Source organism: Lolium rigidum, chromosome 1, assembly GCF_022539505.1.
Source record: "Lolium rigidum isolate FL_2022 chromosome 1, APGP_CSIRO_Lrig_0.1, whole genome shotgun sequence".
Lineage (NCBI taxonomy): Eukaryota > Viridiplantae > Streptophyta > Magnoliopsida > Poales > Poaceae > Lolium > Lolium rigidum.
Window position 1 is genome coordinate 294,006,003 of NC_061508.1, and position 72,089 is coordinate 294,078,091.

The window sequence follows — 72,089 nt, forward strand, 5'->3', positions numbered from 1 at the left end:
AGCACTTCACTACGCCATTCATAACGAGTGAATAAGTATTCTGTGAAATATAGCCTAAGAGACCTACACGGTGCACACACTGTCACCTTTACACACGTGGGACAAGGAGTCTCCGGAGATCACATAAGTAAAATTCACTTGACTAGCATAACGACATCTAGATTACAAGCATTATCATATGAATCTCAATCATGTAAGGCAGCTCATGAGATTATTGTATTGAAGCACATAGGAGAGAGATGAACCACATAGCTACCGGTACAGCCCCGAGCCTCGATGGAGAACTACTCCCTCCTCATGGGAGACAGCGAGCGTTGATGAAGATGGCGGTGGTGTCGATGGAGGAGCCTTCCGGGGCACTTCCCCGCTCCGGCGGCGTGCCGGAACGGAGACTCCTGTCCCCGGATCTTGGCTTCGCGATGGCGGCGGCTCTGGAAGGTTTCTCGTACCGTGGCTTTTTTCGTATCGTGGTTTTAGGTCGAGGACCCTTAAATAGGCGAAGAGGCGGCGTCAGAGGGTCGAAGGGGCGACGACACCATAGGGCCGCACGGCCAGGGGGTGGGCCGCGCCACCCTATCATATGGGGGCCCTGTGGCCCCCCTCTGGCGGCTCTCGGGTGTTCTGGATGCTTCCGGGCAAAATAGGAACCTGGGCGTTGATTTCGTCCAATTCCGAGAATATTTCCTTACTAGGATTTCTGAAACCAAAAACAACAGAAAACGAAACCGGCCCTTCGGCATCTCGTCAATAGGTTAGTTCCGGAAAACGCATAAATATGACATAAAGTATGTATAAAACATGTAGATATCATCAATAATGTGGCATGGAACACAAGAAATTATCGATACGTCGGAGACGTATCGCAGCCCCCGAGGGTTTCTCATCCTTCTCCTCTTTTTGTTGATTTCTTCGGCCTTGTGGATCTCTCTGTTATCTCCTCCCAGAACACGCCCGGAGGAATCGCGAGACACTGCGACCCGATGTTTGCGAGAACATCGGCTTCATCATTGCTCAACCTGCTGATGTGATTTACTTCGCACCCATCAAATAACTTCTCGAGCTCGTTGTACACTTCCTTGTATGCTACCATGCTGTCATTGACTGCATCACATTGGTTCATGACTTGCTGAGCCACCAATTGTGAGTCGCCAAAGATTTTTAATCGGGTTGCACCACAAGCTTTCGCCATCTTCATCCCGTGTATAAGAGCTTCGTATTCTGCCTCATTGTTAGACGCATTTCGGAACGTCATCCGTAAGACGTATTTTAATTTGTCGCCTTCAGGTGATATGAGTATCACGCCTGCTCCATCTCCCTCTAACCTCTTGGACCCGTCAAAGTTATAGTCCAAGTTCTCGATAAATCCGGGGGTCCTGTATTTTGCAGCTCCATCCACTCTGCGATGAAGTCTGGTAGAATTTGCGACTTTATTGCTTTTCTTTTTTTCATACGTGATGTCCCGAGGAGAAAGTTCTATTCCCCAAAGGGAGACACGACCTGTAGCTTCTGGATTGTTTAGTATATTGGATAAAGGCGCTTCATTGACCACTATTATCGGATGCACCGAAAAATAGTGGCGCAATTTTCTTGCGGTTGTGAACACTCCTATGCTAGCTTCTGGTACTGTGGGTACTGATACGTCTCCGACGTATCGATAATTTCTTATGTTCCATGCCACATTATTGATGATATCTACATGTTTTATGCATACTTTATGTCGTATTTATGCATTTTCCGGCACTAACCTATTAACGAGATGCCGAAGAGCCAGCTTGTCGTTTTCTGCTGTTTTTGGTTTCAGAAATCCTAGTAAGGAAATATTCTCGGAATTGGACAAAATCAACGCCCAGGGGCCTATTTTTACACGAAGCTTCCAGAAGACCGAAGGTAAGATGAAGTGGGGCCACGAGGTTAGTGCGATAACCATGTTCCTGGGGACGCCATCAACTACTCTTTGTTGAATATCATGTGAGTTGCTATGCATATCCGTCTTGTCTGAAGTAAGGGAGATTTACCACTCATTTAATGGTTAGAGCATGCATAATGTTAGAGAAGAACATTGGGCCGCTAACTAAAGCCATGATCCATGGTGGAAGTTTCAGTTTTGGACATATATCCTCAATCTCATATGAGAACATTAATTGTTGCTACATGCTTATGCATTAAAGAGGAGTCCATTATCTGTTGTCTATGTTGTCCCGGTATGGATGTCTAAGTTGAGAATAATCAAAAGCGAGAAATCCAATGCGAACTTTCTCCTTAGACCTTTGTACGAGCGGCATAGAGGTACCCCTTTGTGACACTTGGTTAAAACATGTGTATTGCGATGATAATCCCGGTAATCCGAGCTAATTAGGACAAGGTGCGGGCACTATTAGTATACTATGCATGAGGCTTGCAACTTGTAAGATATAATTTACATTATACATATTCTTTATTACTACCGTTGACAAAATTGTTTCTTGTTTTCAAAACCAAAGCTCTAGCACAAATATAGCAATCAATGCTTCCCTCTGCGAAGGGCCCTTTCTTTTACTTTTATGTTGAGTCAGTTCACCTATCTCTCTCCACCTCAAGAAGCAAACACTTGTGTGAAATGTGCATTGATTCCTACATACTTGCATATTGCACTTGTTATATTACTTTACATTGACAATATCCATGAGATATACATGTTATAAGTTGAAATCAACCGCTGAAACTTAATCTTCCTTTGTGTTGCTTCAATACCTTTACTTTGATTTATTGCTTTATGAGTTAACTCTTATGCAAGACTTATTGATGCTTGTCTTGAAAGTACTATTCATGAAAAGTCTTTGCTTTATGATTCATTTGTTTACTCATGTCATTATCATTGTTTTGATCGCTGCATTCATTACATATGCTTACAATAGTATGATCAAGGTTATGATGGCATGTCACTCCGAAATTATCTTTGTTATCGTTTACCTGCTCGGGACGAGCGAGAACTAAGATTGGGGATGCTGATACGTCTCCGACGTATCGATAATTTCTTATGTTCCATGCCACATTATTGATGATATCTACATGTTTTATGCATACTTTATGTCGTATTTATGCATTTTCCGGCACTAACCTATTAACGAGATGCCGAAGAGCCGCTTGTCGTTTTCTGCTGTTTTTGGTTTCAGAAATCCTAGTAAGGAAATATTCTCGGAATTGGACGAAATCAACGCCCAGGGGCCTATTTTTACACGAAGCTTCCAGAAGACCGAAGGGAAGACGAAGTGGGGCCACGAGGTGGCGCCACACTAGGGCGGCGCGGCCCAAGCCTTGGCCGCGCCGGCCTGTTGTGTGGGCCCTCGTGTGGGCCCCTGACCTGCCCTTCCGCCTACATATAGTCTTCGTCGCGAAACCCCAGTACCGAGAGCCACGAGACGGAAAACCTTACTGAGACGCCGCCGCCAATCCCAACTCGGGGGATTCTGGAGATCACCTCCGGCACCCTCGCCGGAGAGGGGAATCATCTCCCGGAGGACTCTTCACCGCCATGGTCGCCTCCGGAGTGATGAGTGAGTAGTTCACCCCTGGACTATGGGTCCATAGCAGTAGCTAGATGGTCGTCTTCTCCTTATGTGCTTCATTGTCGGATCTTGTGAGCTGCCTAACATGATCAAGATCATCTATCCGTAATGCTATATGTTGTGTTTGTCGGGATCCGATGGATAGAGAATACTATGTTATGTTGATTATCAATCTATTACCTATGTGTTGTTTATGATCTTGCATGCTCTCCGTTATTAGTAGAGGCTCGGCCAAGTTTTTACTCTTAACTCCAAGAGGGAGTATTTATGCTCGATAGTGGGTTCATGCCTCCATTAAATGCTGGGACGAGTGACGGAAAGTTCTAAGGTTGTGGATGTCTTGTTGCCACTAGGGATAAAACATTGATGCTATGTCCGAGGATGTAGTTATTGATTACATTACGCACCATACTTAATGCAATTGTCTGTTGTTTGCAACTTAATACGGGAAGGGGTTCGGATGATAACCTGAAGGTGGACTTTTTAGGCATAGATGCATGCTGTATAGCGGTCTATGTACTTTGTCGTAATGCCCAATTAAATCTCACTATACTTATCATATCATGTATGTGCATTGTCATGCCCTCTCTATTTGTCAATTGCCCAACTGTAATTTGTTCACCCAACATGCTATTTATCTTATGGGAGAGACACCTCTAGTGAACTCGTGGACCCCGGTCCATTCTTTTACATTGAATACAATCTACTGCAATACTTGTTCTACTGTTTTCTACAAACAATCATCATCCACACTATACATCTAATCCTTTGTTACAGCAAGCCGGTGAGATTGACAACCTCACTGTTTCGTTGGGGCAAAGTACTTTGGTTGTGTTGTGCAGGTTCCACGTTGGCGCCGGAATCCCTGGTGTTGCGCCGCACTACATCCCGCCGCCATCAACCTTCGACGTGCTTCTTGACTCCTACTGGTTCGATAAACCTTGGTTTCTTACTGAGGGAAACTTGCTGCTGTACGCATCACACCTTCCACTTGGGGTTCCCAACGGGCGTGTGCTTTACGCGTCATCAGGTACCTCTGTTTTAAAGGCGATAATACTTCACTAATGAAATATACTGGCCTCTGCACTCCATGGAGTTTTCCTTCTTCTTCTCTTTCGACAACTAGCGTCGTGCTGACCACTTGGGGTGTAACCGCAATGTATAACAGGAGGGGTTCCTTCTCTTTTGGCGCCACCAAGATTGGTGGTGTCAAAATTGCGCGTTTAAGATCTTCGAAAGCTCTATCTGCCTCTTCGTTCCACTGGAACTTATCTCCTTGTTTGATTAGGGCGTAGAACGGTAAGGCCTTTTCTCCCAGTCTGGCGACGAATGTGCTTAAAGCTTCGATTCGCCCAGTTAGCTGCTGTATTTCTTTCAACTTTGTTGGCTTCCTCATTGTTATGATAGCTTGGATTTTTTCGGGATTAGCTTCGATCCCTCTTGTTGAGACTAGGAACCCGAGAAGTTCTCCTGCAGGGACGCCGAAAGAACACTTCGTCGGATTCAACTTGAGACAAAACTTGTCGAGGTTGTCGAAGGTTTCCTTCAAGTCCTCGATTAGCGTGTCCCCCTTTTTTGATGTTATGACGACGTCGTCGATGTACACTTGTACGTTTTTCCCGATCTGTGTTGCTAAGCACTTCTGCATCATCCGCTGATATGTTGCTCCCGCGTTTTTCAAACCAAAGGGCATTGTTCTATAACAAAACACGCCATAAGGTGTGATGAACGTTGTTTTGACCTCATCCTCTTCTTTCAATCTGATCTGGTTATAACCAGAGTAAGCATCCAGGAAGGAAAGACGTTCACATCCTTCCATGGAGTCGATAATTTGATCGATCCTCGGGAGGGGAAAGTGATCCTTTGGACAATGTTTGTTGAGACACGTAAAGTCGACACACATGCGAAGGACTTTAGTGTTTTTCTTCGGGACCAAGACTGGGTTTGCTACCCATGTGGCCTCTGTGTGCAGCTCCTTAATGAAACCATCTTCTCTTAGTCGATCAATTTCTGACAACATAGATTTGCGGTTTGGCTCCGAAAAACGCCGCAAAGGTTGCTTGATTGGTCTCGCTATTGGATCCAAGTTTAGGTGGTGCTCGGCAAGTTCCCTGGGTACTCCTGGCATGTCAACTGGACACCATGCGAAGATTTTCCAGTGCTCACGGAGGAACTCGACGAGCGCGCTTTCCTATGCGAGGTCCATGTTTGTCGCAATGGACGTCGTTTTCTTCGGATCTGTCGGGTGAATCTGCACCTCCTTGGAATCTTTTGCGGTGTTGATGGTTGATTCCTTGTTAGGCCTCCCTACATCTGGCAGCACATCATAATCAGTTGTAAGCCTTGACGCCATGTATTCTGCTTGCATCCCGAAAGTTTCTGACAGAAAATCCTTGTCACATTTATCGGCTAGCGCGAAACTTCCTTTGACTGTGATTGGTCCCTTAGGTCCAGGTAACCTCCAAAGCAAATACGTGTAATGTGGTACCGCCATAAACCTGGCGTATGCTGGTCGTCCCAACAAAGCGTGATACTACGACGGGAAATCCACAACTTCGAATTCCAACCTTTCTATCCTATAGTTTTCTCGGGTCCCAAACTGAACGTCGAGATTGATCCTCCCCCGTGGGTAACTTGGCTTCTCTGGTGTGATGCCATGGAAACGTGTGTCGGTTGGTTTCAAATTTGCTAGGGAAATGTTCATCTTCCTTAGCGTATCTGCGTACATAAGGTTTAAGCTGCTGCCGCCATCTATAAACACTCGAGATACGTCGAATCCTGCAATTACTGCTGGTAAGATGAATGCTGATTGCCCTGGTCGAGGAACTTGCTGCGGGTGATCCGCTATTGTGAAGCCAATGTCTTGCCCTGACCAATTTAAGTACTCAACCGTTGGTGGAGGCATCTTCTCTGCCATGAACACTTGCCGTGAGATTACCTTCTGGGCCCTATTAGACGGCCTAGCTTTCTGAATCATCGAGACCGCACCATTAGAGTTAGGATCAACATATGGAGGTGGCTGTGGTGCTGCCGCTATTCTGAGTTGATGTCGATTTTCGTCCGTAATCGCGGGAGGAGGCGGCAAGTGGATCTCACTCCTGGGCCCCTGGGGGTTTCTATTTGCTGTTTGAGCATTGGCTATCCCTGCAACCCGCAGCATTGCTTGAAAATTGCGGTAGTCCTTCTGCAGATGTCCTGACTGCCTTTTCCCATTGCTATCGAGATAAAAATGCATCTGGCACGGCCCGTTCATCATATCTTCGAGAGTTACAAAAGGTCTTTGAAACCTTGACCCGCTATTTTGCCTGTTATTCCGAGGGTCATCTCTATTGTCGCCTTGCTGTGCATTACTCCTCTGATAATCATCTCTATTGTTTCCTCCATTGTTTCCCCGAAACCCAACCGATATTTGGCCAGGGGCATCGTAACTCGAAAATTGTCGAGGAAATTGACGTCTATTTTGAAAATTTCGACTGCGGTCCTCCTCTGGTGACCTGTGTCGTTTATTATGTACAGCATCTTCGCCATCTGCCCATCTGTTTGCTATTTCCATTAATGCTGATATTGTCCTTGGGTTGGTTCTTCCCAAGTCCTCCACGAAATCTCCTCGTCGAACTCCTGCTACAAACGCATCTATCGCTCTCTCGTCAGATATATTTTCTGCCGAGTTTTTGATGATGTTCCACCTTTGAATGTACTTCCTCATTGATTCATCATGCTTTTGTCGGCATGATCTCAACTCCTCTAGTGTCGCAGGCTTTTTGCAGGTTGATCGGAAGTTTTTGACAAACACATCCTCAAAACTATCCCAGCTGTCGATGGAGCCTGGGGGAAGCTTCTTTATCCACGATCTTGCGGCTCCGCTCAGGTGTATTTGAATGCTCTGCATGGCTGTTGCTCTGGTTCCACCTATCAATTTTACCGTCTCGAGGTAATCGACTAGCCAATCCTCGGGATCTTGCAGGCCATCAAATTTCTTGAAACTATCGGGTAGCTTGAATCCTGATGGGACTCGAGTTTTTCGGACCCGTCGCGTAAAACACGGGAGTCCACACATATCTTCTTCCGCAAGTTCTGGTGAATGCCGATGTTCTCTTCTATCTTGTCGCGCTCTATCTACCCTGGCCTGAGTCGCCGTATCTCTGACTCCACTTGCTCTTGGTGGATCTTGCACCGCTCGCTGCGGGTCTCGGGCTATTTTGTCTTGCGGTTCCTTCGGGAGGTGTAGGCTGCGAATGCTGCTCCCATGGCTCCACATCCTGCCATGGCCATGTTGTACGGCGCTTCTCTTGGATCCCCGGGAGGTGGCCCGGACGCTAGGATGAAAGCTTGCGTTGCCATGTATCCTCGCTTCGGTGTTTTTGGAATGATATTCCCCTCGTGTCGATTGACATAAAAGACATATCGAGGTTTTGAATTAAAGTCTCTCTTTCAGCTTCAGGTATATTTTGCAGCCGAGATCTTGCTCTCCTTCGAGCTTCTCTGTGGCTATCTCCTGAAATTCCTGATTGTCGACTTAACTCCGCTCTTCGCCTGCTTGATGCGGAAGCTGCCTCCTTTCTTCTATTCAGAGCAGCTGTTTGTTTTTCCAATTCTCTTCCAGCTCGAGCGAGCCTATATTGGTGGGCCTGTAACTCTTCAGCCGTAGCAGTTGTCGCCATTGGTTCTGAACCATCCATAGCTCTTGCGGCTCTATCCCATGCTGCTTGTGGCAGTTGAACCCTAACACGTGGTGTAGGCCCGACATATTTATTGCCCAAACCTCGCCTTAGGTCAGAGGGATCGACATATGGATTTCCCAATTCGTCGAAAGCCTCTGATGTTTCCTCCTGATCGCGACTTGCTTCTCCAATGGCGTAAATCTGATGATATTTTAGATTCTGAACCTTGCTATGTTTGGTGACACCATCATAGAGATTGGTGAAGACCTTTCCAATAGTGATGGATTTGTCGATGAAGTTGAAGCTGTCGGTGTCACTCGAGTCATCGCTTATATAAGAGTCCGCGGATGACTCGAAGGACATGTCGCTGAAGATCTTGGCGAGTTTTTCGTTTGCCTTGGTGCTGATGAAGCGTGGTGACGAAATCTCCTCGTCGCCTGATTCGATGGATGATGCTGAGCTCGAAAAATCAGGATCAACCGCCGATAATCCCGACGAGATCGGAACTTCGAGACGATACGCTCCTTCTTTCTCGACACGGAAGTGCAACTTTCCGAACGTCATCTCCATGGGCTCCTCCAGATACGCATATGCATCCAAACGGGAGGGCAGGTGAGGAACAAAATCAACGAGACCAGTTTCGATCTGTTTACCTCTGTCCATGATGTTGCTCGCTACCGACGAAGTCGACGATTTTGAACGTGCCATCGAGATCAGCTCCTTGTCGCCTCTAAATCCCACAGACAGCGCCAATTGACAAGCTATTAACTTGTCAATGCCTACTAGTTGTAGACTAGGGTTTCATTGGATGTAGAGGGCAAGTAGATCTCGAGGGTTTCAGCCGAAAAGTACTCGACGATGTAAAAACTAGGGTTTGTGAGACAATGATTCGATCCTCTCTTTGTCCCTCGACTCCCCCTTATATAGGAGGCGGAGCCGAGGGATTCGTGATATACAAGTTTACAGAGTCCGGGAGGGTTTCTAACCCATCCCGTAAGATTACAAACAATGACTCCTATTACAACTCTAGCTTTCCTTAATAGTATCTTGGGCTTCCGAATCTTCTTATCCTTCGGGTCGTGGGCCTTCAATAAACCCCGGGTACCATCTTCGGCAGGCCCATTGGGGATGCCTATGTCAACAAGGACTATCTAGATACCTGTTTGGAGGGATCTTTCACAAGCAAGGAGGTTGAAGCTAGATGGGATCTTCTTGAAAGAATTCAAAGCAATACTGAAGATTGGGAAAACGACAAAGGTAAAGAATCAGGTATAAACTACGAGTATGATTGCATTAAGTCTTTCGCTCAAACCGCTGATTTTCAAGAGTTTAGTGCTAAATATGGTCTTGATCCTCAAATTATGGTCGATTGCTATAGAGCCTTTGCTTCTCATATTAATGTTCCTAAAGAAAATTGGTACATGTATCATGAACCTTTTAAAGACACGTGCATGGAAAATGAAATTATTGTTAATGATTGCAATAAACATGCTCAAATTTCTGAAAATGTTGTTTCCTATAAGCATGTTAATTTTTGTGGAGTTCATAGACCTTGTGAAAAGAATAAAATTGAAGAAGAATATTGTATCCATCATAGGAATGAAAAAACTAGAAAGTGGTCTAGGGCTCTAGATGATCTTGGTGAAAAAGTTTGTGCCCTCTATCCTTTTATTTGTGAACTTTGCCATAGAGTGGGTCATTTTAATTTTCAATGCTCCTCCAATGATAATTCGAACCTTATGAGTGCTGCAAATTTGTATTGTCATGATGAAATCACTCCTAATCAGCATGATGAACTTACTTTATTTTTGGGGTGTGAAGAGTATTATTGAGAAAAACTTCTTTGGTGGATATGAGTGCTCTTGATATTAATAGTGTCCTGCATGGGTGTCTTTCTTATTGCATAGATAATTGCTACACAAATACTTACATACAAAATATTTTACACTTTGCCAAAATATGATAGGACCGTTGTGTGTTTTGAACTTATTAATGAAAAGGAGGGATCCTCCCAAGTTTCTTCCATTGTTTCTGGAAATAAATCAGGTTATGTGGAGAAGCCTCCCCTCAAGCCTCTTCCTCCTAAAGAAGGGAACGAGGAGAAGGAAAAGAAGAAGAAGAAGAAGAAGAAGGGAACGAAGAAGAAGAAGAGGGGGAATAAAAAGAAAGAGGTAACGGCATATCCCCGCGTGTATGAGATAACGATAGGTAACCATAAGTATGTTGCTCCTAATGATTATTATGATAATGAATCTGAGTACAATGATCTTTCTATGCCCTTTACCTATATTAGTGATTATGATTTAGAAGAGCACACTACATTTGATATTGAAAATCTCACGGGAAACTAATTCCGAAAATGAGGATGTTAATAAGCTGCCATAGTATTAATACTATCCATGTTTCTTCCCATGACGATATAGAAAGCTCTAAGCTTGGGGAAGCTTGTTTTGATGAGCATGATATTTTTAGTCCCCCAAGCATGGAGGAGAAAATTTACTTTGATGATATTTTACCTCCTATATATGATGATTACAATGATGACTATCATATTTTTAGTCCACCTAATATTGAGGAGAAAATTAATTATGATTACAATATGCCTCCTATATATGATGATTATGGTGATGAGAATAATAATGATAGCTATTTTATTGAATTTTCTCCCACTACAATTAATAGTAATGACTATGCTTATGTGGAGAGTAATAATTTTATGCATGTAGCTCATGATAAGAATGTTTCATGTGATAGTTATATTGTTGAGTTTGTTCATGATGCTACTGAAAGTTATTATGAGAGAGGGAAACATGGTTATATGCATCTTAATAATATTAAGTTTCCCCTCTTTATGTTGAGAATCTTGAAGTTGCGCTTGTGTTGCCTTTCTATGCTTATTGCATTATGCTTACATGACTTGTTTATGTACAATATTCCTTTTCATAGGAAGTGGGTTAGACTTAAAAGTGTTTCTTATTTGCTTTTGATGCTCTCTTTTTCTTCAACTCTTATTTCTTGCGCGAGCATCATTAAAATTACTGAGCCCATCTTAATGGCTATAAAGAAAGCACTTCTTGGGAGATAACCCATGTTTTTATTTTGCTACTGTTTTGTTGTGTCTTGGAAGTTGTTACTACTGTAGCAACCTCTCCTTATCATGTTTATTTCGTTTTTGTGCCAAGTAAAGTCTTTGATAGAAGGTTGATACTAGATTTGGATTACTGCGCAGAAACAGATTTCTTGCTGTCACGAATTTGAGTAGAACTCTCTGTAGGTAACTCAGAAAAATCTGCCAATTTTCGTGTGTGATCCTCAGATATGTACGCAACTTTCATTCAGTTTGAGCTTTTTCATCTGAGCAAGTTAAGTGCCCCTGAAAAATTCGTCTTTACTGGACTGTTCGTTTTGACAGATTCTGCCTTTTATTTCGCATTGCCTCTTTTGCTATGTTGAATGGATTTCTTTGTTCCATTAACTTTCAGTAGCTTTGTGCAATGTCCGAAGTGTTAAGAATGATTATGTCACCTCTGAATATGTGAATTTTTGATTATGCACTAACCCTCTAATGAGTTTGTTTTGAGTTTGGTGTGGAGGAAGTTTTCAAGGGTCAAGAGAGGAGGATGATACAATATATCAAGAAGAGTGAAAAGTCTAAGCTTGGGGATGCCCCCGTGGTTCATCCCTGCATATTTCAAGAAGACTCAAGCATCTAAGCTTGGGGATGCACGGGATGCCCAAGGCATCCCCTTCTTCATCGACAACTTATCAGGTCACCTCTAGTGAAACTATATTTTTATTCTGTCACATCTTATGTGCTTTACTTGGAGCGTCAGTATGTTTTTATTTTAGTTTTTGTTTGAATAAAATCGGATCCTAGCATTCTTTATTTGGGAGAGAGACACGCTCCGCTCGTTCATATGAACACTGGTGTTCTTAGCTTTACTTTTAATGTTCATGGCGAAGGTTGAAACTGCTTCATTCATTGTTATTTGGTTGGAAACAGAAAATTCTTCATGTGGTAATTGGTATATTGTCTTGAATAATTTGATACTTGGCAATTGTTGTGCTCAGATAGATCATGTTTAAGCTCTTGCATCATGTACTTTGCACCTATTAATGAAGAACTATCATAGAGCTTGTTGAAATTTGGTTTGAATGATTGGTCTCTCTAAAGTCTAGATATTTTGTGGTGAAGTGTTTGAACAACAAGGAGACAGTGTAGAGTCTTATAATGCTTGCAATATGTTCTTATGTAAATTTTGCTGTACCGGTTCATACTTGTGTTTGCTTCAAACAACCTTGCTAGCCAAAGCCTTGTACCGAGAGGGAATGCTTCTCGTGCATCCAAAACCTTGAGCCAAAACCTATGCCATTTGTGTCCACCATACCTACCTACTATGTGGTATTTCTCTGCCATTCCAAAGTAAATTGCTTGAGTGCTACCTTTAAAATTTCATTCCTTGTCTCTGCAATATATAGCTCATGGGAAAATAGCCTTAAAAAACTATTATGGTAAAGAATATGTAGCTTATGTATCTTATTTCTTATAAGTTGCTTGTTGAGCGGTAACCATGTTTCTGGGGACGCCATCAACTATTACACCTTTGTTGAATATCATGTGAGTTGCTATGCATGTTCGTCTTGTCTGAAGTAAGGGTGATTTATCATGATCAAATGGTTTGAGTATGCATATTGTTAGAGAAGAACATTGGGCCGCTAACTAAAGCCATGAATCATGGTGGAAGTTTCAGTTTGGACATTAATCCTCAATCTCTTATGAGAATATTATCTGTTGTTGAATACTTATGCATTAAAGAGGAGTCCATTATCTGTTTTCTATGTTGCCCCGGTATGGATGTCCTAAGTTGAGATTTATCAAAAACGAGAAATCAAATGCGATCTATCTCCTTGGACCTTTGTACAGGCGACATAGAGGTACCCCTTTGTGACACTTGGTTGAAACATATGTTATGCAATGATAATCCATGTAAATCCAAGCTAATTAGGACAAGGTGCAAGCACTATTGGTATTCTATGCATGAGGCTTGCAACTTATAGGATGTCTTATGCATAACACATATGAATTATTACTACCGTTGACAAAATTGTTTCTATGTTTTCAAAATGAAAAGCTCTAGCACAAAAATAGTAATCCATGCTTCCCTCTGCGAAGTGCCTTTCTTTTACTTTATGCTGAGTCAGTTTACCTACTTCCTTCTATCTTAGAAGCAAACACTTGTGTCAACTGTGTGCATTGATTCCTACATACTTGCTTATTTGCATTCATCATATTACTTTGTGTTGACAATTATCCATGAGATATATCCATGAGATAAACATGTTGAAGTTGAAAGCAACTGCTGAAACTTATATCTTCCTTTGTGTTGCTTCAAAACTTTCTACTAAGAATTTATCGCTTTATGAGTTAAGTCCTATGCAAGTCTTATTGATGCTTGTCTTGAAAGTACTATTCATGAAAAGTCTTTGCTATATGATTCAGTTGTTTAGTCATTGTCTTTACCATTGCTTCGAATCACTTCATTCATCTCATATGCTTTACAATAGTATTGATCAAGATTATGATAGCATGTCACTTCAGAAATTATCCTTGTTATCGTTTACCTACTCGAGGGCGAGTAGGAACTAAGCTTAGGGATGCTTGATACGTCTCAAACGTATCTATAATTTCTTATGTTCCATGCTAGTTTTATGACAATACCTACATGTTTTGCTCACACTTTATAATGTTTTTATGCATTTTCCGGAACTAACCTATTAACAAGATGCCGAAGTGCCAGATCCTGTTTTCTGTTGTTTTCGGTTCTAGAAAGGCTGTTCGGGCAATATTCTCGGAATTCGACGAAACAAAGCCAAACATCCTATTTCATCGAGAAGGACCAGAACACCAAAGGAGAGTCGGAGAGGAGGCCCAGGCCCTCCAGACCATAGGCTGGCGCGGCCTGGAGGGGGGCGCGCCGCCCTATGGGGTGGGCCCCCCAGGCACCCCCTCGCGCCGCCTCTTCGCCTATATTATCCCTCGTGACGTGAAAACCCTACACCAATTGACGAAACTCCAGAAAGACTCCAGGGACGCCGCCGCCATGGCGAAACTCCGTTTCGGGGGACAGAAGTCTCTATTCCGGCACGCCGCCGGGACGGGGAATTGCCCCGGAGTCATCTCCATCGACACCACCGCCATCTTCATCGCCGTTGCTGACTCCCATGATGAGGAGGGAGTAGTTCTCCCCCGAGGCTGAGCGCTCTACCGGTAGCTATGTGGTTCATCTCTCTCTCCCATGGTGTGATCTTTATGTGATCTATGTGCTACTCTAGTGATGTTATTAATCTATGTGCTACTCTAGTGATGTTATTAAAGTAGTCTATTCCTCCTCCATGATGTAATGTTGACAATGTGTGCATCATGTAGTACTTGGCGTAGGTTATGATTGTAATCTCATGTAGATTATGAAGTTAACTATTACTATGATAGTATTGATGCGATCTATTCCCCCTTTCATAGCTATTGTTGACAGTGTGTATGCTATGTTAGTACTCGGTCTAAATTGCAACGGTCTATTATGCACTCTAGAGGTTACTTTAATATGAACTCCGGATGTTGTGGAGCTTGTTTACTCCGGCTTGAGGTGTGCTTTTGTAGCCCTACACAATGAATGGTGTTTGTTATCCAACAAGAGAGTGTAGAAAGTAGCATTTATTTATTCAGTTATGTGATCAATGTTGAGAGAGTCCACTAGTGAAAGTATGATCCCTAGGCCTTGTTTCTAAGCATTGAAACACCGTTTCCAACAAGTTCTGCTACATGTTTACTTGCTGCCATATTTATTTCAGATTGCTATTACCACTCATATTCATCCATATCACTTGCATCTTACTATCTCTTCGCCGAACTAGTGCACCTATACATCTGACAAGTGTATTAGGTGTGTTGGGGACACAAGAGACTTCTTGTATCGTAATTGCAGGGTTTCTTGAGAGGGATATCTTTGACCTCTACCTCCCTGAGTTCGATAAACCTTGGGTGATTCACTTAAGGGAAACTTGCTGTTGTTCAACAAACCTCTGCTCTTGGAGGCCCAACACTGTCTACAGGAATAGAAGCGTGCGTAGACATCACTTGTCTACACAGGATCTCCAGATAATAAGTCAATGATAAAAATATCAATGAAAACTGTCATTTTCTGGAATTTTGACGTGATAGAAATCATTTTTGCACTTAATTATGCACCTGGGCGAAAGGACAATGCGAGGACAACCTCCTGTAAATTTAACGGGCATCGGTACGGGCAGGACCCACCCGTACCACCCACCAGAAGCACCGCCTCATCAAGTACTTCCACCTCACGCAGACGGATCTGAGATCCAAGCACGTACGCGACCGGAAACACCATAACACCGTCCCAGAAGAGGTCTGAAGGAAGATCAAGAAGGGGCCTCATCCAAGCTTCTACCCGGATCATTGGAAGAAAAGGCATCATCACTTTCATCATCATCCACAATGAATCATCATCTTCATTCCCTCCATCTCATTAGATTGTAATCTCCATTACCATTGTGGGTTTGTACTTGGTTTCACACCGTTATTCCCCAATACGCATGTTTATGATGATGTTCTTGATTGTCTCCATGTGTGAGTAGTTCATCCTGTTCTTGGGGGAGATGGAGAAACCCTAGTAGTATTATTATATGAATTAAGATAATTTATAGCTTTGCACTATGATTGTATGTTATTTTTCTCTTGTGATGTTGCATGATGTCGACCATGTAATGTTTGCCTAAGGGTCACACGAGGGAACTACCTTTAGAAATTCGGTAGTGTATACGGCGGGAAGTGACATTCAGTGTGCGGTGCACTATTGTACGGAAGGAAGGGACAAGAAGGGACTTGCAATGCTTAATAAATAACCACGGGGTAATCCCTTAATTGTGATGGATCGATAGGTGGCTTGCCGAAGGTCATTGCGGTGGTTATTCATGGATATGTTATGAGATACATATTCCAACTTCGAGCCTTTCCCACATACAACAAGGGCTAAGATATGAGTTATCTAGTTTTTGTCTTTAGTTAATACTAGTGGTGGAACCAACAACCCCCAAGAACATTTTAGTATTATTGCAGTACAAACATAATCTTTAGTTACATTTCCATTCTTCAATTTCAGTTATTTACTCTACAAAAGCACCCTACAACACTCCTTTTATATAAATCCTTCGCTTGAGATTTGAGACAACTTTAAGTAATTTTAGATAAATAGTAACAAGGGGCATTAAGATCACTACTAGTAACTCCTCGTGGTTAGATACTCTTATTTCGAAACTAGCTACATTTGATATGTGTTCTTGCAGTTATCACTAATAAACTAAAAAGCATAAAAGACTGGATAGAACCCCCCCAAGCTTGAGTGTTGATGTAGATCTTTAAGCAATGGCTTTCATTAACTCATCATCAGTAGTGTTCCCGATCTTCACCAACGCTGTGTGCAACTTCCTATTGACTTCAACTTGCTCCTCCCACTTGGCCTTGTAACTCTTAAGCTTCTCCTCCTAGATGACAGTTTGGTATTCTTCTAAGCAAATGTTGATCAAGCTGGAGATATAAAAGTTGTGATAGGTATTTTTGAAGTGGGCTCTCGACAACTAGCGAATCCATCTACATGCTTTGCTTGCACCCAAAAAACCCAGGATGCCACTAAAGCAATTCTTGAAGTAGATCATATCTCCTTCGAAGAAAAACATTTGGGACTGTCCACACTAGAAGGAAGGATGAAAGCCTCAAGATTCCAACAGGTAAAAAAGGTTCACGAAAAGACTTACATACGGGTCCAAAAAAAATGTCAATGCCGCTAAGGAAGCCTTAATAAAATATGTATCCCAAGATACCTATCTGTTTTTCCATGCATGGGAGTGTTCAAAATGCTTGTTGGCTTCCATGAAGATCACGTGCAGGTGACAAGAAAATTTTGGTGGAGAGAAAAAGAGAAGAAAACAAGTAGAGTGGGACTAATACTCACCAACCCAAAAGTTATGGGAGGTGTGGGCTTTAGAGACTCTAAGTTTATCAATTGGGCACTTCTTGCACGCCAAACCTGGACACTCGTCGACAAACAAAATTCCTTAGGTGCTCGTTTGTTGAAATCTACATATTAGCCAAATGAAAATTTACTAGATATTATCTTTGATAGTGATGCATTAGTCAATTGGAGAAGGGTGGAACATGGCTCGGATATACTAAAGAAAGGAGCAATTTGGCATACTTGGAATGGGAAGAAAGTTAATATATGGAGATATAATCGGCTAAGTCGGGATGGGGCTCTAAAGGTCGCTGGAGGTATTACAGACTTAAGACCGAGAAAGAGTGAAGGATTTATTTGGAAATGGACCAAATGAATGGAATGTGTGACTAATACAATATATGTTTTACCACATGATGCTGAAGAGATCATGAAGATAAAATCCCCAACATATGAAATATATGATATCGTTGCTTGGCACTATGAAAAACATGGCAAATTCATGGTAATAAGTGCATATAGACTTGCTGAATCTTTGAACATCAAACAACCAACTGCAAGCGTAATGCTCCAAATGGTGAGCGCAAGTTGTGGAAGAATATCTAGACAACACCAATACATAATAAAATCTACATCTTCAATTGGTGTATTGTCTGTGATAATCCTCCAACTCAATAGAATAAATGGATAAGAACGGTGGAACTACAGAGCTAGCACTTGCAACATTTGTTGTGTTGAAGCTGCAGACAATCACCATGTTGCAGTCCAATGCACCAAGGCAATGAATCTAAGTTCTAGAATAAGGGAGTTCTAGAAACTGCCAAAGAAGGAACTCTTCTCAAAACACAGAGATGATTGGCTGCAGATCCTTATAGAGAACACGAAAAAGGAGATGCACCAGGGGATTCTTATGCCTTTGTGGAGATCCTGGCATGCATCTAAGAAATAGCGTTGTGCACGAGCAAAGGGAAAAGTCACAACTGACCAATCGGTGAACCTCCTTATCTCTTATACAATGCCCTAAATTCTAATCCTAACTTTGATGCTACATCAGAGGGAGACACAAATACAACTGACCGAGCAGAGTCCAAAGGGAAGAAAAATACTACTAAATTTGGAACCATCTACAAACGAACAAAATGGCGAGCACACTAGCAATACTGACCAAAACAGATGTAAACTGATGTCTACGCAGGCTTCTATTCCTGTAGACAGTGTTGGGCCTCCAAGAGCAGAGGTTTGTAGAACAACAGCAATTTCCCTTAAGTGAATCACCCAAGGTTTATCGAACTTAGGGAGGTAGAGGTCAAAGATATCCCTCTCAAGCAACCCTGCAATTAAGATACAAGAAGTCTCTTGTGTCCCCAACACACCTAATACACTTGTCAGATGTATAGGTGCACTAGTTCGGCGAAGAGATAGTGAAATACAAGTAATATGGATGATTATAAGTAGTAATTGCAATCTGAAATAAAAATGGCAGCAAGCGAACATGTAGCCGAACTTGTTGGAAACGGTGTTTCAATGCTTAGAAACAAGGCCTAGGGATCATACTTTCACTAGTGGACACTCTCAACAATGATCACATAATTGAATAAATAAATGATACTCTCAAACACTCTCTTGTTGGATAACAAACAACACTCATTGTGTAGGGCTGCAAAAGCACATCAAGCCGGAGTAAACAAGCTCCACAACGTCATAAAGGAATCACACACGATGCGCACACTGTCACCATCACACCGTGGAGAGTGACTCCGGAGTTCATATTAAAGTAACCTCTAGAGTGCATAATAGACAAGAGTAACATCTACATATTCAACTAGATTACAAAGCTCATGATCACATAAAGATCACACCATGGGAGAGAGAGATGAACCACATAGCTACAGGTAGAGCACTCAGCCTCGGGGGAGAACTACTCCCTCCTTATCATGGGAGTCAGCAGCGGCGATGAAGATGACGGTGGTGTCGATGGAGATGACTCCGGGGGCAATTCCCCGTCCCGGCGGCGTGCCGGAACAGAGATTCTGTCCCCCGAAACTTGTCGTCGATGGCGGCGGCGCTGTGGAACTCTTCGTGGAATATGACTTGATTTTCTAGGGTTTTCACATCTGGGGCAATATATAGGCGAAGGGGCGATGTCGGTGGAGTCCCGAGGTGGGCTCCCCACCTGGCGGCGCGGCAGAGGGGTGGGCCGCCCCCCCCTATGGTGTGGCCAGCTCGTGGCCCCCCTTCGTCTCTCCTTCGGACTCCGTGAAGCTCCTGGAGAAATAGGGACGTGGCCTTTTGTTTCGCGCAATTCCGAGAATATTTCCTGTGCAGAATTTCTGAAACCAAAAACAGCAGAAAACAGGAACTGGCGCTTCGGCATCTTGTTAATAGGTTAGTCCCGGAAAATGCATAAAAATAATATAAAGTGTATATAAAGCATGTAGCAATTGGTATAATATAAGCATGGAACATCAGAAATTATAGATACATTGGAGACGTATCAAGCATCCCCAAGCTTAGTTCCTACTCGCCCTCGAGTAGGTAAACGATAAAAAGAATAATTTCTGAAGTGACATGCTACCAACATAATCTTGATCAATACCATTGTAAAGCATATGAGATGAATGAAGTGACTCAAAGCAATGGTCTATAGTTTGCTAACAAAAAGACAATGACTAAACAACTGAATCATATAGCAAAAACTTTTCATGAATAGTACTTTCAAGACAAGCATCAAAAAGTCTTGCATAAGAGTTAACTCATAAAGCAATAGATTCTTAATAAAAGGTTTTGAAGCAACACAAAGTAAGATTTAAGTTTCAGCAATTTCCTTCAACTTTCAACATGTATATCTCATGGAGAATTGTCAACACAAAGTAATATGATGAGTGCAATAAGTAAGCATGTAAGAATCAATACACACAGTTGACACAAGTGTTTGCTTCTAAGATAGAAAAAAGTAGGTAAACTGACTCAACATAAAGTAAAAGAAAGGCCCTTCGCCGAGGGAAGCAGGGATTAAATCATGTGCTAGAGCTTTTCAAGTTTTGAAATCATAAAGAGAGCATAAAAATAAAGTTTTGAGAGGTGTTTGTTGTTGTCAACGAATGGTAGTGGGCACTCTACCCCCTTGTCAAACAGACTTTCAAAGAGCGGCTCCCATGAAGGACGTTATCTCTACCAGCAAGGTAGATCATCCCTCTTCTCTTTTGTTTACACATGTACTTTAGTTTTATTTATGGATGACACTCCTCCCAACCTTTTGCTTTCACAAGCCATGGCTAACAGAATCCTCGGGTGCCTTCCAACATTTCACATACCATGGAGGAGTGTCTATTGCAAAATTAAGTTGCTTACTGATAAATCAGGGCAAAACATGTGAAGAGAATTATTAATGAAATTTAATTAATTGGGGCTCGGAACCCCGTTGCCAGCTCTTTTTGTAAAATTATTGGATAAGCGGATGTGCCACTAGTCCATTGGTGAAAGTCTGCCCAACAAGATTGAAAGATAAAACACCACATACTTCCTCATGAGCTATAAAACATTGACACAAATAAGGAGTAATAATGTTTTGAATTGTTTAAAGGTAGCACATGAAGTATTTACTTGGAATGACAGAAAAATACCACATAGTAGATAGTTATGGTGGACACAAATGGCATAGGTTTTGGCTCAAGGTTTTGGATGCACGAGAAGTATTCCCTCTCAGTACAAGGCTTGGGCTAGCAAGGTTGTTTGAAGCAAACACAAGTATAAACCGGTACAGCAAAACTTACATAAGAACATATTGCAAGCATTATAAGACTCTACACTGTATTCCTTGTTGCTCAAACACTTTTACCAGAAAATATCTAGACCTTAGAGAGACCAATCATGCAAACCAAATTTCAACAAGCTCTACGGTAGTTCTCCACTAATAGGTTTAAACTACATGATGCAAGAGCTTAAACATGATCTACTTTGAGAGCTCAAAACAATTGCCAAGCATCAAATTATTCAAGACAATATACCAACTACCACATGAAGCATTTTCTGTTTCCAACCAAATAACAAGAAACTCTCAAAACAAATATAAGTGAAGTAAGAGAGTACTTTCTATAAAATAACTAATAGCTCTGAACAAGAGATACATGAAAACCAAGAGCTAGAAGCTACACAGTGCGAAAACTGAATACTCAACAAATATAAGTGAAGAATAGGAGTATTCAAATGAAAAAGCGGATCATGTCTCTCTCCCAAACAAGATAGATATGATCCAATTTATTCAGAGAACTAAGATAACAAAACGAAAATAAAAGCACACAGACGCTCCAAGTAAAGCACATAAGATGTGACGGAATTAAAATATAGTTTCACTAGAGGTGACCTGATAAGTTATTGATGAAGAAGGGGATGCCTTGGGCATCCCCAAGCTTAGACGCTTGAGTCTTCTCGAAATATGCAGGGATGAACCATGGGGCATCCCCAAGCTTAGACTTTTCACTCTTCTTGATCATATTATATCATCCTCCTCTCTTGATCCTTGAAAACTTCCTTCACACCAAATTCAAAGCAATCTCATTAGAGGGTTAGTGCATAATCAAAAATTCACATGTTCAGCAAGGACACAATCATTCCCAACACTTCTGGACATTACCCAAGGTTACTGAAATTTAATGGAGCAAAAAAACCCACTCAAACACAGTAAAAGAGGCAATGCGAAATAAAAGGCAGAATCTGTCAAAACAGAACAGTCCGTAAAGACGAATTTTTCGAGGCACTTAACATGCTCAGATGGAAAAGCTCCAGTTGAATGAAAGTTGCGTACATATCTGAGGATTACTCATGAATTTTTTCAAGATTTTTAGATTTTTCTACAGAGAGAATAGATCAAAACCGCGACAGCTAAAAATCTGTTCCTGCGCAGAAATCCAAATCTAGTATCAACTTTCTATCAAAGACTTTACTTGGCACAACATAAACATGATAAGGAGAGGTTGCTACAGTAGTAACAACTTCCAAGGCACAACAAAACAGTAGCAAAATAAAAACATGGGTTATCTCCCAAGAAGTGCTTTCTTTATAGCCATTAAGATGGGCTCAGTAATTTTAATGATGCTCTCGCAAGAAATAAGAGTTGAAGCAAAAGAGAGCATCAAATGCAAATAAGAAACACTTTTAAGTCTAACCCACTTCCTATGAAAAGGAATCTTGTAAATAAACAAGTCATGTAAACATAATGCAATAAGCATAGGAAGACAAGATAAGCGCAACTTCAAGATTTTCAGCAAAAAGAGAGGTGTTTTAGTAACATGAAAATCCCCACAACCATATTGTCCTCTCTCATAAGGATTTTCAGTAGCATCATGAACAAACTCAACAATATAACTATCACATGAAACATTCTTATCATGAGCTACATGCATAAAATTATTACTCTCCACATAAGCATAGTCATTACTAATAATTGTAGTGGGAGCAAATTCAATAAAATAGCTATCATTATTATTCTCATCACCATAATCGTCATATATAGGAGGAATATTGTAATCATAATTAATTTTTTCCTCGATAGTAGGTGGACTGAAAATATGATAGTCATCATTGTAATCATCATATATAGGAGGTAAAGTATCATCAAAGTAAATTTTCTCCTCCATGCTTGGGGGACTAAAAATATCATGCTCATCAAAATCAGCTCCCCCAAGCTTAGAATTTTGCATAGCATTAGCAACAATGGTGTAAGAATTCATACTAATAACATTGCCATTAGCATGCATATAAAGTTCCATAGGTTTTTTAGTTTTCTCTTCAAACACCTCATGTCCTAACTCAAGATAAATACTATAAAGATCTCTAATATTTTTGTTGTTTTCCATTAAGCCTAACTAGTGAAATAAAAACAAGAAACAAAAAGATATAATTGCAGAATCTAAAGGAAATAGCTTCGAGCACTCACACACCGGCAACAGTGCTAGGAAATAGCTTAGTAGTCGGAGGATGTGAATACCTTTTACCTTACCTCCCCGGCAACGGCGCCAGAAAATAGCTTGATGTCTACGCACGCTTCTATTCCTGTAGACAGTGTTGGGCCTCCAAGAGCGCAGAGGTTTGTAGAACAGCAGCAAGTTTCCCTTAAGTGAATCACCCAAGGTTTATCGAACTCGGGGAGGTAGAGGTCAAAGATATCCCTCTCAAGCAACCACTGCAATTAAGATACAAGAAGTCTCTTGTGTCCCCAACACACCTAATACACTTGTCAGATGTATAGGTGCACTAGTTCGGCGAAGAGATAGTGAAATACAAGTAATATGGATGATTATAAGTAGTAATTGCAATCTGAAACAAAAATGGCAGCAAGCGAACATGTAGCCGAACTTGTTGGAAACGGTGTTTCAATGCTTAGAAACAAGGCCTAGGGATCATACTTTCACTAGTGGACACTCTCAACAATGATCACATAATTGAATAAATAAATGCTACTCTCAAACACTCTCTTGTTGGATAACAAACAACACTCATTGTGTAGGGCTGCAAAAGCACACCTCAAGCCGGAGTAAACAAGCTCCACAACGTCATAAAGGAATCACACACGATGCGCACACCTGTCACCATCACACCGTGGAGAGTGACTCCGGAGTTCATATTAAAGTAACCTCTAGAGTGCATAATAGACAAGAGTAACATCTACATATTCAACTAGATTACAAAGCTCATGATCACATAAAGATCACACCATGGGAGAGAGAGATGAACCACATAGCTACCGGTAGAGCCCTCAGCCTCGGGGGAGAACTACTCCCTCCTCATCATGGGAGTCAGCAGCGGCGATGAAGATGGCGGTGGTGTCGATGGAGATGACTCTGGGGGCAATTCCCCGTCCTGGCGGCGTGCCGAAACAGAGATTCTGTCCCCCAAAACTTGTCGTCGATGGCGGCGGCGTTGTGGAACTCTTCGTGGAATATGACTTGATTTTCTAGGGTTTTCACATCTGGGGCAATATATAGGCGAAGGGGCGATGTCGGTGGAGTCCTGAGGTGGGCTCCCCACCTGGCGGCGCGGCAGAGGGGTGGGCCGCGCCCCCCTATGGTGTGGCCAGCTCGTGGCCCCCCTTCGTCTCTCCTTTGGACTCCGTGAAGCTCCTGGAAAAATAGGGACGTGGCCTTTTGTTTCGCGCAATTCCGAGAATATTTCCTGTGTAGAATTTCTGAAACCAAAAACAGCAGAAAACAGGAACTGGCGCTTCGGCATCTTGTTAATAGGTTAGTCCCGGAAAATGCATAAAAATGATATAAAGTGTATATAAAACATGTAGCAATTGGTATAATATAAGCATGAAACATCAGAAATTATAGATACGTTGGAGACGTATCATAAACCACCACATATTGGATGTCTAAAAACTAACGTTGGTGCTATTTTGTTGCTTAAACATGTGTTGCTCCTGTTGGTGCGCTAATCCATGGTTATCTCGGTCAAACCATTGTGGCCACAGGAAAAATCTTGGAACATTGTCACAACAGAGAGGATGCCGAAGTTATAGCACCAACTGGAGGTGCACAGCTAGCCGCAAGCTGGACGGGGACCCAATGATCTTCAAGGGCGTCTACAAGCTGATCGCCAATGAAATCTGAAACATCACTCTCTTGCTTGAGAAGTGCTATGCACGATTTCGTTTCTTTTGCTTCAACACAACAAAACTCGAAGTGAAGCTTTGCCAAATGTTCATAAAACTATGTTGCCCATGAGGTGGCTGCTTATGTTAGGAAATTGTTGTAGATTCAATCTGAAACAATAAAAACCGTGACTCCTTGATTATGAAATGAATTTTCTTGGCTCTAAAAAAAGATTGTCGTCTAGATGTCGCGAGATCCCCAACTCCCAGATTTAGAACTCGGGCAGTCCATCACTCCGTGACCTATGAGTTTGGTTTAGACATCCACTCTATAATGTGCCACACTTAGCATGACATGCCAAAACAATATGATAGAGATGTCAACTGTTGTGATAAATGACAATGCTTACAACTTCGTTGCCTTCATGTTGTACTTATTTTGTTGTTGTCTCACAAGACAGTCTTTTGCGTCGAATGTTTAAAATGGTTGCCATGTTTTAAAGTTTGTTTGATTGCACCGAAAAATATAATTTATGTCTAAGAGCTCGTTTGGCTCCCATTATTTAGATCTTGCATCAAAAAGTTTATTTGTAATTTCAAGAAAGATTTGTTTAGCTTCCACAGAATCAGTTATTACAGAATTCAATTGCGAATTTCATGATTTTCATCGCATGCCTAACTATAATTTCTTCCGGCATCATGTGGATTTGCCTAATATCATTTCTTTCAAATAAATAAAATGAAATGATCGTTGCCAAACGAGCTCTAGGAGGTTTGAGTTCTCGTGATTACAAGATTCTACTAAAGACCGAACAATCAGTAGATAAACTTTCTATGGGCTAATGTCTTGTTTTTGGTCTAGCATCAAGAAAATTCCCAATCACAAAGATAACCATCTCTCTCCGCCTGCCCCCGTTGAGAGTCCACCGCTCCTCTCCTCCTTTGCCGGCCCGATCCCGATTCTTCTCCGCCGGTGATGCCGAGCGGAGCAGAGGAAGGAGAGGCGCCTGGCCAGATGTATATAGTAGCCTAGGGTTTCGAGTTGTGTCTTCTACCCATGTGGAGTCTGGGAGTAGGAGGCGGGATCTTCTTGGCCAGATCCGGCCCGTCCAGGCCTTCTTCCTCGTCACTGCTCTTCTTCGGTGGTAGGAGTGGTGGTAGGAGGCATAGGGGCGGCGTGGCATCTCCGACAATAAGGCCAACCTTTTCCCCCTCGTCATCTGCTTTGGTTGGGTTGGAGCAGAAACCAAAGTGCAGATCCTCCGCTTCTCCGAACTCGTCCATGGTGGACTTGTTATCACCAGATTTTGGCCAAATCAGGAGATGGGCCGTAGGTGAGATGGGCTTGAAGGTTAAATGCGTGGAGGATCTCTGAAGCGGCCTGACACGAAGAAGTTGGGCTAAATTGCCCATGTATCTGTATTATAGTAGATCGCATCTTAATTTAGAAGTTAGAGTTTTACCGTGCACGGTTAGGTGCACACCTGAATTAGAAAGTCCCCCGGACTATAAATATGTATCTAGGGTTTATGAAATAAACAACAACCAACGTTCAACACAAATCAATCTCGGCGCATCGCCAACTCCTTCGTCTCGAGGGTTTTCTCCGGTAAGCACCATGCTGCCTAGATCGCATCTTGCGATCTAGGCAGCATAAGCTTATTACGTTGTTCATGCGTTGCTCGTGCTGAAGCCTTTTTGATGGCGAGCAACGTAGTTATCTTAGATGTGTTAGGGTTAGCATTGTTCTTCGTATCATATGCTGTCGTAGTGCGACCCTTATACATCTAGCCGCCCTTACACCTATCTTAGGTGTAGGGGCGGCACCCCGCTTGATCATTGTTTAGTAGATCCGATCCGTTACGGTTGCTCCTTGTTCTTCAAGGATTAGTTTAATATCCGCAATAGTTAGGCCTTACAAAGGGTTGGAGGATCCAGGCGGCGTGTAGGGTGTAGTTTGCTAGCCCTAGACAGGATGTTCCGGGGATCAACCTCGTGTTGGTTTTTAGGCCCTGTCTAGGATCGGCTTACGATCACCGTACGCGAGCGCGAGGCCCAATCGTGAGTAGGATGATCCGATTATGCGGTGAAAACCCTGAATCGTCGTAGATCGCTTTAGCTTTATCTTGATCAAGCAGGACCACCATATATTCGTACACCTCGTGCGAATCATGGGTGGATCGGCTCTTTGAGCCGATTCACAGGACAACTTGAGAGCCGATCGAGGCTCGTATTTAACGTTTACGTGTATGCCATGCAGGAAACTAAGCGAGGCATCATCCAACACCTTACTGACCAGGTATAGGTCAGGTGGCACGCCCTTGCGACAGCATCGGACGTGTGACCAGAAGGCTTTGCGGGCCGTCGCTCTGAGGGACCGGGGCCAGCCACAGCCCCGAGTTGTTCCCGGCTCTACGGTGTTGCCGGTCGCTGCCCGCCGGTGGGTTTCTGACCGCAACTCATTCGCGGCACGCCGGTGGGACGATCTTCGACATCCACCGCATCGCCATCTACATCCGAGATGGCGGAAAGCACTCCGGTCAAGTACGAGGATCCGGCCGACGAGCTCAAGAAGAAGCATGACGAGATCAAGGCAGTCCTCGAAGCCGACCTCATCGGCTCTTTCCACAGAACCCGCTCCCATGGCATCAGGTGGAAGGGGTTCTCGCCTGAAGGCGCGCTCGATGGAGTGGACCTGTCCGCCCCGTCAGAAGAACGCACCAGGTCCCTGCGTCAGGAGATTAGCTACATGGTGACTCACTCGCTGCATCGCCATTCTGAGAGCCTGGTGAATACTTTGGAGCGTTTCGCTTTTCGGATGATCCAGGAAGTCATGAGGCACCAGTACCCTCTGTCAGGACCAGCTCGCGGGACCTATCAAGGAGAGGTGCCACTCCAGTCCCGTCCACCGTTGCCATGCGCATTGGCAGCACCGGAAGTGCCGAGTTCACCGGCATACGCCGTCGACATGGCGGAAGATAGGTACCCTGGGAGGGTGCCAGCCAGATTTCTCGTGCAATATCAACATGGTGGGACCTGGGCACCACTCTGGTAAGGACGGAGATGAGGGCAGCTGCTCTCATAGCAAAGACACAGAGGAAGCCGCTCCACGCGATCGGCTCCGCCACGACGGCAAGCGCTACGTCACAGAGGGAGAAGTGAAGAACATAAGATATCAGCGACCTCTCTCGATCACCTCCTCAACAAGTATGTGAGTCAGTATGACCAACGCCGACGATACAACGACGATGATGAAAAAGATCGTCTGGCTAGGGACGAAAGGAGACGTCGTCGGCATGATCACGACGAGGAGCGATATGAGCGCCACGCCAAGGAGAAGTCGAGGGAGCAAGACGACGTGGATAGGCACTGGGACTGCCCCTTCTTCGTACACCGCTGGGATTCAGGAATGAGCCGATTGCCAACAATCGGCAACTGCCCGGAATGCAAACGAAAGAAGAAGGATGCAGCTAACGTGTCCGTATTCAAGCGTCTAGGGCCTCTCCCGCCTCGGAACAAGCATGCCGAGTCCGCTCGGGTGGAAGATCTCGAGGAACTAGAGGACGATGATGAAGAAGACAAGTATCATCGGCCAAGGTGGTGCCCCGATGGGCTCGGCCGTTCCCGGAAGCGAAGGGTTCAGCGTCTGCGTGGGTTGGAGGAAGCTGAAAGATTATACCTGCACACGTTGAGGAAGGCACGGCCTGATCTGGCCGCCAAAATTCAGCGAACCCTGGACGAAGAAGGTCGGCCACAGAGAAAAGAGTGGCGCCCGAAGCAAAGGAAAGCCGATGATGAGACATCGGCTGGCACAAACATGGTGCTCGTCCTTCCAACGGAGTTTGGTGCTCCAGGATTACGCGAGGCACCCAATTTCGACGACTGCGAGCGCATCAACGTGACACAGGATGGGACTAGGTTGGTCTTATCCACGGGCCCGACCGTGTAGCGAACGCAGCGTCTACGGACAAACGTGGCGATGCCGATCTAGGAGATCGGCCCCAAGGATTTATGGAGGAACATTACAAAACCTTCATTGAGCAATTCAACGTGGAGGCCGATTCCAGCAATCGGCCAAAATTATCCTCACGATACATTCTACCTGGGTTCAACATTCGATCCAACAGGGAATACCTGAAGAGCCGATACCATCAAGTCCCTTGAAAGAATCGGCTCGGGGGGCACCTAGGTGGATAAAACACGAGGATATGCAGTAGAAGCGTCTTTCAAATGCCCAGCAGCCCAAGATATCCTTTGATGATGGGTATTGAAGTATGGGGGCCGATACATAAATCGGCCGTAAAAAATTCAAAATTTTTTAAGCACAGCCGATGCGCAGACATCGACTTAAGGATAGAAAGCCGATGCGTGGCCATCGACTCCAGAGGTACAACTGTTATAAGCAGAGACTCAATGGAATGCCTTCTTGCAAGTACTCGAGTCCGCAATATCAGCTGGGGCGGTTTGAGGGATCATGACCCTGACCAATGACAAGAGCAGCCTGGACGTGCAGATCAGGTTAAGGATGGATTGCATCAGATCCGCCAAAGGAAAGGAGCCGATCTGACCTGCAAGGCGCGAGAAGTGGACTGAAGAAGCTCGGGGGGCAGCTCACCCCGAAGGTTCTCTCGCTACGGGGAGCCGATGTTGTTGAAATCGGCTGGCTCTGCGTTATGACTTGAGGCCAATGGCGGCACATTTGGCTGACTCACTACCTTTCTCGCCTTGATGCGAGGCTCGGGGGGCAACTGACTGCGTAGATATTCTGTTCTTAAGAAGCCGATTGAGATTTCGTCGGATGGCCCTCCATCATAACCTTTGTTTTTAAGGAGATTGGGCAGGTTTGAAGAGTATCACTGAATATCTGAATGTCCAGAGGGATCGGCTTCAGCATCAAGTCGTTTCAGCAGCGGTTCTAGGGCTCTCTTAAAGGCGTTGGTCTGTCTCGTTGTCCACCAGAGCTCAAAGTCATCGGTCGAAAAAGGTAAAAGATATATCGTGAAGGGTTGATATGTTAACATCAGCTTTTGAGCATTGACCAAGTTCACGATCACTCCGACGTCAAAGAGATGGAGAATGGATCATGAGAGACCGATGCGTTGTCATCGGCTCATTGAGCATTGGCTAAGTGACGATCGGCGGAATCAGTATGAAGAGAAATCGGCTAAATTGGCATAAAGGAAATCGGCAAAATCAAATTGGGGAATTTCTTCATTGATAAACGAGATTTCTTACATAGAAGAGCTGATTGCTCTCAAAAGGGAGTACTAAGGGGATACATTGCCCCGTCTACTACTACTGATCCTATGCTAAGGGTCCTATCTACGGGCCGTCGCTGCCCTCGTCGTCACCCTCGTCGCCGCTGTCGGCGCTGCTCCCGGCGGGCTCATCGTCGCTGCTGTAGCGGCCGCCGGCAGGACCTTCGTTGTCCTCATCCTCCTCCTCGTCGTCGTCGTCGTCGCTGTCGTAGTCACTGAGATTCCCCGGCCAGAGGCAGTGGCGCTTGGCCGGCGGCTCGTCGGAGGAGCTGTCGTCGTCGTCGTCCTCCTCCTCCTCCTCCTCCTTCACCTCCTCGGAGGAGGTGAAGTCATCCCAGGAGAAGCGATCGTCATCGCTCTCCTCCTCCGATTCCCCGTCGGCGAGGAAGCGGAGGTCGCTCTCCCGTCCGTCGAGGACTTGTCGTCCTCGGACCAGATGGAGAAGTCATGGCCGGGCTCCTCCCCGGCCTCTATGGCGCGGCGGGTGTTGGCCGCATGGACCTCTTGTGGGTCCCGTTCGGCGTCGGCTCGTGGGAGGAAGAGGACTCGAGGGAAAGTCCCGATGAGGCGGAGGAAGAAGAAGACATGGTGCGCGTAAGGGCTTTTGGAGTGCTAATGCGGAGAGGATGAGGAGGAGAACTGTTCGGTGCGGTTAAATAAAAGAAGTGGGGATTTAATGTTCGAACAGTTTTCGAGGAGGTGGTGCCAAAAACCGTCAAATCGTGCGAGAGAAGTTGGGAAGGCAAGTCGTCATGATGAAAAATACCGCGACGGTTCTGCTCTGCCACGACATGACCCCTTGGAGGAAAAACAGAGTGGTTTTGAAATTATCATTACCAAAACCAGGGGGGCATGTGTTATCACCAGATTTTGGCCAAATCAGGAGATGGGCCGTAGGTGAGATGGGCTTGAAGGTTAAATGCGTGGAGGATCTCTGAAGCGGCCTGACACGAAGAAGTTGGGCTAAATTGCCCATGTATCTGTATTATAGTAGATCGCATCTTAATTTAGAAGTTAGAGTTTTACCCGTGCACGGTTAGGTGCACGCCTGAATTAGAAAGTCCCCCGGACTATAAATATGTATCTAGGGTTTATGAAATAAACAACAACCAACGTTCAACACAAATCAATCTCGGCGCATCGCCAACTCCTTCGTCTCGAGGGTTTCTCCCGGTAGCACCATGTCGCCTAGATCGCATCTTGCGATCTAGGCAAGCATAAGCTTATTACGTTGTTCATGCGTTGCTCGTGCCGAAGCCTTTTTGATGGCGAGCAACGTAGTTATCTTAGATGTGTTAGGGTTAGCATTGTTCTTCGTATCATATGCCGTCGTAGTGCAACCCTTATACATCTAGCCGCCCTTACACCTATCTTAGGTGTAGGGCGGCACCCCGCTTGATCATTGTTTAGTAGATCCGATCCGTTACGGTTGCTCCTTGTTCTTCAAGGATTAGTTTAATATCCGCAATAGTTAGGCCTTACAAAGGGTTGGAGGATCCAGCGGCGTGTAGGGTGTAGTTTGCTAGCCCTAGACAGGATGTTCCGGGGATCAACCTCGTGTTGGTTTTTAGGCCCTCGTCTAGGATCGGCTTACGATCACCGTACGCGAGCGCGAGGCCCAATCGTGAGTAGGATGATCCGATTATGCGGTGAAAACCCTGAATCGTCGTAGATCGCTTTAGCTTTATCTTGATCAAGCAGGACCACCATATATTTGTACACCTCGTGCGAATCATGGGTGGATCGACTCTTTGAGCCGATTCACAGGACAACCTGAGAGCCGATCGAGGCTCGTATTTAACGTTTACGTGTATGCCATGCAGGAAACTAAGCGAGGCATCATCCAACACCTTCCCGACCGGGTATAGGTCAGGTGGCACGCCCTTGCGACAGCGATCGGACGTGTGACCGGAAGGCTTTGCGGGCCGTCGCTGCGAGGGGTGGGGCCGGCCCGCAGCCACGAGTTGTTCCCGGCTCTACGGTGTTGCCAGTCGCTGCCCGCCGGTGGGTTTCTGACCGCAACAGGACTGACAAAGATTGGGGAGGATCTGAGGATGGCTTCTCCAATAAGCTCTTATTCGTCCGCTAAAGTTGCCATCTTCAACGCTTGCCTCCCCAAGTTCGTGGCAGGCCCTTCGGGTTTGATGGCGGGCCGTATTCTCCATCGCGGCTTTGGTATGGCCTCGTTGTCCTCTCCTTCTCTCCAGAGCTCCAAGCGTCATGGTGGCGACTGGCAAGGGAGTATGTAGAGCGGCGATGCTGCGGAGGTGGCATCGGAGTTCTTTAGAAGCATCCTGTTGGAGCACCACATCGGCGGTATCTATGCCGACCGTTATCCATGCCAGTGAAGCCTGGCAAATCAACAACCTCCATCGGAGGCCCTTTATGAGGTTGGCGGCCGCACCCCACGCCGGTTTTTAAGCAAGTGGTTTCTTCCCCGCTTTGGAGCTCGACGGCGACATGGCTGACGTCATGCTCGTCGGTGGGGAAAGAGAAGGGCTCAATTGCTTTTTTCCTTATTTTTAGTGAGGCCCTTTCTAAAAATACCAGGAACCTATGTGTAATCTTCTTTTTCATGCGGTCCTTTGTAATATGTTGTACACCCATCGTTTGGATTGAATGAAGCTTCTACGCCCTTCCGGGCGCTCCGTGTTCAAAAAAAAAAAAAGATAACCAATGTCGTGAAAAGGGTACCTCTTGCCCAAAGCCCAGGAACGCAAAGGCCCCTGACGCCGCCACCTACCACCGCAAAAGGCCAACTCCCGCCGCTTGGAGAGTCACTCTCCCCAAAATCCCCCACCCTAGCCTCGCTCCTCCCAAAGTCAAACACACACCAAGAATTTCCTCGAACACCTACCCACCATGGCCACCTCCGCCCTCGCCACGCTCTCGGCCACCGCCGCCGCCGCCGCCGGGATCAAGCGCGCCCTGCTCTCGCGCCCCTCCTCCACCCTCTCCTTCGCCACCGGCCGCCTCGCCTCCGCGGCCCCCCTCCGCGCGGCCCCGCTCCGCAACGCGCCGGCGCGGGCCGCCTCGTCCACCGCGTCTCCCACCGCCGCGGCGCCCATCGCGGTCGGCGACCGGCTCCCGGACGCGACGCTCTCCTACTTCGACGCCCCCGACGGCGAGCTGCAGACGGTGACGGTCCGCGAGCTGACCGCGGGCAAGAAGGTGGTCCTCTTCGCGGTCCCGGGCGCCTTCACGCCCACCTGCACCCAGAAGCACCTCCCGGGGTTCGTCGCCAGGGCCGCGGAGCTCCGCGCCAGGGGCGTCCACGCCGTCGCCTGCGTCTCCGTCAACGACGCCTTCGTCATGCGCGCCTGGAAGGACAGCCTCGGCGTCGGGGACGAGGTCCTGCTGCTCTCGGACGGCAACGGGGAGCTCACCCGCGCCATGGGCGTCGAGCTGGACCTCTCCGACAAGCCGGTGGGGCTCGGCGTGCGGTCCCGGCGCTACGCGCTCCTGGCCGACGACGGCGTCGTCAAGGTGCTCAACCTCGAGGAAGGCGGCTCCTTCACCAACAGCAGCGCCGAGGACATGCTCAAGGCGCTCTGAACCATGGATCGCGCGCGATCCCCTCCGGTCGCCATGGTTCGTTCTCTGTTTCCTAAAGCGTTTTTTCTTCTTCGGAATAATAATAATCGGTGCGGCAACGGCGGCTTGTGCTGCTGCTGTCACCTTGATTTCGTGGCGAGTACTCAGTAGTGCAGCGTGTTACTAGCTTTGGGTTGTGTTGTCTTTTTTGATGTGAAGTTTCTAGAGAACTATGGGAGCAGGACTCGTGGCAGTGTTCTGGTTTGCAACCTGGCTCCTGGCATGTCATGGAATTTCGCTTTTGCTTGTTATCTGCATCGTATCATACATGTGTGTCGAGATGGCATTGTTACATCAATTGAGTACGATGCTGTGAACTTGTGACAGAGTCTTATTGAAATAGCGTAGGGATTCAGCAAGCGAGGGGTCATATGCCTCTTGGCATGAACAAAGATCTTTATATGAACTAGGGACAGCCAAACCTTTATTTAGCTCGACGGCGTTCATTTTATATAGCTAGAAATCAAGAACAACAGTTGAGTGGCCTAAGAAGGGAGACTAAATTTTTTTTTTTGTCTGAATGCACAAGCGCCCCTGAAGATGGTGACCAAACTTACATACCTATGTTTTTTGGTTGTTGAGATACCACTAGCCAGTGCTATCTGTGTCAAACTGCTCCATTCCACCATTTCGCTATATCTTGGACTTTGCAGAGAGACGCACATGACAAGGCCTGCATATTTCAGCATTTTTAGGGCTCCTTTGATTCAATGGAGTTCCATAGAAATTTTGGAGGGAGTTTGATCCTTAAGGATTTTTTCAATGTGCATAGATTGATTCGTTGGATTAGATCCTTAGAAATTTTCCCCATAGGAGTGCATTGCACTATGTTTTGGAGAAAATTTTCCATCACCCAAAGTCCCAAACCTCATGTAACAATTCCTTTATTTTCCGTAAAGAAAATTTTGTAGGTTTCAAATCATGTAGACATGACACTCTAATCCTGTGTTTTCTCTATTCCTATGTTCTGAAAATTCTGCGAATCAAAGAGGCTACAATTAAGTTTGAAGATATAGTTTATGACGATTGTTATACAATAAATTTTATATTATAAATGTTGATATTTTTTCTAAATATTTGGTCAAATTTATAAAGTTTGACTTTGACTAAACTCAAAACTCTAATTGTGAGATACTCCAGCCAACGTGGTGCCAGTTACATAATTTGGGGCATATGCACTGTAGCATAGTATGCAATTTCCCTCTAATCTTCATGCTGTAAGCTTGACTGAACATTGCATTTTCATAAGAAAATAGCATTAGTTTAAACTTCATGAAAAAAATCCTTTAGCACAATTAAAGAGTACTCATCTTCCATAGGATTTAAGTAGACATGGCATCTCAATCCTATAATCCTATAGTTTCTGTTTCTACACTTTTTCTATCCTTGCAATCAAAGGAGCCCAGCTAGCCGCTCTTCTCCACTTTGCTTAAGAAAAGAAGGTGTACGGTGTTGGTGTTGTTGGATGTTTATGAATGTTGGTATTTTTTCTTCTATTCTTGATCAAACATTATTTGACTTTAACTACTTCCAGAAAGCGAGGTAATTATGAATGGAGGAAGTACAGTGCATATGCCCTAAATCATGTAACTCACCACGTTGGCCCGAGGATCTACTCCTACCTTCTGGTTACTGGTTAGCCTTAGCCAAAACATTACACGGGAGAATTGCAAAATTCCAGGCAGGTTAGTTGTGGTTGCACGACCGCAGCTTAAAATAGCTACGCCACGCTTCTTGGGCAAGGGACAAGTGATGAAGACGGTGACACTGCCGCACACCTATGAGAAGAGGAGCTGCTGCTAAACATATCTCGGCAAGTGCTTTGAGCCCACGGTGGTGAAAGCTCCAGCGCAATACTATGGGTACGATGCTGTGAACTTGTGACAGAGTCTTAATGAAATAGTGTATGGATTCAGCAAGCGAGGGGTCATATGCCTCTTGGCATGAACAAAGATCTTTATACGAACTAGGGACAGTCAAATCTTTATTTAGTTCGATAGCGTTCATTTTATATAGCTAGAAATCAAGAACAACATTGAGCGGCCTAAGAAGGGAGACTAAAAAAAATTGTTTTGTCTGAACGCACAAGCGCCCCTGAAGATGGTGACCTAAGGGCCCAAACCGCGCCCGCGCGTCCGGATGGGTCGAGCCGGACAAAAACACGGCCCAGCGCGGGGACGCACCGCAAAAGCGGATGGCCGCGGCGTCCGGAACGACGCAAACCCGGCCCAAATCTGGGCTAGGTTTGCGTGGCCGCGGATGGCACACGCCGTCCGCTCGCGTCCGGGCGCTGGTCGGCTCGTCTCCCTGGGGCCCACCTGTCGGTGACCGGGGAGTCTATTAAATGGGGACCGGAGGGGATCCGGCCCTCCACTCCGGTCCCCACTCCACTCCCCGCAGCGAAACCGCCGCCATGGCCAAGCGACGGTTCGCTTCCGCCAACGACGACGAGGCGAGCAGCAGCCGCCGTCGCCCGCCGGCGCTGCGGGCTGCGGGAAGAAACCGAGGCGGCCTCCACATCGGAGAGGCCGCCCGCGACGGTGCGGCATTGCCGCAACCGCCGCCTCTCCTGCTCGAGCCGAAGCCCGCGTCCTCGGAGGAGGACCCGGACCTCCGCGCCGCGCTGATGATCTCGGCGGCGGAGGAGGAGGCGAAATGGCCGCACCTCCATGCGGCCATTCGCACCTCCGAGATGGAGGAGGCGGCCCGGCGGGAGGTCGAGGAGGCGGAGGGCTGGGAGCTCTACGCCCAGGCCCGCCAGGCGCGACGGGAGGAGGAGGCGGCGCGGCGGGAGGAGGTCAGGCGCCGCGCCGACGAGGAGCAGCGGCGGCGCCAGGAGGCCAGGCGCCGCGCCTGGCAGGAGAGGCAGCAGCGCCTCAGGGAGGAGGCGCTGCTCCGTGCGCCGCCGCAGCCTCGGGTGGCTTCGGACCCCCACTCGGCCTGGGAGGAGGCCCTGTGGTCTCCGTGGCCGGAGTCCCCGGCACGGTCGAGCCACAACAGCGCCTCGCCGCTCGGGGACGTCGTCCACGACGATGACGTCGCCGACGACGCCCACAGGGGCTAGGCGGCGCACCGGCGGCCACCGCGCCGCCGACCAAACCCTAATAGAGGGTTTTTAGTTTAAATTTAAAAGCCCATATAGGGGCTTCTTTTGTTAGTTATTTGCCCAAAATAGGGCTATGTACAAATTTGCCCAAAATAGGGCATATGTTGAATGAAATTTCGTTTAAATTTTCCTCTTTTTTTTTTGTTTTTGTGTTTCTCCGGTTATGCGATGCGTTCGTGCGTTGGGCCTAGCGTGCGACCCAAATGGACACGCGGACGCGGGCCGCTGTCCGCGTGTCCGCTCGGCCACCCAAACGGCCCAAATCGGACGGCCCAGCGCGTCCGTTTGGGTCAGCCGGTTGGAGATGCCCTAACTTACATACCTACAGTACTTTTTTCAGAGAATAGCCACCATACCATTAGTCAAAACCAAACTTGCCAAATTAGCACTGGAAAAACCCAACTTGCCAAAATACCACTACAGTTTTGGTTTGCTGTGCCAAAATACCATTATGCACTAACTGAGACAAACACCTACGCATTGTCCCAGCACTAACTGAGACAAAGTGACCGGACCGACTAACCAAGGGAGCGGATCAGACCGAAATTCTCCCAGCATTAAGTCTCAGTTTGCCAAAATACCACTACAGTTGTGGTTGCACGACCATAGCTTAAAATAGCTAAGCCACAGCGATGACGCCGCCACACACCCATGAGAAGAGGAGCTGCTGCGACAAGAGCCCAATTTTGCCTCTAATCGTACGGAGGAAGAAGAGAAGCGGGGCACCATTCGATCTGAGTTGTGTGGCTGGATCTTGACCTTAAATACCTCAATGCCCCTGAAGCGGTATCGGGCTCGGCCCAAGGTGGATTTTAGCCTAGAAGCCCAAATAGCCCGTCCAAACCTCTCCCGTTTTTAATCCAGCCGCCCAGATAGGCCTAGAATCGCCTCGTTCGCTTTTTCTTGGCTCCTTTATTATTTCTTCTTTTCTACATTGTTCACTGAACTTGCAAAAAAAACTACTCCAGGGAAATGAATAAGAGGCCCAAAAACTTGCAGAAAAGTCAATTAGTCAAGAATTTGTAAGAATATCCCAAAATTTCCAGAAAAAATGTAGAAAAAGGCAGGAAATACTCCAAAAATACCAAATTCCAAAGAATAAAAGGGATAGTTTAAAAAAGAAAAAAAAATTAATTATTGTTTAAGCAGAGACATTTTCTCCTTCTTGAAACAGGCTTTTGCCCCGCTATATTAATATAACAACCAACCGATACAAGATCAAGACCAATGCTAGGGCAAACAACACAAGCACGCCCAAGAGAAACATAAAGAAAAAAGAAGAGAAAACAAAGCCGACAACGGTGGCTCGACGAAAACCAATGCTAGGGCGGCAGAGATATTTTCTAGAGATACTGGGGTACATTCTTTTTTACTTGGATCCTGTAATATGGCAATCATTGACTTTTTTTCTTGACTTTCGGTTGCTGACAGGTGGGCCATACTGTTGGAGATATGCCCAAGAGGCAATAATAAAAGTGGTTATTATATATCTTTATGTTTATGATGAATGTTTATATACCATGCTATAATTGTATTAACCGAAACATTGATACATGTGTGTTATGTAAACAAACAAATGAGTCCCTAGTAAGTCTCTTAACTAGCTTGTTGATTAATAGATGATTAGTTTCATAATCATAAACATTGGATGTTATTAATGACAAGGTTATATCATTATATGAATGATGTAATGGACACACCCAATTAAGCGTAGCATAAGATCACGTCATTAAGTTATTTGCTATTAGCTTTTGATACATAGTTACCTAGTCCTTATAACCATGAGATCATATAAATCACTTATACCGGAAAGGTACTTTGATTACATCAAACGCCACTGCGTAAATGGGTGGTTATAAAGGTGGGATTAAGTATCCGGAAAGTATGAGTTGAGGCATATGGATCAACGAGTGGGATTTGTCCATCCCGATGACGGATAGATATACTCCGGGCCCTCTCGGTGGAATGTCGTCTAATGTCTTGCAAGCATATGAATAAGTTCATAAGAGACCACATGCCACGAGTACGAGTAAAGAGTACTTGTCGGGAGACGAGGTTGAACAAGGTATAGAGTGATACCGATGATCAAACCTCGGACAAGTAAAATATCGCGTGACAAAGGGAATTGGTATCGTATGTGAATGGTTCATTCGATCACTAAGTCATCGTTGAATATGTGGGAGCCATTATGGATCTCCGGATCCCGCTATTGGTTATTGGTCGGAGTGAGTACTCAACCATGTCCGCATAGTTCGCGAACCGTAGGGTGACACACTTAAAGTTGGATGTTGAAATGGTAGAACTTGAATATGGAATGGAGTTCGAATATTTGTTCGGAGTCCCGGATGAGATCCCGGACATCACGAGGAGTTCCGGAATGGTCCGGAGAATAAGATTCATATATAGGAAGTCATTTTTATGTGATTTAAAATGATCCGGAAGGTTCTATGGAAGGTTCTAGAAAAGTCCGGAAGAAACCACTAAGGAAGGCGGAGTCCCGGAGGGACTCCACCTCCCATGGCCGGACAACCCTAAGGGGGAGGAGTCCCAAGTGGACTCCCCAAAGGGGGCCGGCCACCCCCCCACATGGAAGGGGGGAATCCCACCCCAAGCGGGATTCCCACCTTGGGTAGGTTTTCCTATCACATGGAAGGTTTTGGGTTCGGGTCTTATTCGGAGACTTGTAGTCCAACACTTGGGGCTTCCACCTATATAATGAGGGGCCAAGGGGAGGGGGCCGGCCACAAAAACACCACAAGGTGGCCGCACCCCTAGATGGCCGGCGCCCCCCTCTCCCCAAACCCTAGCCGCCCCACTCCTCCTTCCCCGCACGCTTAGCGAAGCTCCGCCGGGATTCTCCACCGCCACCGACACCACGCCGTCGTGCTGTCGGATTCAAGAGGAGCTACTACTTCCGCTGCCCGCTGGAACGGGGAGGTGGACGTCGTCTTCATCAACAACCGAACGTGTGACCGAGTACGGAGGTGCTGCCCGTTCGTGGCGCCGTGATCAAGATCTTCTACGCGCTTTTGCAAGCGGCAAGTGAACGTCTACCGCAGCAACAAGAGCCTCATCTTGTAGGCTTTGGAATCTCTTCAAGGGTGAGACTCGATAATCCCCTCGTTGCTACCGTCTTCTAGATTGCATCTTAGCTTGGATTGCGTGTTCGCGGTAGAAAATTTTTGTTTTCTATGCAACGTTATCCTTCACATACAGCTTATGATCAACACATACCCTATGCTCCACTGATGTGGGTTCCACATGTCAGTGACTCAGGGCCTCAGAGGTGGGGGTTGCTATGTCGAGGGATCGGGGGACTCCCAATGATCAGTGAATCTGTTGCGGAAATAGATAGTCATAGTCTTACTTGGAGGCCCGGCCTAGTCTTACGCCTGATCTACAACATGGTCAAATTATCAAAGTCAATCAAGTCAACAAAAGTTAAAACACCAAGGCACGATCAACAACTCAAGATGTAGGCAAAGTGTGACAAGTACAAGAATGATTTTTTGCAATAAAGAACACTTTATTACTCAGAAAGTTTAAACATTACACATTGTCTCCGCATAACTAGAATGCATGCAGTCGATCCGATCTACAAATTACATAAAAAGTTAAGGCCTAGCTATTCGAGTATTCCCGAACAACTCGACATTTGGAAGGGAAGTCGGCATTGGGAACTTCCGCGTTGCATTTAACTTCGTGAGTCATAACCACGCTAATCTACTCAACTTAAGAAATTATGATTTGGCATAACACATACTCCACTATGTAAATATGCCTTCAGTAGTACTGTAACATGCAACATCATTAGGAAAGGTAATGGACAGCTTGTGAGATAGACCTAGCTGCATCATTCGATCCACTATGACACAAAAGCTACTTGATCCACCCGCGTGTGCGGCAAAAAATAGTATGCTCAAAGCCGTCTTATTGGGATATTTTCTCATTATAAATTGAGAGACTTTACGAAATAGTGAGAACAAATATACACTGCCACTCCCTCTAGGAGAAAATAGTGAGAACAAATTTGAACAAATTTTGAAGCTATTGGCCCGCCAGAGATGATGAAGCGTAGGTTTGGCGTCTTGTCGTACCCGCCATTCCGCAGTAAGCATTGTGTGTTAATGACTCCATGTGGACTACTAGTTTATAATGTTCCTAGGTAGCCTGGTGTTCAAATCTTTTTTACTTTCAAGAATATCTCGTAAAGTGTCATTGCTTCACTATTAGAAAATGTTACTCCAGTAGCCTAATCTATGCAAGGTAAAGGTGGAACTCGGGGTCTCCAATAGCCTAATCTAAGCTGGACCACGGAATTAATCCCCTTTCACTTTCTCACATGCCCTTCTTTTCCCTCGTGCACACATGATTCCCCATGGACGATCCATAGGCAAAGCAATCGTACTCTATGCACACAATATTTGCGAAAGCCGTTAGTCATTACCATTTTTCTACATCACATATGATACAGGGATTTGACACACATTGGTTTCCCACTTTGCTCAATCTTCACTTTTGATCAATATATGGGGACATTGTAAGATTTATAATTATGATCCACCTTTATGCTCTTTTTTTGCGGGGGCACCTTTATGCTCTTAGTTAATAGATTTATGTCTCCCTTGGTTCTATCGCAATCAGAAATGCAAAATTTAAGTAGTTTGAACAGTGACTTTAAGTTCAATTTCTTAGCCTAAAATCTTGAGCACTGATTTTTTTTCTTCACCAAACGAAGTTTGAGTAGCTGCAAAATAGAAGCAAATAATCATTTCACATGACATTTGGAAAAAGAATCCCCGTCTAAAATCTAGTTTTTTTACATGTTCTTTTAGGTGGTTCGCCTTTACAAAACGATATTTATTTGGGTATTGCTAACTCTTAGAGAATTAACTTAGTGCTAAGTCAAATTCACAACAGACGGATTTGCATGCGCTCTATGAGTTGCAAATGGAGTTGCAACTAATATTTTTCAATTTTAAATGGGGCTGCAACTCTGATTTTTTTATAACTAAACTTTTTCAGTTGCAAGTTAAGTTGCAGCTAAGATTTTTCCAATTACAAGTCAGATTGCAATTGAGATTTTTAAATCTCGAGTTGTAACCGAAAAAATGGTTCATGCACTATAAAATTGTGGGATGGCATTCCTTAACTGAGAATTAAGCTAAGTAGTTACACCTTATTTATTTTGATAGTGTGATATGAAATCAAAGTGGTATCTTCAAAAAGACCTCAAAACTTTCAAAATGATGCCCATACATGTGCACGGGCCAGTGTGTTAGTTTTTATGAAATTAACAAGTTATGTTTTTTACCTTTTAATCATAAATTAACGAGCGACTCGTAAAGTGTCATTTCCGCGCTAATAGAAAATGTAAAGAAAAGCAAGGCAAATGGTGGAACTTGAGATCTCCGATCGCGTGTTGTACGCTGGAAAAGCCTCAATTGCGCACACACTCTTTTCTCTCGAACACCTTTCTTGCTACTAAACCATGCAACATGCGACCATGACAACTCCTTCTGTCTCCTCCCTGGTTCCCTGCCATGGCAATGGATAGCATGCTTCTCACCGTCTTCTTCCTCCTCCTCTCCTCGACCTACGCGTCGTCGTCATCTGCGTCCACCGAAACCGACGACGCGGGAGCGCTGCTGCGCTTCAAGGCGTCCGTCAACAAGGACCCTAGAGGCGTGCTCTCGTCTTGGCAGCAGCAGCAGCAAACGACGCCCGGCGGCGGTGGTGGCAATGCGACGTGGTGCACGTGGTACGGGGTGACGTGCGACGGCGAGGGGCGGATTGCGCGGCTCGACCTCGCCGGCTGCGGCCTCTCCGGGCGCGCGTTGTTCGCGGCGCTGGCACCCATGGACGCGCTGCGCCACCTCAACCTCTCCGGGAACCCGGCGCTCCGTGCCGATGCCGCCGCCGACCTTCCCAAGCTGCCCCGCGCGATATGGACGCTCGACTTCTCCGACGGCGGCCTCGCCGGCAGCTTCCCAGATGACATGCAGCTGGGGCACTACTACCCCAACCTGACGGACGTCCGCCTCGCGCGGAACAACCTCACCGGCGCGCTCCCCGGTAGGCTCCTGGTGCCGAGCATCATCCAAACATTCGACGTTGCAGGGAACAACTTGTCTGGCGACGTCGCCGGCGTGTCGTTCCCCGAGACGCTTGTCCTGCTCGACCTCTCCGGCAACCATTTCACCGGCGCGATCGCGCCGTCGATTTCCGGCTGCGCGGGTCTCCAGACACTCAACCTGTCGTACAACGCCCTCTCCGGCACGATACCGGAGTCGATAGGCGACATCGCCGGCCTCGAGGTGCTCGACGTCTCGTCGAACCGCCTCACCGGCGCCATCCCTCGCAGCCTCGGCGCGTGCTCGTCGCTGCGTATGCTCGTGGCCTCGAGCAACAACATCTCCGGCTCGATCCCGGAGTCTCTGTCTTCTTGCCGCGCTCTCCGTCTGCTCGACGTCTCCAACAATAACGTCTCCAGCGCTATCCCGGCCGCCGTGCTCGGGAACCTCACCTCTCTGGAGACTCTGCTCCTCAGCAACAACTTCATCTCGGGGCCGCTCCCGAGCACCGTATCCGCCTGCAACAACCTCAGGATCGCCGACCTCAGCAGCAACAAAATAACCGGTGCGCTGCCGACTGAGCTATGCACGCCCGGCGCGGCGCTGGAGGAGCTCCGAATGCCGGACAACCTCCTCACCGGCTCGATCCCTGCAGGCCTGGCCAACTGCTCGCGGTTGCGGGTGATCGACTTCAGCATTAACTACCTGACCGGCCCGATCCCGCCGGAGCTCGGCCAGCTCCGGGCCCTGGAGAAGATCATGACGTGGCTCAACAGCCTGGATGGCCGGATTCCGGCGGAGCTTGGGCAATGCCGGAGCCTTCGCACGCTCATCCTCAACAACAACTTCATCGGCGGCGACATCCCCGTCGAGCTCTTCAACTGCACGGGCCTCGAGTGGATCTCGCTCACGAGCAACAGGATCAGCGGCACGATCCGGCCGGAGTTCGGCCGGCTATCCCGGCTCGCCGTGCTGCAGCTGGCCAACAACAGCCTCGTTGGCGCCATCCCCAAGGAGCTCGGCAACTGCAGCAGCCTCATGTGGCTTGACCTGAACAGCAACAGGCTCACCGGCGAGATCCCTCGCCGCCTCGGAAAGCAGCTCGGGTCGACGCCGCTGAGCGGCATCCTGTCCGGCAACACGCTGGCGTTCGTCCGCAACGCGGGGAACGCGTGCAAGGGCGTGGGCGGGCTGCTGGAGTTCGCCGGCATCCGGCCTGAGCGGCTGCTGCAGGTGCCCACTCTCAGTAGCTGCGACTTCACGCGGCTCTACTCCGGCGCGACGGTGAGCGGATGGACGCGGTATCAGACGATGGAGTACCTGGATCTCTCCTACAACGCCCTCGTCGGCGCCATCCCCGAGGAGTTCGGCGACATGGTGGTGCTCCAGGTGCTCGACCTGGCGAGGAACAACCTCACCGGCGAGATCCCGTCGTCGCTGGGCCGGCTCCACAATCTTGGCGTGTTCGACGTGTCGCACAACCGGCTGCAGGGAGGTATCCCAGAATCATTCTCCAACCTCTCCTTCCTGGTGCAGATAGACGTCTCCGACAACGACCTCGCCGGGGAGATACCGCAGCGTGGGCAGCTCAGCACTCTTCCGGCGAGCCAGTACGCAGACAACCCTGGCCTATGCGGCATGCCACTGGACCCGTGTAGCAACCGGCTGCCGAGGGCGAGCATGTCCGGCCTCACCACCACCGCTGCACCTGACAGTAACAATAAGTGGCCTCTGCCGAGGGCAGCGTGGGCCAACGGCGTGATCCTGGCAGTGCTGGTCACCGCCGGGCTGGCGTGTGCGGTGTCGATCTGGGCGGTGGTGGTGCGCGCGCGGCGGCGGGAGATGCGGGAGGCTCGGATGCTGAGCAGCCTGCAGGACGGAACGCGGACGGCGACGACGTGGAAGCTGGGCAAGGCGGAGAAGGAGGCGCTGAGCATCAACGTGGCAACCTTCCAGCGGCAGCTCCGGAAGCTCACCTTCACGCAGCTGATCGAAGCAACCAATGGCTTCTCGGCCGCCAGCTTGATCGGCTCCGGCGGGTTCGGCGAGGTGTTCAAGGCGACGCTCAAGGACGGCTCCACCGTTGCCATCAAGAAGCTGATCCCGCTGAGCCACCAGGGCGACCGCGAGTTCATGGCAGAGATGGAGACGCTGGGCAAGATCAAGCACCGGAACCTCGTGCCCCTGCTCGGCTACTCCAAGGTCGGCGAGGAGCGGCTGCTCGTCTACGAGTACATGACCAACGGCAGCCTCGAGGACATGCTCCACCTCCACCACCCCGCCGGCGACGGCCCACTGGCGGCGCCGCTGTCGTGGGAGCAGAGGAAGAAGATCGCGCGCGGGGCGGCGAAGGGCTTGTGCTTTCTGCACCACAACTGCATCCCGCACATCATCCACCGTGACATGAAGTCCAGCAACGTGCTCCTCGACGGCGACATGGAGGCGCGCGTCGCCGACTTCGGCATGGCCAGGCTCATCAGCGCGCTCGACACGCACCTCAGCGTCAGCACCCTCGCCGGGACCCCCGGGTACGTGCCGCCCGAGTACTACCAGAGCTTCCGGTGCACCGCCAAGGGCGACGTCTACTCCCTCGGCGTCGTGCTGCTGGAGCTGCTCACCGGGCGGAGGCCCACCGACAAGGAGGACTTCGGCGACACCAACCTCGTCGGCTGGGTCAAGATGAAGGTCAGGGAAGGCGCCGGGAAGGAGGTCATCGACCCAGAGCTGCTCAAGCCTGCCACCGGCGACGACGAGGCGGAGATGATGAGGTTCATGGAGATGACCCTGCAGTGCGTGGATGACTTCCCGTCGAAGCGCCCCAACATGTTGCAGGTGGTGGCCGTGCTCAGGGAGCTCCACCCGCTGCTGCCATTACCAGCGACAGGTGCATGCGATGGCCATGACGCGTAGCAACGAGATGGACGGATGGTACCGTGTTAACTGCCGCTTATATCTATGTAATGTGAAGCTACTTAATTAGTCCTTAATTATCAATAATCCAATATTTTCTGCCTTGAGATTGACTCAGTGGAGTGTTGTTGCTGTTAAAGTTAGAAGAGAGAAAGAGAGACAATGATTAGAATGAAATCACTTATATTGATTATATTGATTGATGAATATTTTACATATGTCTCAGAACTATGCCTGATAGAATTTTCAAGGCAGATGTGATTAGGTCGGTTCCTGGGAGGCGACGCTCTAGGTGTCGGTTCCCTAAATGAGTGGCTATAAACATTGCAGTAACAAGCAAGGATTAGCTCATTTAATTAAATACTAATTAAATTCTAACACTCCCCTAATCTATGCTTGTCCTTGTGAATCTTCATCATCGTGAAATAGTCTCCTACAAAAATTCAGTGGGAAAATGCAAGGTTTAGAATAGCGTGCTAAAAGAAATAGCGGTGACATCCTCCAAATGCTATGCACGTTATACCGTGCTAATATCATGCTATATTTTAAGAAGCATTTTGGAAATATACTAGAAAAAGTCTTAAAATAAAGGATTTCAGTCCAAAATGATAGACTCGTACATAATCACGTACAAAAATAGTTCTCCAATTTTTTAAAGCCTAACATCAATATTTTACGAGGGAAGGCCATAGCATAAATTATTTATTAAGAATTATCAGTTTTACCGATATTATCTTCCGATCCGGAAGAAGAATCAACAGATTGACATTCATCACCACAAAAAAACAAACATAAATTTCTTCTTTTCTTAATGAGAAAAACACAAACCCTTGTATCAATAGTCTGTAAAAAAAATAGTGAGCTAACGCTATGATATTTTAGCATGATATAATATGCTATTTCGGAAATAGCGTCATAGTGAGCAAACTTGCTAAAATTTAGCGTGAACTGTTGAAATATGCTATTACGTGCAACTAGCGAAGAAATAGCGCACTATTTTATACCTTGGAAAAAGGTGAGGAGTGTCATCCAAAAACCCTCTGGGGAAAATGAGGAATAGTATAGGATATGTTGTTAAAACTCCTTCAAACCCACTGGGAAAATAAGAAGAAAATGGTACAACATATTATGGTTATTGCCTCTGTTAACTCAATGTGAAGTATATCCATAGAATATAGATGTAAATAAATATGTCGTGAATACTTTCCTAAAAACCCCGGTGGGGAAAAGGGATAGTATGACATATGATCTTATGTTGATATTATCTCATTAAAAACCTTCTGTAAAGTAAACTCACTAAGGGAAAAAGAGTATAATATGATGCTTTGAACAAGAGTAGTTCAGGAAGATACTCCCCATGATTCTTGCAAATCTCGAAGCCGTCGCATACCAATTATATGAATATATTTCTGGAATGTTGAAGTTGGTAGAGACTTCATAAATAGATCAGCGAAATTATCACATGATTTGACTTGAAAGATATTGATTTTCCCACTCTTCTGGAGTTCATGGGGATAAAACAACTTAGGGGCAATATGCTTGGTGATATTGCTCTTGATGTATCATGTTTGCATCTGTGCAACACAAGCTGCATTATCTTCGTAGATAATAGTAGGTGATTCGATAGAACCAACTCCACATAACTGTTGTATGTGGTTTATCATTCTGCGAAGCCACACGCATTCGCGTGACGCCTCATAGAATGCAATTATTTCAGAATGATTGGTGGACGTTGCAACCAGAGTCTGTTTTGAAGATTTCCATGATATGGTCGTTTCACCATGTAGGAACACGAAACTGGACTGCGATCTGGCGTTATGGGGATCAGATAAATAGCCAGCATCAGCGTATTCAATCATACTAGAGTCCAGGTTTCTCTGGAACTGAAAGAATAGGCAAAGATCCTTTGTGCCTTAGAGATATCGAAAGATATTCTTGACTCCCGCCCAATGGCGTTTGGTGGGAGCTGTGCTGTGTCTAGCAAGTAGATTCACTGCAAATGCGATGTCAGGTCTCGTAAAATTTGCAAGATACATAAGCGGTCCAATGGCACTGAGATATGGAATCTCGGGTCCCAATATTTCTTCTCCATCATCCCTCGGCTTGAACAGATCTTTCTCTACGTCCAGAGATCGAACCACCATGGGAGTTTTAGATGGGTAGGATGTCCATATTGAATTTCTCCAATATTTTCTAGATATAGGCAGCTTGGTGTACCATTATTCCTAAGGGAAGGTGCTCGAGTTGGAGACCCAAGCAAAATTTGGTTTGACCCAAATCCTTCATCTCAAATTCTATCTTTAGATGATTGCGTGCGTCATCAATATCATGTGTGTTGCCAATGATGTTGATATCATCGACATACACTGGAATGGTACAAAATCCTGAAGAGGACTTCCTGATGAACATACATGGGCAATCATCATTGTTGGAGTAACCCTTTTGTATAAGGAACTCACTAAGTCGGTTGTACCACATCCGTCCCGACCGTTTCAAGCCGTACAAAGACTTGTTCAGTTTTACACAATACATGTTGCGTTTTGCGCTAGCATCCGGTACAGAGATTCCGTCTGGAACCTTCATGTAAATGTCCGAATCTAGTGACCCATAAAGATATGCGGTCACGACATCCATCAACTGCATAGATAGACAATTTTGTACTGCCAAAGATCGATATTAGATATCGGAAAGTGCTACCACTCATAACTAGAGAATATGTCTCATTGAAGTCAATGCCAGGTCTCTGCGTGAAACCCTGTGCTACGAGCCTTGCTTTGTATCTCACGACCTCATTGTTCTTATTCTGTTTGCGGAGGAAAACCCATTTGAATCCCACAGGGAAAACACTAGGAGGTGTAGGTATTCCTTTTGTGAATACCTTCCTTTTATTAAGCAAGGCTAATTCTGCTTGTATTTCATCCTTCCATTGAGGCCAGTCGGAGCGTTTTCACACTCAGCAATAGTCCTTGGATCATGATCATTAAGAAGGTTATTTGCAATTGTAGCAGAAAAATAACTATCAACAATCATAGACTTACGGTTGAATGATTCTCCAGAATCTATATAGTTGATAGATATCTCGTGCACCGTTGATAACTCTTCGTGATTTCCCAATACGCGTGAGTCTAGGTGTTCCGATGTCCCAGCCAGTGTGTGCAAGCTGGAGCTGGGTTGTGGAGGTTGCTCTTCCACTGGGTGTATACTACCCATAAGGTGTTTGCCAATGTTGAGTTGACTTGCATGTACTGACTTTGAGGAGTTTCTCCTCACTCTCCTTTGCTGCTTGCGAGAAGCATAATCCTGGTCAGAGGCCGTACTACTCCCCCTCTTTTTGGGAACGGGTAGTTGAGTGGTTTTAGTTGGTACCTCCACTCTTTCGAGCGCATTTCTGGCCGGATGCAAGGATTTTGTGACACCTTTTAGATTAGTAAATGAATCTGGCAGATTATTTGCAAGATGTTGCAAATTTATGATTTTCCAAACTTGGAGTTCGGTCTCTTGGGTACGTGGATTAGAGGCTAAAATGGCAAGAGCATTCCAATCAATTTCCGGGCATTCTTTCTGGTACTTGATATCTCCCCTAATGCCGGGAAATGTTCCTCGTCAAATATGCAATCAACGTGACGGGCTGTGAATAGGTCCCTAGTAAGAGGTTCCAGGTAATTAATAATCGACGGTGATTTGTACCCCACATAGATGTGGTGACCCTGCATACCACTGCATGTTGTAGTATGCCAGTCGTTGATATAACATTCGCGAAGTACCAATCCGCAAATACTACATCCCTTAGAGCAGTACAACAGAATATAGCTGGTCCATAACTCATTCACATATTATTACAATCCAAACATATACATCATCTCGGAGCTCCTCCTGGGTCCAGAGAGGTTTACTCCTGGGTTCGAGGTGAACCCAACTTAACTTACAATATAAGAGTCTTAGCAGGTTATACATTTATTCCACTCGAGCAGCTAAGTACTATAGTGTTCGCACTGCTCGGTTACTACTATTACTCTGGTACTCTAAGCTTGTTCTCCTTCGGAAGCCTCCCCGGTTCCGTAGACGATAAGGTAGTCTACGCCTTCTACACCGCCTGAGAGGTCTGGCTCCTCATAGCAGATCTCCTCTGCTCCGCCTTGTCCGTCAGTTGCCTCCTCCAGGTGATTCAGATAGTCTAAGCAAGGGATTATAAGAGGTATGAGTACGAGCGTACTCAACAAGTTCATATTAGGAAAGAGGTGTTTAATGCACTAGCTACGATATTAGACCAGAAAGTCTAATACCAATGCATGTTTTTATAACCATTTCTTCAAAAGGTTGCTTTTATTCAGAAGAGCTATGTCCATCAGCCTTCACCGGTTTACTAGAACTTCATGGAGTTCCTTTCCGGCAGCGTTTGCAGTTCCAAATCCCGGAACAGGGAGTGACAGGTCACGATTCATTACACTCTGCAGAGGTGTGTTGCTTTACCCATAAGAGATCTTAACCTTGGTGCCAACCGGGCAGCTTTCCCGTCCACACTTCCGTGGTGTGAGGCCCGGTATAAGGTCTTAGCAAATATTGTATTCCTCCGCGACCTCGCACACCCACCCTTTGTTGCAAATCCGACCTTGGGTCCTCGCCGGGCTATATCACTTGGATATCTTCCGACCTCGACAACTACCAGGTCGCAACCAAGGTCCTTCGCCGGTCATTGCAACCCATCATAGACCGTATTACCGTGGGGAATTAGATTAGGATCCTGATGTCTACGGGTGCTTCTATTCTTGTAGACAGTGTTGGGCCTCCAAGAGCAGAGGTTTGTAGAACAACAGCAAGTTTCCCTTAAGTGGATCACCCAAGGTTTATCGAACTCAGTGAGGAAGAGGTCAAAGATATCCCTCTCAAGCAACCCTGCGATCACAATACAAGAAGTCTCTTGTGTCCCCAACACACCTAATACACTTGTCAGATGTATAGGTGCACTAGTTCGGCGAAGAGATAGTGAAATACAAGTGGTATGAATGAATATGAGCAGTAGTAACGGCGCCAGAAAATAGCTTGCCGGCGTGTAGTTGATGGTAGTATTATTGCAGGAAGTAAAGATGCAGTAAAGCAGTAGACAAGCGATGATTGCAGTATTTGGAAACAAGGCCTAGGGATCATACTTTCACTAGTGGACACTCTCAACATTGTAATCATAAAGGGATATAAATAAGCACTTCACTATGCTACTCTGAATTACTCTCTGGCAAGATAACGAACACTAATTCATCATGTAGGCAAACCTTAAAGATGCATTCCCAAGTACTAATGAACACCCCACGCTGTCACTTTGAGCATTCATAGGAGGTACTAACACACCACAATTTCATAGAGACATCCAACTCAAATCATAACTCGGTGAATAAGTATTCCGTGAAATATAGCCTAAGAGACCCACACGGTGCACACACTCGTCACCTTTACACACGTGGGACAAGGAGTCTCCGGAGATCACATAAGTAAAATCCACTTGAATAGCATAACGACATCTAGATTACAAAGCTCATCATATGGATCTCAATCATGTAAAGCAGCTCATGAGATCATTGTATTGAAGTACATAGGAGAGAGATGAACCACATAACTATCGGTACAACCGTTAGCCTCGGGGGAGAACTACTCCCTCCTCATGGGAGACAGCAGCGTTGATGAAGATGGCGGTGGTGTCGATGGAGAAGCCTTCCGGGGGCACTTCCCCGTCCCGGCGGCGTGCCGGAACAGAGACTCCTGTCCCCCGGATCTTGGCTTCGCGATGGCGGCGGCTCGGAAGGTTTCTCGTACCGTGGCTTTTCCGTATCGATGTTTTAGGTCGGGGACCTTTAAATAGGCGAAGAGGCGGAGTCGGAGGGCCGACGAGGCGACGACACGGTAGGGGGCGCGGCCCACCCCCGGCCGCGCCAGCCTATCATCCGGGGCCCACGGGGCCCTCCTCCGGTGGCTCTCGGGTGTTCGGAAGCTTCGTGGAATTCTAAGATGCTCGGGCGTTGATTTCGTCCGATTCCGAGAATATTTCCTTACTAGGATTTCTGAAACCAAAAACAGCAGAAAACAGAATCGGCCCTTCGGCATCTCGTCAATAGGTTAGTTCCGGAAAACGCATAAATATGACATATAATGTACATAAAACATGTGAGTATCATCATAAAAGTAGCATGGAACATAAGAAATTATAGATACGTTTGGGACGTATCAAGCATCCCCAAGCTTAGTTCCTACTCGCCCTCGAGTAGGTAAACGATAACAAGGATAATTTCTGAAGTGACATGCTATCATAATCTTGATCAATACTATTGTAAATCATATGAGATGAATAAAGTGATTCAAAGCAATGATGAAGATAATGAGTAAACAAATGAATCATATAGCAAAGACTTTTCATGAATAGTACTTTCAAGACAAGCATCAATAAGACTTGCATAAGAGTTACTCATAAAGCAATAAATTCTTAGTAAAGGCATTGAAGCAACACAAAGGAAGATATAAGTTTCAGCGGTTGCTTTCAACTTGTAACATGTATATCTCATGGATAGTTGTCAACATAAAGCAATATAACAAGTGCAATAGGTAAACATGTAAGAATCAATGCACAGTTGACACAAGTGTTTGCTTCTGGGATAGAAAGAATGGGTAAACTGACTCAACAATAAAGTAAAAGATAGGCCCTTCGCAGAGGGAAGCATGGATTACTATATTTGTGCTAGAGCTTTTCATTTTGAAAACAAGAAACAATTTTGTCAACGGTAGTAATAAAGCATATGTGTTATGTATAAGATATCTTATAAGTTGCAAGCCTCATGCATAGTATACCAATAGTGCTCGCACCTTGTCCTAATTAGCTTGGATTAACACGGATTATCATTGCATAGCATATGTTTCAACCAAGTGTCACAAAGGGGTACCTCTATGCCGCTTGTACAAAGGTCTAAGGAGAAAGCTCGCATTGGATTTCTCGCTTTTGATTATTCTCAACTTAGACATCCATACCGGGACAACATAGACAACAGATAATGGACTCCTCTTTAATGCATAAGCATTCAACAACAATTAATTTTCTCATAAGAGATTGAGGATTAGTTGTCCAAATAGAAACTTCCACCATGAATCATGGCTTTTGTTAGCGGCCCAATGTTCTTCTCTAACATTATGCATACTCAAACCATTTGATCATGAAAATCTCCCTTACTTCAGACAAGACGAACATGCATAGCAACTCACATGATATTCAACAAAGGTAAAAGTTGATGGCGTCCCCAGAAACATGGTTACCGCTCAACAAGCAACTTATTAAGAAATAAGACACATAAGTACATATTCTTCACCACAATAGTTTTTAAGCTATTTTTCCCATGAGCTATGTATTGCAAAGACAAAGAATAGAAATTTTAAAGGTAGCACTCAAGTAATTTACTTTGGAATGGCGAAGAAATACCATGTCGTAGGTAGGTATGGTGGACACAAATGGCATAGTGGTTGGCTCAAGGATTTGGATGCATGAGAAGAATTCCTCTCGATACAAGGCGAGGCTAGCAAGGTTGTTTGAAGCAAACTCAAGTATAAAAGGTGCAGCAAAGCTCACATATGAACATATTGTAGGTATTATAAGACTTTACATTGTCTTGTTGTTCAAACACCTTAACCAGAAAATATCTAGACTCTAGAGAACAATCATGCAAACCAAATTTTAACAAGCTCTATGTAGTTCTTCATTAATAGGTGCAAAGTACATGATGCAAGAGATTAAACATGATCTATATGAGCACAACAATTGCCAAGTATCACATTATTCAATACATTATACCCATTTACCACATGCGGCATTTTCTGTTTCCAACCATATAACAATGAATGAAGCAGTTTCAACCTTCGCCATGAACATTAAAAGTAAAGCTAAGAACACAAGTGTTCATATGCAACAGCGGAGCGTGTCTCTCTCCCACACAAGCATGATGGATCATATTTTATTCAAACAAAAACAAAAACAAAAACAAACAGACGCTCCAAGTAAAGTACATAAGATGTGACTGAATAAAAATATAGTTTCAAGAGAAGAAACCTGATAAGTTGTCGATGAAGAAGGGGATGCCTTGGGCATCCCCAAGCTTAGATGCTTGGGTCTTCTTAAAATATGCAGGGATGAACCACGGGGGCATCCCCAAGCTTAGACTCTTCACTCTTCTTGATCATAGTATATCATCCTCCTCTCTTGACCCTTGAAAACTTCCTCCACACCAAACTTAAAACAAACTCATTAGAGGGTTAGTGCATAATCAAAAATTCACATGTTCAGAGGTGACACAATCATTCTTAACACTTCTGGACATTGCACAAAGCTACTGGAAGTTAATGAAACAAAGAAATCCATCCAACACAGCAAAAGAGGCAATGCGAAATAAAAGGCAGAATCTATCAAAACAGAATAGTCCGTAAAGACGAATTTTAAAGAGGCACCAGACTTGCTCAAATGAAAATGCCCAAATTGAATGAAAGTTGCGTACATATCTGAGGATCACGCACGTAAATTGGCAGATTATTATGAGTTACCTACAGAGAGGCATATTGAAATTCGTGACAGCAAGAAATCTGTTTCTGCGCAGTAATCCAAATCTAGTATCAACCCTACTATCAAAGACCTTACTTGGCACAACAAATGCAATAAAATAAAGATAAGGAGAGGTTGCTACAGTAGTAACAACTTCCAAGACACAAATAAAAAACAAAATTGCTGTAGTAAAATAAACACATGGGTTATCTCCCAAGAAGTGCTTTCTTTATAGCCATTAAGATGAGCTCAGCAGTTTTAATGATGCACTCGCAAGAAATAGTAGTTGAAGCAAAAGAGAGCATCAAAAGCAAGTATGAAACAAATTTAAGCCTAACCCACTTCCTATGTAAAGGAATCTTGTACACAAATAAATTCATGAGGAGCAAAGTGACAAGCATAGGAAGATAAAACACGAGTAACTTCAAGATTCTCAACATAGAGAAGGGAAATTTAATATTATTAAGATGCATATAACCGTGTTTCCCTCTCTCATAATAATATCCAGTAGCATCATGAGCAAACTCAACAATATAACTATCACATAAAGCATTCTTATCATGAGTCTCATGCATAAAATAATTACTACTCCCAACATAAGCATAGTCATTCTTATTAATTGTAGTGGGAGCAAATTCAACAAAGTAGCTATCATTATTATTCTCATCAAGTGTAGGAGGCATAGTATAATCATAATTAGATTTATCCTCCATAGTAGGCGGCACCAAAAGACCACTATCATTATAATCATCATAAATAGGAGGCATATCATAATCAACATAAACTTTCTCCTCAATACCCGGAGGGCTAAAGAGATCATTTTCATCAAAACCGACCTCCCCAAGCTTAGAATTTTCCATAGCATTAGAAACAATGGTGTTCAAAGCATTCATATTAATAACATTCCCATTAGCATGCATATAAAGTTCCATGGGTTTTTTAATTCTCTCTTCAAACACATCATGTCCTAATTCAAGATAAAGTTCATAAAGATCTCTCATATTTTTGTTGTTTTCACTTATGCCTAACTAGTGTAAAGAAGAAACAAAAAGATGCAATTGCAGAATCTAAAGGAAATAGCTTCGAGCACACACACAACGGCAACAGAAAAGTACTTTACCTGGGACCGGAGTATGAGTGCCTTTTACCTTTCCTCCCCGGCAACGGCGCCAAAAAAGTGCTTGATGTCTACGGGTGCTTCTATTCTTGTAGACAGTGTTGGGCCTCCAAGAGCAGAGGTTTGTAGAACAGCAGCAAGTTTCCCTTAAGTGGATCACCCAAGGTTTATCGAACTCAGGGAGGAAGAGGTCAAAGATATCCCTCTCAAGCAACCCTGCGATCACAATACAAGAAGTCTCTTGTGTCCCCAACACACCTAATACACTTGTCAGATGTATAGGTGCACTAGTTCAGCGAAGAGATAGTGAAATACAAGTGGTATGAATGAATATGAGCAGTAGTAACGGCGCCAGAAAATAGCTTGCCGGCGTGCGGTTGATGGTAGTAATATTGCGGGAAGTAAAGATGCGGTAAAGCGGTAGACAAGCGATGATTGCGGTATTTGGAAACAAGGCCTAGGGATCATACTTTCACTAGTGGACACTCTCAACATTGTAATCATAAAGGGATATAAATAAGCACTTCACTATGCTACTCCGAATTACTCTACGGCAAGATAACGAACACTAATTCATCATGTAGGCAAACCTTAAAGATGCATTCCCAAGTACTAATGAACACCCCACGATGTCACTTTGAGCATTCATAGGAGGTACTAACACACCACAATTTCATAGAGACATCCAACTCAAATCATAACTCAGTGAATAAGTATTCTGTGAAATATAGCCTAAGAGACCCACACGGTGCACACACTCGTCACCTTTACACACGTGGGACAAGGAGTCTCCGGAGATCACATAAGTAAAATCCACTTGAATAGCATAACGACATCTAGATTACAAAGCTCATCATATGGATCTCAATCATGTAAAGCAGCTCATGAGATCATTGTATTGAAGTACATAGGAGAGAGATGAACCACATAACTACCGGTACAACCCTTAGCCTCGGGGGAGAACTACTCCCTCCTCATGGGAGACAACGAGCGTTGATGAAGATGGCGGTGGTGTCGATGGAGAAGCCTTCCGGGGGCACTTCCCCGTCCCGGCGGCGTGCCGGAACAGAGACTCCTGTCCCCCAGATCTTGGCTTCGCGATGGCGGCGGCTCTGGAAGGTTTCTCGTACCGTGGCTTTTCCGTATCGATGTTTTAGGTCAGGGACCTTTAAATAGGCGAAGAGGCGGAGTCGGAGGGCTGATGAGGCGACGACTGATGACCCACAAATATAGGGGGTGTATCGTGGTACTTTCGATAAATAAGAGTGTCGAACCCAACGAGGAGCAGAAGGTGTTGACAAGCAGTTTCGATGAAGGATTCACTGTAAATGCTCATAGACAAGTATTTAGGGGGTTTTGATATAGCAGATGAATAAAGTACAAGTAAGTAAAGTGTGAGAGAAATAATTGCAGCGAGTGGCCCAATCCTTTTTAGCACAAAGGACAAGCCGGTTTGTTTACTTATAATGACCAAACGTTCTTGAGGACACACGGGAATTTAGTCTAGTGCTTTCGCTTCATATAGCTGATTAATCTTCATTGTTTTGATAAGTGTTGTGTGGGTGAACTCTGTGCTAATGTACTGCCCTTCCTAGGACTAATACATACTTGTGATTATACCCCTTGCAAGCATCCGCAACTACAAGAAAGTAATTAAGATAATCTAACCACAGACCTTAAACTCGAGATCCTGCTATCCCTCCCGCACCGATATACCAACGGGGTTTAGGTTTCTGTCACTCCGGCAACCCCGCAATTAGCAAACGAATACAAGATGCACTCCCCTAGGCCCATAAATGGTGAAGTGTCGTGTAGTCGACGTTCACACGACACCACTAGAAGAATAACACCACAACTTAAATATCACAACATTGAATACTAACCAACATAATTCACTACTAACATTTAGACTTTACCCATGTCCTCAAGAACTAAACGAACTACTCACGAGACATCATATGGAACATGATCAGAGGTGATATGATGATGAATAACAATCTGAACATAAACCTTGGTTCAATAGTTCCACTCAATAGCATCAATAACAAGTAGAAATCAACACCGGGAGAGTTTCCCCTATCAAACAATCAAGATCAAACCCAAATTGTTACAGTGGTGATGAGGTGCAGCGGTGGAGATGGCGGTGATGATGATGATGATGATGGTGATGATGATGGAGATGATGTCCAGCTCGATGACGGTGACGATGGCGTCGATTTCCCCCTCCGGGAGGGAATTTTCCCGGCTGATTTCAGCCTGCCGGAGAGCTCTTTTCTCTCTGGTGTTCTCCGCCCGCGCGAGGCGGGCTGTGACTCTTCGCGACTATCCTCCGGGGCTTAGGTATTCGGGACGAAGACGTACGCGAAGAAAAGGAGGCGAGAGGGGGCTGTGGGCCCCCTCCTCACAGGGCGGCACGGCCAGGCCTTGGGCCGCGCCGGCCTATGAGGTGGGCCCACCTCGGGTCCCCTCGGCTCCCCCTTCGGCTCCCTTCGTCATCCGGAAAAATAGGATTTTTCATATAATTTCCGTCAACCGTTGATCTTCCGAAATATTGCATTCGACGGTGCTTTTTCCAGCGAGAATCCCGGCTCCGGTGCGCGATCCCCAAATAATCATGAAACATGCAAAATAGATGAAATAACATAAGTATCATCTCCAAATATGAAATATATCAATGAATAACGAGCAAATTATGATATAAAATAGTGATGCAAAATGGACGTATCAACTCCCCCCAAGCTTAGACTTCGCTTGTCCCCAAGCGAAACTGAACTCGGTAGACAAGACCACATGTTTATGGAGTGAAGAGTCGATAAATAAAATACGGACAAGAAGCATCATATTCATTCACACAAAACATTCTAGTAGACAACTTCCTCATATAATTCAACTTGAAACAAGTAGAAGGTAATCACAAATAAAGGTGCATAAGGAATCATAATTGGTGATGGCAAACTTTGTTCTTGGTCAGAGAACAGTTAACATATTATACTCATCTATTGAGCAGCGCTCTCATATTAAAGCTTATGGTAAACTTGCATACTCAATCATAGTAATCTCCTCATAATCATTGATAACTTTCAAAGCCATATTCATTGAGATAAAACTTGTACTAAACAAGGAAGAATAAAAGACATGATGAAATAGATCACAATATAAATGGTTTGATCACAACAACTCAAATGCTTGCTTGAGATGGAGGGAAATAGGTTTATTGACTCAACATAAGGTAAAAGACATGCCCTTCGCAGAGGGAAGCAGGGATTAAATCATGTGCTAGAGCTTTTTAAGTTTTGAAATCATATAGAGAGCATAAAAGTAAAGTTTTGAGAGGTGTTTGTTGTTGTCAACGAATGGTAGCGGGTACTCTAACCCCTTGCCAAACGAGACCTCCAAAGAGCGGCTCCCATGAAGGACGTTATCTCTACCGAGCAAGGTAGATCATCCCTCTTCTCTTTTGTTTACACATGTACTTTAGTTTATTTAAGGATGACACTCCCCCCAACCTTTGCTTACACAAGCCATGGCTAACCGAATCCTCGGGTGCCTTCCAACAATCTCATACCATGGAGGAGTGTCTATTGCAAAATTAAGTTGCTTACTGATGAATCAGGGCAAAACATGTGAAGAGAATTATTAATGAAAGTTGATTAATTGGGGCTGGAACCCCGTTGCCAGCTCTTTTTGCAAAATTACAGGATAAGTGGATGAAGCCACTAGTCCATTAGTGGAAGCTGCCTAACAAGACTGAAAGATAAAACACCACATACTTCTTCATGAGCTATAAAACATTGACACAAATAAGAAGTAATAAATTTTGAATTGTTTAAAGGTAGCACATGAAGTATTTACTTGGAATGGCAGGGAAATACCACATAGTAGGTAGTTATGGTGGACACTAATGGCATAGGTTTGGTTTAAGGGTTTGGATGCACGAGAAGTATTCCCTCTCGGTGCAGGTCTTTGGCTAGCAAGGTTAATTAGCAAGCATAAGAGTTGAGGGAAACAAACAAATCTACATGTGACAGAAACAATCATGCATCTTACTTGTAAGCACAAACAATTTTAACTTCAGAATAATAAGCTAGGAACTAACAAGAAAGGTAATAACATATCTACATGTATTTCCTCTATTTAAAACTCAAAGTATTGTTGCTATTGACCAATGCTAAGTTTGCCAAAACCAAATAGATTTACTCAATGCTCCCAAAGTGATACTCATACTAACAACAAGATCAATCATATAATAGAAATTGCAAACTAAAATAAAATGTGCAATATGTTAATGATAAGACTTCTCATTAATATTCCATAACGATAACTCACCCCAAGGGATACATAGATAACCAACTAAAGAGAGATACTTCCATACCGCAACACATCTTATATGATAACTTCCCTACTCATGATATGACACTACTTGAAAGTAAAAAGGTAAAAGATAGTGATGATATGATACCGCGGCACTCCCCAAGCTTGGAACAAACCAAGGGGATGCCAATACCGATGATGAATTACTCCTCCGGCGGTGGTGATGGTGAATTCCCGATAAGCTTCTCAACTAGCTCCTTTAGCTCATCAATCCTGTACGTGAGGTTGCGGATCATCTCTGAATTGTGCTCGACGCGGTTAAGAAGCACGTTCGACGGCGAGTCCCAACTCCTAGAGTTGTTTCCCCACTCTTTAGCCTCGGGCTTCATCCTTCAACTCGGGGTCTTGAATACCTTCCTCCGAAAGCTCCTTGTCCTTGTTGTTGGAGACCATGGTGCTTCTAGATCAAAGACAGATCCTGGCAGAAACAGCTCAAAACAAAACACGTCGAGAAAACGATATACGGACCTCCAGGGGTCCGGGGGATTATATAGCAAAAATTTTCACAACGAACGGAAAGTACCAGGTCGAACCAGAGTCGGAGAGGGGCGACGAGGGGCCCTCCTCACAGGGCGGTGCGGCCAGGCTGGGGCCCGCGCCGGCCTGTGAGGGCACGCCCTCGTGCGTCTCCTCCACTCCGTTTCGATCTCGTAATTTTTCATATTTTCCAAAAGTTGCAAAAATATTGTTCGGAAAGTTAAACGCGGACTTTTTCTTACTAGAACTGTTACCTATTCAAAGTCGGACTCTGCAAGACTGTCAACTTGACCTTTGATGAAGGCTTCCGGAGTTACCACTTGAATAACATCAACATCTTCATTATAAGAATCACCCGAGATATAATGCTTGAGTCTTTGTCCATTCACTACTTGTGTGGCATTACCTTGCAGAGAGCTAATTTTAATTGCTCCTGATCGATACACCTCATCAATGACATATGGTCCTTCCCATTTTGAGAGTAATTTTCCTGCAAAAAATCTGAGACAGAGACCGATACAATAGGACTTTATCTCCAACATTAAATTCTCTTTTGATAATTCTTCTATCATGCCATTTCTTAACTTTCTCTTTAAAGAGTTTAGCATTTTCATATGCTTCACTTCTCCATTCATCTAGAGAACTCAATTGTAACAATCTTTTCTTACCGGCAAGTTTAGGATCTTTATTTAGTTCTCTCAGAGCCCAATAAGCTTTGTGCTCTAGTTCTAAAGGTAAATGACAAGCTTTCCCATAAACCATTTTATACGGTGACATACCCATGGGATTTTTATAAGCGAGTTCTATAAGCCCATAGTGCTTCTTTCAATTTAATAGCCCAATTCTTTCTAGATTTATTAACGAGTCTTTTGCAAGATAGATTTAATCTCTCTATTTGATAGTTCTACTTGCCCACTAGTTTGAGGATGATAAGCCGAAGCAATTCTATGATTAATACCATATTTAGCAAGAGTTTTTCTAAAACCACCATGAATAAAATGAGAACCTCCATCAGTCATAATATATCTAGGAACTCCAAATCTAGGAAAAATAATATCTAAAAGCATTCTTAAAGAGGTCTCACCATCAGCACTTTTTGTAGGTATGGCTTCCACCCATTTAGTAACATAATCAACAGCGACAAGTATATGAGTGTTACCTTCGAAGAAGGGAAAGGACCCATGAAGTCAAATCCCCAACAATCGAATGGTTCAATAACAAGAGTATAATTCATAGGTATTTCATTGCGTCTGGAGATATTACCAACCCTTTGGCATTCATCACAAGATAAAATAAACTTCCTTGCATCTTTGAAGAGAGTTGGCCAATAAAAACCTGATTGTAGAACCTTTTGCGCGGTCCTATCTCCGGCGTGATGTCCTCCATAAACACTACCATGACATTTACTCAATATCTCCTGTTGTTCATATTCAGGAACACATCTTCGCAGAATACCATCCACTCCTTCTTTATATAAGTGTGGGTCATCCCAAAAATAATGCCTCAAGTCATAAAAGAATTTCCTCCTTTGCTGAGCTGAAAAGGTTGGAGGCAAGTACTTGGATACAATAAAGTTAGCATAATCAGCGTACCAAGGACTATCTCGCGAGCTCACCTTTATTACAGCCAATTGTTCATTTGGAAAACTATCATTAACGAGGACAGGATCATAAGTAATATTTTCCAATCTAGACAAATTATCGACAACGGGATTATCAGCACCTTTCCTGCCTATAATATGCAGATCAAATTCTTGCAAAAGAAGTACCCATCTAATAAGCCTTGGCTTAGCATCTTTCTTTGTCATAAGGTATCTAATTGCAGCATGATCAGTATGAATTGTAACTTTTGAATCAACAATATAGGATCTAAACTTATCACAAGCAAAGACTACAGGTAATAATTCTTTTTCAGTTGTAGCATAATTTATTTGGGCAACATCAAGAGTTTTGCTAGCATAATGAATAACATTCAATTTCTTATCTACTCGCTGTTCAAGAACAGCGCCTACAGCAAAATCACTAGCATCACACATAATTTCAAAAGGCAAATTCCAATCAGGAGGTTCAACTACAGGAGCAGCTTGTTAAGGCTTTCTTTAGAGTTTCAAAAGCTTCCTTACAATCATCATCAAAAACAAAAGGTACATCTTTTTGAAGAAGATTAGTAAGAGGCTTTGAAATCTTGGAGAAATCTTTAATAAATCTCCTATAAAACCCAGACATGACCAAGAACACTACGAATACCTTTAACATCCCTAGGATAGGGCATCTTTTCAATTGCTTCAACTTTAGCTCTATCAACTTCAATACCTCTCTCGGAAATTTTATGTCCCAATACAATTTCTTCATTAACCATAAAGTGGCATTTCCCCCAATTAAGAACAAGGTTAGTTTCTTCACATCTCTGCAATACTTTATCAAGGTTTCGCAAGCAATTATCAAAAGAATTCCCATATACAGAAAAATCATCCATGAATACCTCTACAATACTCTCATAAAAGCCATGAAAAATAGCAGACATGCATCTTTGAAAAGTAGCAGGAGCATTACATAAACCAAAAGGCATACGCCTATAAGCATAAGTTCCATAGGGACAAGTGAAAGTGGTTTTCTCTTGATCTTTAGTTTTAACAACAATTTGTGAAAACCCAGAATAACCATCAAGAAAGCAAAAATGAGTATTTTTAGACAACCTTTCTAACATTTGATCAATAAAGGGTAAAGGGTAATGATCTTTCTTAGTAACCTTATTAACTTTTCGATAATCAATGCACATTCTATACCCTACAACTACTCTTTGAGGGATGAGCTCGTCATTATCATTAGGCACAACAGTCATTCCTCCTTTCTTAGGAACACAATGCACATGACTAACCCATCTACTATCAGCAATAGGATATATAATACCAGCTTCAAGAAGCTTTAATACCTCATTCCTTACCACATCCTTCATCTTCGGAATTAGACGACATTGATGTTCAACAACAGGCTTTGCATCATCTTCCATATTGATAGCATGTTGGCAAATAGAGGGAGAAATCCCCTTCAAGTCATCAAGAGTATAGCCAATAGCTCCTAGGTGTTTCTTCAATATTTCCAATAACCTTTCTTCCTCAATATCTGAAAGCTTAGAACTAATAATAACAGGATATATTTTCTTATCATCAATATGAGCATACTTAAGATTATCAGGCAATGGTTTTAAATCAAAAACAGGATCTTCCTTTGGTGGTGGTGTTGTACCTAAATCTTCAACCGGCAAGTTATGTTTAAGAATAGGTTGACGAAGGAAGATTTCATCAAGCTCATTTCTTTCTTCCCTAAAGACTTCACTCTCACTATTCTCCAAATGTTGCTGCAAAGGATTATTAGGAGCAAGAGCAATAGACGCACACTGTTCAACTCTAAAATCATTATTAGGCAAATCAACTTTATAAGGAGTTTTGGCAAATTTAGAGAAATTAAACTCATAAGATTCACCAGCAAATTTAGTCATAATCTTTTCCTTCTTGCAATCTATAACAGCTCCACAAGTATTTAGGAAAGGTCTACCAAAAATAATAGGACAATACTTACTAGCGAGCAGAACCAAGTACCAAAAAGTCAGCAGGATATTTAATCTTACCACATAGAACTTCCACATCTCGAATAATACCAATAGGAGAGATAGTTTCTCTATTAGCTAGCCGAATAACCACATCAATATCTTCAAGTTCACAAGAACCAATTTCATGCATGATCTCCGTATAAAGCTCATAAGGAATGGCGCTAATACTTGCACCAATGTCACATAAACCATAATAACAATGATCACCAATTCTAACGAGAGCATAGGAACACTAGCTTTCCTAGACTTATTAGGATGCGAAACAATATTAGAAGCATCTTCACAGAAAATAATATGACCATCTTCTACATTTTCAGTCAGAAGATCTTTAACTATTGCAACAAGCGAGTTCAACCTTAATTTGTTCTTCGGGTTCTATAGGTTTCTTTGCACTTTTATTAACCGCACTAGATATAACAGAGTACTCCTTCATTTTAGCAGAGGAAAGGAGTTTCCTCAATATAAGCTTCAGGAAGAATATGATCAACAGTTTCAATTATAGCACATTTATTTATAGATGGATCAATTTTATCTTTATATGGTTCATGATACTTATCAAAATTCTTCCTAGGCAATTCAAAGTGAGAAGCAAAAGCTTTATAAAGATTTACAACGACTTGAGAATCAAGACCATAAGTAGCACTAATATTATGAAATTTATCAGTATCCATAAAAACTTCAATGCATTTATAATCAAAGCTTATACCTGACTCTCTATCTTTGTCGTTCTCCCATCCTTCAGTATTCTCCTGGATCCGATCAAGAAGGTCCCTTTTAAACTCTTCTTTGTTGCGAGTAAATGATCCAGAACAAGAAGTATCCAGCAAAGTCTTATCTTGAAAAGACAATCTTGCATAGAAATTATCAATAATAATATTACCAGGAAGCTCATGAATGGGGCATTTGAGCATTAAAGACTTCAATCTCCCCCAAGCTTGGGCAATACTTTCTCCATCATGAGGCCAGAAATTATATATGCGGTTCCGATCTTTGTGAATTTCACTTGGAGGGTAGAATTTGGAATAAAATAAAGGCACAATGTCCTCCCAATTAAGAGAATCCCTATTCTTTAGCAATTTATACCAGTGCGCTGCTTTACCAGACAGCGATATAGAGAATAGTTTCTTCCTCACTTCATCCATAGCAATACCAACAGCGCTTCGCTCCCCGGCAACGGCACCAGAAAATAGTCTTGATGACCCACAAGTATAGGGGGTGTATCGTAGTACTTTCGATAAATAAAAGTGTCGAACCCAACGAGGAGCAGAAGGTGTTGACAAGAAGTTTCGATGAAGGATTCACTTTAAATGCTCACAGACAAGTATTCAGGGGGTTTTGATATAGCAGATGAATAAAGTACAAGTAAGTAAAGTGCGAGAGAAATAATTGCAGCGAGTGGCCCAATCCTTTTTAGCACAAAGGACAAGCCGGTTTGTTTAATTATAATGACCAAACGTTCTTGAGGACACACGGGAATTTAGTCTAGTGCTTTCGCTTCATATAGCTGATTAATCTTCATTGTTTTGATAAGTGTTGTGTGGGTGAACCTGTGCTAATGTACTGCCCTTCCTAGGACTAATACATACTTGTGAATATACCCCTTGCAAGCATCCGCAACTACAAGAAAGTAATTAAGATAATCTAACCACAGCCTTAAACTCTGAGATCCTGCTATCCCTCCTGCACCGACATACCAACGGGGGTTTAGGTTTCTGTCACTCCGGCAACCCCGCAATTAGCAAACGAATACAAGATGCACTCCCCTAGGCCCATAAATGGTGAAGTGTCGTGTAGTCGACATTCACACGACACCACTAGAAGAATAACACCACAACTTAAATATCACAACATTGAATACTAACCAACATAATTCACTACTAACATTTAGACTTTACCCATGTCCTCAAGAACTAAACGAACTACTCACGAGACATCATATGGAACATGATCAGAGGTGATATGATGATGAATAACAATATGAACATAAACCTTGGTTCAATAGTTTCACTCAATAGCATCAATAACAAGTAGAAATCAACACCGGGAGAGTTTCCCCTATCAAACAATCAAGATCAAACCCAAATTGTTACAGCGGTGACGAGGTGCAGCGGTGGAGATGGCGGTGATGATGATGATGATGATGGTGATGATGATGGAGATGATGTCCAGCTCGATGACGGTGACGATGGCGTCGATTTCCCCCTCCGGGAGGGAATTTCCCCGGTAGATTTCAGCCTGCCGGAGAGTTCTTTTCTCTCTGGTGTTCTCCGCCCCGCAGAGGCGGCTGTGACTCTTCGCGACTATCCTCCGGGGCTTAGGTTTTCGGGACGAAGACGTACGCGAATAAAAGGAGGCGAGAGGGGGCTGTGGGCCCCCTCCTCACAGGGCGGCGCGGCCAGGCCTTGGGCCGCGCCGGCCTATGAGGTGGGCCCACCTCGGGTCCCCTCGGGTCCCCCTTCTGGCTCCCTTCGTCATCTGGAAAAATAGGATTTTTCATATAATTTCCGTCAACTGTTGATCTTCCGAAATATTGCATTCTGACGGTGCTTTTTCCAGCGAGAATCCCGGCTCCGGTGCGCGATCCCCAAATAATCATGAAACATGCAAAATAGATGAAATAACATAAGTATCATCTCCAAATATGAAATATATCAATGAATAATAGAAAATTATGATATAAAATAGTGATGCAAAATGGACGTATCAACGACACAGTAGGGGGGCGCAGCCCACCCCCTGGCCGCGCCAGCCTATCATCTGGGGCCCACAGGGCCCTCCTCTAGTGGCTCTCGGGTGTTCTGGAAGCTTCGTGGAATTCTAAGATGCTGGGCGTTGATTTCGTCCGATTCCGAGAATATTTCCTTACTAGGATTTCTGAAATCAAAAACAGCAGAAAACAGCAACTGGCCCTTCGGCATCTCGTCAATAGGTTAGTTCCGGAAAACGCATAAATATGACATATAATGTACATAAAACATGTGAGTATCATCATAAAAGTAGCATGGAACATAAGAAATTATAGATACGTTTGGGACGTATCAGATCCCCACCCACCGGTTGTTCTCGCCAGACACAACTGCTACGGTAAGCGCATCCGTTGATGTACGAGAGGAAGAAACACACATGACTACTCTGTCCCACTCCAGATCTTATGGTTAACACGGGTATTACGGCACAAGAATCACTGGACGACATTTGTTGTTAATCCTAGATGGATACAAACCCTTGCAATGGAACCTCCACCATACTCATACCATGGTTCCATTCCCCACCATTTAGTCATATTCATAGCTATGAAGATATCAATTTTACTTTTCATGCAAGAGTGATAATTATAGTAATTCGCAAGTAATTTGGTAAAAATACTCAAATTGACATGAGCAAGCGATGAACTTGCCTGAAGACTGCAAAGTGTTGCAGTTCGATGGTGTGGACTGACCCTTGTCCTCTGTTTCTGAAAGATAGCATCATTGTCCGATAAGGGCAATGGTTAAAGAAGAAATTATGCATGCTTTCAGCTTTTAGGGTTTTGTCCCCCCTTCCCGCTGTTTTATTATTTCATGTCAGAGGTGATTACTAAGAACAATTTAGGGATACTCCTTAAGAGTAAAATACTACCTTGGAATATTGCCAAGGTGTTTTTAAGTCCAAAAAAATTTATGGACTGATTTTATCATTAAAAATATAGAGTATGATTTTTAATGATTATTAAAATATTTATTACTTGCATTTAATTATGACTCAATTTTTAATTGTCTCAAAAATTCCATTTCATAATTTATTATGATAGAGAATTTTATTCTGAGTGGTTTACATATTTTTACTTATTTTTTTAGAGCTGTATTTATTTTATAAAATTCTGTGAAAGTTTTTAATTAAATGGGCATTTATGAAATGTCCAAAACGCCCTCGGGCCCACCAGTCAGTGGAGCCCAATGGGTTGGGTTAGACCCACTCGGGTCCAACCGACCCGTTCGGTCGCTCACACCGTTTCTCCCCCGCGTCGCCTCGACGAACCCTAACCTCCCCATGCTCTGGCGACTCGCGGTCGCCGCCGCCGTCTCCGATTTACCCTCGCTGCCTCCGGCCATCTCCGGCGACAAGATCATGTGCGTTCGCCTCGCCTTTTGACGGCGCACAAGTTCGTCCGCGTCAATCTGGATTTGGTGGACTTCCTCGCTAGCCCCAGCCCTGCTGCGAGCTAGGGTTTGTGGTGCCCATGGCGATTCGCCGCTCGCCGGCATCCCTGGCGAGGTGGTAACGCCGTGTGCCTCGTCTGGTGTGCTGGAGCGCTTGCGCTCGGCGATGCTTGGCATGGCCGCGGCTGGCGTTGCCATGGCCAGGCAGTGCCATCGTGCTGCCACGGTGACGTCGTGGTGCTGCTCCAGGTATGCCCCTCTCTCTGCTCATATCTTCTCCTTCTTCGTCTAGCTTGTGCTGCGGCTGCTCCTCCTCATGGAGATGCCATGCCGTGCTGCTGCTTCTGCTCTACTGGCTACTGCTGCTGTGCTTGCTGTTGTTGTGTGCCTACGGCTGCTGCTGCTGCTGCTTGCTTGCCATTCTCTGCCTAGCTCTATTGCTGTGCTTGTACTGGTTCTCTCCTCTCTCTGGCTTATGCCCGTGTGCTTGCTATTATTGCTGCTGTAACTCATGTGTATTTGCTCATGAGCATCTTGTGATGCTCATGGCTTGCTAGGTTGCTCCTGTTATGCTTTTGGTCATGCTACAATTTATTCAATTGCTTGCTTGCTGGCTCTGGTTGTTGCTATGGCTTAATTATATGTGTGTGCCATCCATATATGTATCCCCGACTTGATTACTTGAGTAATCCTTGCTTGAGCAAGGTCAGTGATGTGTGTTATTCTTGTCTAGCTTGATCCAGTGGTACATCATGTATTTGATGTGCTTCTGGATACAATTATAAATCATTCATTTGATTATCTGTGATGCAACTGTTAATGAACTGTGGTTATGTAATTTATATGATTCATGGATTGGTGCTATGTTGGGCTCTAGCATGTACTTGCATGCTCTGTTAAGCCCTGATGATCATGTGATATTCAGTGGCTTGGTGGTTGCTGGTTTTGCTTCTGTCCGTGCCTTGTGGTGATGCTCTCTGTATCTGTGTAGCATCTCACCATGTACTGGTGACTGCTAATGCTTAATTAAGCATATACTAATGCTTGCAGTGATCCTCTGGATCATTTGCAATGGTATGGTGCAGTGTTTACTTATGCATCTCATTTATCTGTGTAGTCTTGCTTGATTGAATATATAAATGAGGTGAACTGCTTGGCAGTGATGATCTTATTAACTGAAAATTTGGATATATTGGAGCTAGAGGGATGCCAACCACTGGTTGGGAACCCTAGCTCACTTCTGAACCCTATTGGGTGATGATGCAGTGACTTGGTGTATTGGTCTGTGGGTTTGAGGTGGCCCTGACAGCATTCTGATGCTGTCCAAGGGTAGATCCCCCTCTGTGGCTTTGCTATGGCTCTCAAATGCTTCCTGGTTGATCCATGATTGGATTTCCAGTAGCCTTTGCTGTTGAAAACATAAATAGACACTATATTGTCTATCTGTCTGATGGTGTAGCTAGCTATAGGTGCTAGGTGACTTTGGCTGACTAGATAGGATCAATCCTTGCTGGATTTCCTTGGTTGTGCCACTGGTTTGACACAACCAGTGTTCCCTCGGATGATTTCCTGTTGGCTTCTCCCATGTTTGCTTGCACCAAATGGCTAGCAGCCAAGTGGTGATACAAACAGGGTATTCTACCCCTTTTTGCTTCTGTGATATTTGCATATGCTGATTTATGAGCAAAACAACTGCTTGCTCATGTTCATCTGTGTATACCTCACTCCAGCTCCTAGATTTATGTGATGTTGTAGAGGATTTGCTTCTGGTTGATGATCAAAGCTTGCCCTGCTCCTCCTTGCTGGCTTGTGATGATCTCCTCCTTGTGGCTTGCTCTACAACAACAATTCTTGGTGAAACTGTTCTGGATGCTTTGGATGGTTTGGAGGAATTTGGTGTTCTTCCTGTTCTATGGTTCTGGCTGTTCTTACCCTTGGATGATCCTGTCGATGGATTCTAGGGTTTGCTGTGAAAAGCTTTTATACTGTCTCTCTCTTCACTCCCTTGGTCGACAGCACATCCTGTGCTGGGTGCTTCACCCATGGTCTGTGTGTGTGTGGAGAGCATGCAACTCTCCTTGTGAGCTGCCTGTGTGCTCTCAGATTGGGACTTGGGTCCTGTCCTGGTTCCCTCGGCAGACTTGATATTATCCACCAATTTCTGGTTTCTTTTGCTAATGTGTATCTTTGTCTTGTTGTTTTATTTTCCAGGGATCATTTGGATGATCAAGAAGTTGTTCATCAAGTGTTGATCAAGAATTACTTGAAGAATTTAGCTAGTGTAGCTATTTGCAATTCTTTGTAATTTTCATTTTCCTTCTTTATTTAATCCAGTTCTGTAATGTGTTGTAATTCTTATAATTCATTTGGGATATTGTAATAACAATGTATTATGTGTGTGAAATCAATAAAGCTCAAGTTTTCTCTAATGAGCTTTGATTATATTTCTAATTACTTTATATTATTGATTTATCAAATTGCTTAATGAATTGTCTCATATTTGAATTATGATATGCTTATGTGATGTTTGAATTTGAAATTCAAACATAATTTGTTTGAATTCAATCATACAACTTAAGTTAAAAGATGAATTGTCCCCCTCTCTTAACAAAACCCTAAATTGAGTTTAGCTAGGTCCAAGTTTATCGCACTCTCGAAACCCTAACCCTATCTGGTGTCGAGAGAGAAACTTGTCCCCCCTAAAATGCAGTTTTTCTATAAAGCGCGAAATTTCTCTAGATTTTACGATGCAATGCACATCCCTTTCTAAATTCTACCCCGCAATCGCCTCGAATACTGGGATATTACAATAGATCCCCAGTTTTCTGTGTGGGCCCATGGATGTCCGCTGAGGTGGTGAGACCGGGATGTATGTAGAACGTCCGAACTACAGCTGGGCATGGGCAACCCGGCCCGGACGGCCCGACCCGGCCTGAAAATCCCGGGCCGGGCTGGGTCGGGCTTGCACATCGGGCTGGGTTCGGGCCTGATTTTGGAGCCCGAACGTCGGGCCGGGCCGGGCTCGGGCTTGCATAAAACACATTTTAAGCCTAGTTTGGGCCGGGCTTGTCGGGCCGGACCGGGCTTTTGGCAGTTCGGGCCGGGTTCGGGCTTAATTTTTAAGCCCGAAGGTCAGGCAGGGCCGGGCTTGGGCCTGGGAATTTCAGTTCGGGCTTTTTCGGGCCCGACCCGAGAAATGCCCAGGTGTAGTCCGAACTTATGCAGATGGGAAATGCTAGGTTGATTTCCACGTACCAATTGCAGAGGGGAAGTACTGTGATATGCGGTAGGTCGCAATTGTATTAAGTCAGCAGCGTGTAAAACTGCATGACCCCAACAAGACGTTGGCAAGCTACAATTCATCAACAAAGGTCTTGCAATGAGTTTGATCCTCTTAATAAGGGATTCATCCAAACCATTTTGAGTGTGGTCGTATGGAACAGAGTGCTGAACTTCAATCCCCAGGGCAATGCAATAGTCATTGAAAGCACGTGAGGAGAATTCTGCAGCATTGTCCATGCGAATTGATTTAATTTGACTTTCTGGATAATGGGCCTGTAACTTAATTACTTCCCTCATTATCTTGGCAAATGCATGATTCCGTGTGGAAAGAAGGCACACATGTAACCATCGTGTAGATGCATAGAACCATGAAATATCTAAACGGTCCAGACAATGGTTGGATGGGACCACAAATGTCTCCTTGAATTCGTTCAAGAAATTGAAGTGGTTTAGCTTGTATCTTGAGGTGCGAAGGCCTCAGAATAAGCTTTCCCATGGCACATGATGTGCATACAAAATCCATAACTGAGAAAATTTGGACTCATGCAAATTGTGATCAATGGAATTGCTAGTAATCTTCCTCATCATCCCGATGCCGGGATGGCCTTGGCGATCATGCCATGTTTGGAATGCGTCAACATTCTGAAAAGTTACCTTGTAAGAAACATGTTCTACGGGCTTGATGTACGTATAGTACAATCTGGATGACAGAGAAGGAATTTTTTCAAGTACTTGCTTGCCATGTCCATAATCTTTTGTGAAG

The 72,089-nt window shown here is 44.7% G+C and overlaps 2 protein-coding genes across 2 annotated transcripts; both read left to right on the forward strand.

The window, feature by feature from the left end:
- Positions 1-32,946: 32,946 nt before the first annotated feature.
- Positions 32,947-33,836, forward strand: LOC124683945 (peroxiredoxin-2E-1, chloroplastic-like). The gene has a single exon (XM_047218359.1). The coding sequence runs from the start codon at positions 32,947-32,949 to the stop codon at positions 33,637-33,639; it is 693 nt and encodes a 230-aa protein (XP_047074315.1). The 3' UTR covers positions 33,640-33,836.
- An 8,491-nt stretch (positions 33,837-42,327) lies between these two features.
- On the forward strand, positions 42,328-45,796 carry LOC124660352 (brassinosteroid LRR receptor kinase BRL2-like). Its single transcript, XM_047198160.1, has one exon. It carries the CDS (start codon positions 42,328-42,330, stop codon positions 45,766-45,768), a length of 3,441 nt encoding a protein of 1,146 aa, XP_047054116.1. The 3' UTR covers positions 45,769-45,796.
- The last annotated feature ends 26,293 nt before the right edge of the window (positions 45,797-72,089 follow it).

Bases quoted from the DNA above. Each gene is read 5' to 3' on its own strand.
- LOC124683945 (XM_047218359.1), top strand. From the start codon at position 32,947: ATGGCCACCTCCGCCCTCGCCACGCTCTCGGCCACCGCCGCCGCCGCC.
- LOC124660352 (XM_047198160.1), top strand. From the start codon at position 42,328: ATGGCAATGGATAGCATGCTTCTCACCGTCTTCTTCCTCCTCCTCTCC.